Below are 60,948 nucleotides of genomic sequence, written 5' to 3' on the forward strand. Positions count from 1 at the left end.
GGTTCACAAGTGTTCATTTTAATTATAATCATAATAAAACTGGAAAATGTTGTGTTTGCTTCCCTTGAATATACTTTGTGGTTTTTGACAGAAAGTATTGGAGAACTTACAATTTGATATCCAAAATAAAATTGAATAATTTATGATTTTCATTTTTCTTTCCCTCTGAATGCATCAAAGAGATTCGACTGTATAGACACAACAATTATATTTTAGTCTTCAGAAACGTATATTGCAATAAGTAACATTGCATAATATAATATAATAATATAACGTTCTAGAACTTCTCTGGGATTTTAAAATAAATGGACACCAAAAATAGATTTTGAGGTAATAAAAACATTCACTTTGGTATGTAACAGTATAAATGTGGGAATTTTGATTTTCGACAAGGGCCAAAATAATTTACAAAATAGACTGGGCGCATCTGAAAACCTCTATCTGGAAATTTCAGAAATGTGGCAAGATTTTAATGGCTCATTTCAAATTGAGCAAAATTTTCGCTGAACACATGCAGAAGTGAGTCATAGTTTCATAACAAGGAAATGTTATTGTCTGAAGAGATCTATATTGGTAGACATTTGTTTCATTGAATTTAGGATTTTTTCCGTGGTATCATTTTCATTTTCGACGGAGCATGTACATATCCTTTCGCACTGATAACGACTTCCAACCTCCACGTCTCTTCAAAACAGTGTTTTATCCACCTACATCTAGCAGCGTGGCAAATGATCTTCGAAACGTATGTTCAGTATAATTTTCTGGATTTAGAAGATTGAAAATTGTTGCGATCTGTTCCCCTGTAGCTCCGAACTTATTATTTTCAATTATTTTATCGGTTCATCTACTTTTTTGACAATTCAGAAAAAAATAATTGACTCATACATCACATCATCAGTATCTGATGATGCTACCGTGTATCGAAACGCGTTTCCAATTAAATTTATTTTGAAAATTTTATAATTATTATCATGGAAAGTTATATTTTTCAGTTGATTTAAAAAAATACGTTGGAAGTACATTCATGAATTCACTTCCATTCGTCAATCCATGAAAATTAATTTTTCGCTGTGTTAGTTTGGTAACAGATTTATAAACATTGAGTGTGAACTTTTACGGCCGGAGATTTCTGTCAAAACTTGGTTCGTTTGCCTGGTCTGCTGTTTTTATGTCTGACGTTTAGTGTTACGACTGCGGTAAATATTATCAGGTGGGTATAATGAATCTATTAAAGATGAGGGTCTATCTACATTCAAACCAGGTGAAGTAACAGACAAGAGAAATGTTTTCCTGAGACATACCGATAGATAGCGAGAAGGCATCCATGTGATCCTGTTTGTAGAGATACAAATGCTAAAACTCATAGATAGTATCCAATACCAAAATAAAGAGAGAATTAACATAAATACAGTCTGTTTACCTGTACTCAATTGCTCACGTATGAGGTTGCCTCAGTCGTAGACATGAAATATGCATACTCTTCCGTCGCATTACAAATATCCGGTGAGGGATATACTCGTTTTCAGTTTCTTAGTCCTTGTTGATATTCTTCTTTTTTTGTTCGAAACTACATTTCCCAAAACCAATCATTTCGAATCTATTGGAGTCTCTGAAAACACCATACATTTTGTTTTATGAGAGAGGACATTGGCAGATCAAGATCTTCATACGATGTGGTGCGGCAGGTTTTTCCGGGTTTTCCTGCAGCTGAAGAAGCAAATGCGCCACTGGAATCAAGGACGTCGCCCCGGAGCGCCAAATAGTTTTTATTGTTGTTTTTATTTTTATCGTTGTTTTATAATTTCACAAATGAAAAGTATTGTTATTTTAAAAAAATCATTTCGATGATAAATTATGACGTTTGAGAACATTTTGAAGTAGGCAAATTCTCAAGATTTACTTGAAAATGAACTAAAATTGTGAAACAATGAATTTGCTTATATGTGATTGGTTTGAAAGTGTTGAGTAATGGAATATTGTCTACTTGGAAGACAAAACTAGAATTAATTACAAGAAACAGTCGTAATATATTTGATGCTGTTTCTGATAGTCCTGAAGAAAAATATTATTGCTAACGATTGTGATATAAATCACTCAATTAGTTTCAACTGAATGTGGTCGATGTTCTTCCAAAACGAAAATGTCTGGGAATAAATAGTCCTTTCGAGAGGATTTTCTCTTCTGACAGCTCTCGTCGTCAGAAGGTAGTATAAATCCAATTTGGGGGTTCTTTCCTGTAACTTAGTTGAGCCAAATGCAATTTACTGGGTTTATCGTAGGGTCGCTGAGAAGCTTTCAAATACAGCAGAGATATAACGTAAAATCAAATCCGAGTTATTATCCGAGATATATGAATAAATATGAGATCATGACAGAGGGGAAGGGAATGAAAGTAATGAAGAAAATCCTTCAGTTAGAGATGAAGTAACAATTTCCACAGCTTATGTATCATAGGCGGATCAAAATTTTTCCCAAGGGGTTCCGACCTTGCAATAAATTTTGTAGGATAAATGAGTTTTGCGAGAATTGAGTTTTGGATAATGAAAAATTTTCATTATCGATTCTAGCAAACACAAAATGGATGAAAGGTCCGGTTTCATTTGGACTCCATTCATGAAATGTATCCAAACCAAATTCATAAATAGTAAACATGATAATAAATAATGTATAACTAATTATGTTCTTTTCATGAACTATCTAAACTTCCCATTAGTACTGTTTGAGTGAAACATTTTTAGCATCCTTTAGGATCATTTTGCAAATTTTTGAGAGCTTAAATATACCAATTTCAAAATCTTTCACGTCAAACGCAATAAATGATTCAATGAAGCATAAAATTCACCCTAAAAATTCCGAGCGGAAGATTTGAATACGATGTTGACCATTGCATTAAAAGATGAAAAATACTCTATTCAAATCACAACATACTTATAGCGTGTTTCAAATTCTATCCTCACCATTGGGATCTCGGAAACTATGAGAGATACGAAGATGGTTGAATTGGGGCAAAGTTGCGCATTTACCTGACTAACAATATGCCGTTGACAAATTTCTGAAATTTTATACACCTAACATGAATAATCCTTGAATTATTCTTCTGTTACAGATCATGATTTGGAAATCTTATAATCTTCTCAGGTAGATTTTTCTGAAATGACTTCAAACGAGTAATGAGAGAGAGAAAAAATATGAAAAAATTGAAAAAAGTTTCTGCGAAGAACTTTTTTTTGACTACGGGAAATGCTTCAGTGAAATTGGTGAAATATTACTTTTTTATTACAACATGAATACATTTGTCATATAATTCAACACAACCTGTTTTATGTACATCCAACATTTTGGAAATACATGTAAGAATTTTTATTTTCACCTCTATTTTGACAATTATTCATACTAGAATTTCTTTAGAGATATTTCTGTTTCCTCCTTCTCATGCTAACTAATCCATCCGTATCATTCAACTATTAGTTTCTTTTTTTTTTCAAGCCAAGACACTTACCTTCTTCTGAAAGTCGGGAAGTTACTTGGCTTGAAATCTTTTTATTTTTAACTTTTTTTTTATTGTTCAATTTTCAATTCTTGCTTCTATTTTATTTTTGTGTAATTTCATTCCTGGATTTTTTTTTAAAAAATTTGTAATTTTTAGTTATTCATTTTAATTTTATTGATTCTTTCAGGGATTTCAAATCATTTTATACTCGCATCATATTGGACTAAACTATTAAACTAAGACTAAAATTTTTCATCAGACGATAAAGCAGAAATGTCATTGAAGGAATATATTGTTATGAATATATTGTTATGACCTGTCCGTAATAATTATTTCCATTTTCCTACATAATTTTAATATTCTATATATGGCACTAAAATTCAAACCTGATTAAAATTTCATTATGTAATCTTTTCAAATATAAATTTCATATGTTTCAACAAAGGTTTTACTTTGAAACATTTTGATAATTATTTTCGTGGTAAAACTGTCGAGCACATATGTTGGTTATTAAAAAATTGAATAACGTGATGCTATAAAATTATTTTTCCATTCGGTGTTCGTGAAGTGTTAGTCTTTAGCTATTTCATTGAATTTATGTTTGTGTTCGGAACAAATCATTGACGAATTGAATATATTAATTATATGTCTACCATTCGTGTGAGTATAATTGCCTGCATGGTGATGTGTTTGAATTAGAATAAAATATTGTTATTTAATAGTCTTGAAAAACATGCAGTCTTAATCAGTGTTCATCAAATTTATGGTGTACGTCTGCCACTCCCATATTTGCTCTCATTTTTGTAAAAATCGGTTCGTATCTCTAGTGACCGTAATAGTTGAATTTGTGAGAAACAGAATCACCTTTCTTTCACACCGAAAAACATTCAGCAAAAAATTTTGTAGTTGAATTATTCTAAGAGTATACAGTACCTACGTTTCATAGAAAATGAATAGTATACATATTTTTGGATGTGTAGGTAATTACTAGGTTCTTTCAAATGTTTTGTTAGTTTTTAGAGTCTATTTCAAACTGTAATATTTAAATTTATTCAAAAAGAGCTCCATTCGAATTATTGTACTTTTGCCACCGTAACACAAGTTGATTGATTCCGTCAGCATAAAAAGTGTGTTCTCGGAAATCGATGAAGTCGACGAAGGCCGCTTTTGCCTGGTCCTGATTGGCGAAGGTTCTATCGGTGATAAAGCTACCGAGCAGGATCGGACTTCTCCTATAGACAAGAGCCGGCTGCTGCTGATGCAATTTTCGGTACATTTCGTCGATTTCCTCACAAGAGGACTCTGCTGTGACGCTTTAGCCTGGTTGTAGAAAGTTAACGGGAATCACATCAGCCGTTGTTCACCATACAGTAACCGTGATCTTTTGTGATGGGTTTTTGCCTTTGAGAAGTGCCTGCGTGGCTCATCGGTGTCCAACCAATTTCTATATAGTCTAGAACGTCTTCTGTTGTAGAAGATCCACTTTTAATCACACTTGACGATGCGATCCAAATAAAGATCAAATCGTGGGGCATCCACTTTTTGAGCTCTTTGACCTTTCCAATAAGACATCAAAAACCGCATGGGAGCTGGCGCTGAGTTCTTCCGCCATCCCACGCACCATTTTGTGATGGATCAGTCTCCACCAGGGTCCTCAAATCCTCGTCTTGGATTACTGTAGGTCGACCACTTCGGGGCTAATCTTCGAGGCTGATATCTCCGGGACGAAATTTTTCAAACCAACATCGAGCAGTGCGTTCATTACCACTATCATTTCCAAAAAATTGGATGAAAATCGCTCAACGACATCATATATTTTTGGGAAAGTTTTTGGCTTTCTACTACTCCATCTTAATACAAAAATTAATCACTCCTAAAAATATAACCCCATCAATTCAAATAAGATTCCTCTTGGCTGGGATTAAATCAAATAGGTGAATGAATGTCATTACGATGTCATCGATGACATAAGCAGATCAAGCTTATTCTGTGACATTAAAAATCATAATTCATGAATGAATTGTGTGTATTCTCTATAATGTTATCCAATTTGGTACTGAAGAGCCTTGGAGCAAGTGTCTCAAGGCGAAACATCGATGTATACCAGTGAGGATGACAGTGTTCCATGGAAGTGCAATTTGTTATCATTCATTTAAAGTAGAACTCATGTGAATGATATCTGATTTTTATTCCACAACGAATGTTTGAAATACAAACTGAGGAGAGAAAAGTATCTTCTGTATAATTCAGTGTTCATATAGAAGTATTTGTTTCGAAAGAATTTTTTCTTTCGTGTAATTCAATGTTTATATGAAAGTAGCTGTTTCAGAAGGACTTTCTTTCGGTTTCTGAAAGTTACTTCTTTGCATGCTCCATGTATAGAGTTACTTATTTTCAAATTGGTAACTTCCTTCCTTTCTTTGGAAGATTCCCTAATCCTTTTGTTTTGTATCAAGATGGAGTAGTAGAAAGCCAAAAACTTTCTTTCCCAAAACTCAATCACTTTTAAAAATATAACCCCTTCAATTCAGATATCATATAGTTAACAAGCTAAAAAGGGTCAGAAAATTAAAATTTGGAAAAAATGAACAGCAACAATGTATGCAGTCAAAATTCTCTATCGATCAGTATACAGTGCTAGTCAAAAGTCCCCTCCCCCCCTCGTATCTTTGGAACGGGTATACTTATAATAATGAAATTTGGAGGGTGGAAATAAACGGATGTAGGCTTCTTAACTGGTCATAACAGGTGACGCAATAGTCATAAATGACGTCACAAGGCCACTGTGACCAAAAATTTTAAATGGGACCCTATAGCAAGTGACAGCTCGTTTGGAAGGTATTGAAAATACCTATTCAGTCATACCAATTTTGTTTGGGTTTCGGCTGATTTTGAATGATAAATTGAAGAAATACGAAAATTATTGTTTCGCATTTAATTAATAAAGATTAAAGTACGCCTCTGGTTCATTGTCAAAAAGGTTGACGTGTTTGAATTATCTACTTGTCAAAAGTGTTTATACCTTGAAAATTCACCTAAGCTATTGTTTAACGAGACGTTTAAGGGTTTACATAGGCAAAATGGTACGTACTGTAGCCGACAAAGTAGCAGCTATCCTAATAATTGGTGAATGTAGAAACAATTTCCATGCAGCGGAACGACTGTTTAATGAGAGGTACCCCGATCGCCCTATATCGAGGGTTTATTTGAGGGAGCTTCTTCGGAAGTTTGAAGCATCAGGTAGTGTTCAAGATGCCAAACGATCTGGTCGACCAACAATTAGTGATGACAAAAAAATTGACATACTTGGAGAAATGGTAGTGAACCCTACTTCTTCCACAGCCCAAGTTGCGTCTATCTGTGAAGTCAGTCAAAGGACAGTACATAGGGTTTGTTTGAAGGTGATTGACAATGTTTCGTGATGAATTTCACTAGTTCGGACTTCCATTGTCTACTATATAAAATGATTTGAAATCCCTGAAACAAGTAAAAAAGAATAATTAAAAAAAAGAATAGTTGAAAATAACAATTATATTAAGCAACAATAAACCTGAAATTCGTATTTCTTCAATTTATCAATCAAAATCAGCCGAAACCCAAACAAAATTGGTATGATTGAATAGGTATTTTTAATACCTTTCAAACGAGCTATCACTTGCCATAGGGTCCCATTTAAAATTTTTGGTCACAGTGGCCTTGTGACGTCATTTATGACTATTGCGTCACCTGTTATGACCAGTTAAGAAGCCTACATCCGTTTATTTCCACCCTCCAAATTTCATTATTAGAAGTATACCCGTTCAAAAGATACGAGGGGGGGAGGGGACTTTTGACTAGCACTGTATACTACGACACAGTAGAATAAATATTTCTCAAGATATTGAACTACAAAAATGCATAACATTGAAACGGACAAAAAACTTTTGAAAGAAACTGATCGAATTTTTTAGAAAATAACTTAGGACTTTGTGTTTCTCCAAACACTAACGCATAAACATGTTAAATCGCACAACTGTACTCACCACTGAGATTGAAGTAACTAGATTCATTCATAGCGTTGTATAAAAGATTTTCAGAAATGACATTGTGACGGAAAAAATATGTTTTTTTAGATTATCAAATAGTTGATTAATATACACCCGTTTGAGTTCAGCATTTTTTAATCTATTTCAAAAGCAATAAAACCCTTTTCTCTATCGTTTACAGTTTCATGTTCACTTCTTTCAATATTCTCTTTACATTCATTCTAGTCAATTTAAATTTCATATCACATCAAAAACATCTCCAGTGATTTGACTTCACACGTCTGACTTTTACGTTTAGTTATCGTAATACGTATTGTAGATTGGTTTGTGAATAGGGGAAGATCATTGATTAATGTAAGAACACACTTTACCTCATAATATTCAGTAAAAAAGCAGGAAACCATTTACTAAATTATGCTCAGAAGCATGATGATGTCGATTCAGAGCGACGCGACGTTCTGAAAAAGAAAGAATTTTGAATAAGCCAGCAATAATTTCCTAACAAACGCACTACTTGAATTTAATTTACGAAAACCGTGATCTTTGTAAAACCCTTTATAGTGAAAATCATACAATAAACTGTATCAATTAGTTTTAATATGAATTTTCATCAAGTATCGGCCAGTTATATTCAATTATTGAGTTTATTTTAATTGAGTAAGGAATAATAAATTTAGAGATAACATATAAAAATCTGGTCAATTTCTACAACTTCTTTTTTATTGAAAGAAAATAGACCCGTCCTAAAGTGAGGCTCGGATACAAAGCGAGTAGACATCTACCCCCTCTCCAAAGATAAAGTCTGGATCTGCTTCTAGGGGTACCATTATCCTACTGTGTGAACTACGCCTTCGTACATTATCTGCAAGTGCTGAGAAAGTTATGTAAATATTACAATTTTACCCATACTGAAACGGTCATGCTTCCATAACAAACGCTTAAAATAAAACTCTATAGATATGCGGCTACAATAAAATACAGAATTTTTGGAAAAAGGGGGTTTTGACTTTCTACTTCTCGATCATAAAACAAAAAATGTGAGAAACTTCCGAAGAAAGAAAGAAAGCAATCAATTTCTAAATGAAATTTTCACAAAGAAGTAACTTTTAAGCACAAACTGGAAGAAAAACCACTGTCATGTTATAAACATTGACTTACGAGAAAGAAAAAATACTTTCGAAACAATTACTTTTGTATGACATTGAATTATAGGGAACTACTATAGGAAACTTGACAGCGTGGAACACATAGTACAACATGAAATGCTTCTAAACAAATTTTTTGTATATCAATCGAAATTTAATTGAAACTAAGGCGTTGAATTAACTTTTGACTACTTCCAAATTATGACTATTATAAAAGTTGGTTAGGTTAGGGTAGGTTAGGAATGTCTCGTATGGGTTAGACATGTTTCACTGTGCTGTCATAAAAGTATCATAAATTCGTAAATTATTATCTTACAAGCTTTGTTAGTGAGTAGTGATTGTGCACAAAGAATCATTCTATATTATATCGCTGAACTGGTACTTGATTTGCACCATAAAACAAAATTTGAATATGGGTTCTCGAGCCAACAAACGAGGCGAGGAAGATCTGCAGACGTTAGTCAGAAATTTAGTTCTGAAACTTTGTTCTTCTGAAGAATTTATTAACCAGTAACTATCACTATAACAAAGACACTCAATAAAAAATTTGATAAAGAAATTCAATTGTTGAAAGAATAAAATGAGAATATGTTGATGAACTTAAAAAATCAAGAAATACAAATAAACACACTCATGGAAAAACAATAGAAATATGAACAGTACCGAAAAAGTTGAAATATCATAGTTTATAGTGTTTCAGAGAAAAATGATGAAGACTGTTATTCAAAATTAATTGATAATTTTTAAAAACAAAATGAAAACTGCATATTGATCATGTAAACGTTGAGAATTGCTATAGAATGAAATCAGCGAATTTGAATAAACCCAAACCTATTTTTGTGAGATTTACCACGAACAATCTTAAAAATGATGTTTACCATAAGCAGAAATGTCTGAAAAACACTGGCCTTATCATCAGGGAGGATCTAACAAATCATCAGCGTCAAATTCTCACAGCTGCCATTAGAAGATTTGGTAATAATGGAAAAGTATGGACCAATCGGGGAACTATTTTTGGTAAAATCAAAGAAGAAGCAAATGTATCTAAAATAAATTCCTTTGGTGATCTTGATAGACTTTCTATCTGAATATTTAATCATTCTCTGCTCATTTTTTTTAAATATATAAATATGTTTATGTGGATCTGAATAATATACTTCAAAGCTAACTCAACAAATGAAATTGTTTATTCATGTTTACAAGTATAATTTGAAAAATTTGTCGACGTGAAGTTGATCTCTGCCCATTTAGTTTACAGCTACTTTTTTCTTTTTTGATTGGAGTGAGATGAGGAGATGAGATGGCGTAGGATCGTTTTTCGTTCCTCAGTTTTTGTTTTCCTTTCGCTAAAATATTTATATTTTGCTTTGAAGGACGTGAGATAAAATTGTTTGGGTCTCAATATAGGCGGGTTGAATGTTAGATCTCCGATACCGTCATTTTCAGAGGTTAAAAATATTATAATACAGGAAAATTTTGATATTTTTACAGTACATAATACTGCAGTCGCCGAGGGGCGACTGCAGTATTATAAAGACATCAGGAACTATGTAAATAAGGCTATTCAGAGAGAAAAAAAAGCATATTTATGTTATCAGAGAACACTAAAAACACTAAAAATGAAATTCCGGATTATTTGTATAACCCAAATGATGTAAATAACTTTTTCATTAATTCTATACCTAACATGAAGCCACCTCAAAATCCAATAACTTTTTACAAGGAAAACTATCGAGTAGAACCGGATTTTGCGTTTCAGAAAATAAATGAATTATCCGTAAATAAAATTATATGTAACATAAAATCGAATGCTGAAGGTTGTGACGATATAAACATTAAATTAATTAAAATGTGTTGTCCCCATATTGTGCAATATATCACCTACATAGTGAATTTTTGTTTAACTCATAATGTATTTCCAGCGATGTGGGGGAGAGCAGTGGTGAGAGTATTGCCAAAAAAACTATTCCAACTGAATATAAGGATCTGCGTGCCTACCCACTTTATCAAAAATTTTGAACGAGCAGTTGAAGAACAGCAGAGAAATCATCTCTCTCGGTTTTCTCTACTTCCGGAAGTACAATCTGGGTTTCGCAAAGGTCATAGCTGCGCCACTGCTCTGCTGCACATCGTGGACGACATTATTAGGGCTACAGATGAGGGTCTTTGTTCTGTACTTGTGCTTCTTGATTTCAGTCGAGCTTTTGACACTCTGAACTATATTAAATATTACTGGAGTTTTTTCCCAACACCGTTATTTTATCGTTATTTTTAACACCGTCAAAAATAACGATGAAATAACGATTTGGTGTTGGAAAAAAACTCCAGTAATATTCATTACTACACCATAGGTTCCAAACTATGATCTACTTCTCACCATTTTAAACTATATGGGATTATCGGGTAGTACTATCAGACTTCTTGAATGTTACATAAAAACAGGAAACAAAAAGTGTGCCAGGGTGGAATCTATTCAAACTATCTAAAACTTAACTCAGGTGTGCCTGGCCAATATTGGGTCCACTATTGTTTACAATTTATTCATCAAACATATTGCGTAGTCTAGAACACTGTAAATTTCACCTTTATGCTGATGACACTCAACTCTATCACAGCTTTTTCCCTCAAGGTGTAGAAAACGCATGTATGCTTTTTAACAATGATCTCGAGTCATTTGTTGAATTGGCAAGAGATCACTGTCAACTACTAAATGCCATTAAATCGAATATCATCCCTTTTGGATCAAAAAGGAATCGCCAGAAAACAAGTAAATCTCTTACAATCACGATTGATAATGTTCCTTTACAACCCACAATTGAATGCAAAAATCTTGGAGTTATAATCGACTCTGACTTGCGGTTTGAGAAACATATAAACAAACAAATACAACTGGCATATTCTTCGTTGAAACTTATTTATGGACACATACTCACGAAGCAGACGAAAACAACTCTCTGTGATGCACTGGTTTCATCGCGCTTCAACTACTCGGATACTTTATATGGGCCATGTTTAACCAAACAGTATGCTCAGAAAATACAGAAAGTACAAAACTCGTGTCTACGGCTCATTCACGGAATTAGGAAATATCAAAAATATCCCATAAGTTACGGGATACGGGGTGCATCACAATAGAAAATAGAAGGATATTGAATGCTGCTAATTTATATAACAAAATTATACAGACCAAAACACCGCCTTATCTGTACAGAAAAATCACTTTTAGTACTGATGTTCACAATCTGAACATCAGATTTAAGGGTACTCTTACCCCACCTAGTTTCAAAACTGAATTTTTTAAGCGACCTTTTAGCTATATATATGACATGTGATCAACCTGTTACCAAAAGAAATAAGAAATTCAAAACTTTCTAAAGATTCAAACTCCTTCTGTTCGAAAGCCAACTTTAAGTATAAACTGCCCAACCCTATACATTTTTCATCATTATGAGACCAGAATAAGTCTCAGTAATGGACGTCTTCTCCAGCATCCTAATAGATATTTGAACAGTCCCAATTTTTTTTATGTATTACTTTCTTTTTGTTCTAGTGAGGTTGAGTGGAAGAACAACTCAGTAGTACTTGTGCTAACTGAGTTGAACTTCGCCTTTTGTTATGTCTGCAACTAGATCTGTAATTTATTTAAATATTTGTATGTAACTACAGCTGGGAAACAATAAAGACGAATATTATTATTATTATTATTATTATTATTATTATTATTATCCGTAGTGTGCGCTGGTCAGGCCCTATCCCCCGAAGCCCCGACACATTCGGGAGGGCGCGCCAGCATAATCAACCAATGACCACTCCCCACACCGTGGGGTAAGTGATCATTGGGTCCGAGAATCATGTGCCCTGAGCAAACGCAGTGAGCCAAGAATGACAGCCTTCTGCATCTGTGCGGCTAAGATTTCTGCCTTAGTGCGGCAAGCCGGTATGATTTTTAGATTCGAGAGTAGAGAAGACATCATTCCACCAAGGACTCCAACAATCAGAACGACCATCTTGACAGAGTGATCTGGATAGAGTCTGCGGAGTTCGAAGAGAAAATCTCGATATTTTAGCTGTTTTTCCTCCTCTTTTCTGACGATATTCGTCTCGCCAGGAGCTGAAAACTCCACGACAAATATCGTTTTGGTCTGGTGGTCGAGAAGGACTACATCAGGCTTATTAGCTTGTATGAGCCTGAGGGTGGGGAACGAATAGTTCCAATAAATTCGGCACTTCTCGTTCCCCACAACGGATTCAATATCCCCCGGAGCGTAGGGCAACACCGGTGTCTCGTCAATACCGTAAGAGTGCCGTAGATGGTAATATAGCACTCTTAGGGCCGCGTTATGTCGATGGATATAGGCCGAGACCGCATATGCTGGACATGCTGATAGCAAGTGCATTAGGGTCTCAGGCGCCTCGCGGCAGGCCCTGCACCTTGTGTCAGGAACCTCTATACCCATCACGCGACTGCGGTAGACTAAGGTGTTGAAGACACCATCCTGGCAAGCCATGATGAACCCCTCAGTTTCCGACTTCAGCCCACTCGACCTGAGAAAAGCGAACGTCAGGCGCTTTGATAAGCCAAGGTCTTCAATGTTATTGAAGAAGACCCCATGCATTGGCTTATCCCTGTGTCTCCGCAGAAGTAAGGTGATCTCTGCGGCTTTTATCTGAGCTTTTTGCTGAACGGGTTCCAACTCGGTGACAGAGTTGTAGTCACCTCGTTCAGAGTCGAAAACTATACCGAGTTCATCAGCTGCTCGAGCAGCTGCCCTAAGGAGAAATGCTCCAATTCCTGCTCTCTCATGGTCACGGACCATGCATAGAAGGGGATCCGAACTCCTGACGACTTTACAGGCTGTATCCAGTATCATTCTGTCATGTAGACACTCCAAACTCAAAAGTCCACGACCTCCCTGTTGTCGGGGGAAGTATAACCGTGGAACGGACGATTTGGGATGCAAACTCCTATAGAGATGCATCATTTTTCGGGTCCTTACGTCGAGTTGATACAGCTCCTCCCGAGTCCACTTCACTACTCCAAACGAGTAGAGTAAGATTGGAACGGCAAGCATATTTGTTGCAGCTACTTTGTTCTTCCCCGACAGTTCCGATGACCAGATCTGTCGAAGTTTGTGCTGATACTTGCCGCGGAGAGAGTTTTTCACTGCAGTTACCTCTTGTGAGTGGCGTTGTTCCACCCCGAGGTAAGTATACGTCTCTCCGGCATCCAGATGGTGTAGGATGCTTCCATCTACGAGCTGCACATCCTCTCCGTAGTCCCCGCATCGTCCTCTTTTGAGATGAACCATTGCACATTTGTCTATCCCGAATTTCATACCGATAGCATGCGTGTACTCTTCCACCACCCTCAAGGACTGATGGAGATCCTTCTCTCCAGAGGCATAAAGTTTAAGATCATCCATATAAAACAAATGGGTGACCTTGTGCCTCCGGTTTCCGGGAGTGCCACAGTTATACCCTCGAGTCTTTCTGAGCGCAACGGATAATGGCAATAGTGAGATGCAGAATAGAAGGGGGCTGAGGGAATCACCCTGAAATACAGCCCTTCTGAAAGTGACCCACCTTGTTTGAACTCTTGCTTGACCAGATGTTATGGTGAAGCGAGTTCGCCAAAGTGGTATCAGTTGTTCAATGCATCTCACTATGTTGTCGGGTACCGCAAGGCATCTGAGCAAATGCAAGATGAGCTCATGCGAAATTGTATCAAATGCCTTACGGTAATCGATCCAGGCCATAGAGAGGTTACGCTTATATTGTATCGAGTCCTGCGTTACACATCTATCGATGAGCAGGTTCTCTTTACATCCAGCGACTCCTCTATTATTATTATTATTATTATTATTATTATTATTATTATTATTAAATATTCTTAGTTCCCTCGAAGAACTACTATCCATTCTGTAGTTGCGATTTCGTATCGAGTCCCATGAGGAATGATGCTGAATTTTCTCTTTACACCATGCTACTGTGGTTTGAAATGCTGGTGCTATGGTTTCACACAGATAGCTTTCAAACACATTAAAAATTATCTTTCAATTTTATTCCTATACGATCTTTCATATTTCTGCTAATGGTGATGTTGTGCCGACCCGACCCCCTAAAGCAACAAAAGTTTGGCATTCCTACAAACGAAATAAAAAAAATCGTCATACCAAAGAAAGCCACTCTCCGGTATAATGTTTGAAGATTTTTATTTTATTAATAAATATTCAACACATTGTTGTGGGTTGTCTGGGTCTTCATGTACCATGTTATTATCTCTTTCGGGCCACCCATCGGGATACTGTGAAATACTTGTATATTTTGATGTCTCACTCTCATACTGTAATTAAATTATTGTAGAAATAAATTTCATAAGACGTCCGTATTTCAATAAATTAACCGTAAACTTTTTTAAAATAAAATAATTACGCAGCGTACTGCTGGCATGTTTATTTGTACAGCTTTTGTACTACTGTGCTGGCCATATTTAATGAGGTTTGTGTGTTTATTAATTGAAGTTAGTAGAAAACGTTTGTATTATGAGAGGATCAATGAAATGCTCGTTCTGGCGGAATGTTTTAACAAGGCATGAAACGAGAGCGGAGGCTAACAAGTGAAACAGTAATAGTAATGAATTCTCATATGAAGTTGGTTTCTAATTTCAGTTAAGCTGTTTGAAAACAATTGCAGTACAAACAAGTTCTGTACTAGATTTACATTAAAGAACAAATGTAAACATACATGTCATTCTAATATATCAAAAAATGTGAACAAATGAATTATTGAAACCGTCCTTAAAGTCGATTTTCATTTTCATTACTTGAATTGAGCTTCAGTAAAGCTAATCAAATATTTGATTCATAGTTGATATTTGATTTCATTAGGTCATGAGTTGAATGACGTTTTTTCCACTACATATACTACTATATACTTTCGAATATTAGTACACATAAGGTTCCAAGCAGTGCATGACAAGTACATTATACTTTTCACAAAGTGAATATTTTCTTTTTTTTCAGGTGAGTCATTTTGCTCTATCAAGCAAATTAAAGAGAAAGTATAAGCAGAAGATATTATTTTATTTTTATTTCAATTTTTTGGAAGTATCCACATTCTTTGTTCACTGATGAAAGTAATAAAACCTATTTTCATCAATCACTATTTTTATTATTTAAAATCAGAATGAGAAAATTTAATCTAGAAGAAAATATGGAAATGAGATAATTAGCAATAGGTATTGTCTAATTACTTCAGTTAATTAAGCAAACCATTCTCATACTGATACTAGTAGAAACAGTATAGATTTTTCAGAAATATTGTTCAAAGTGAGTTAAGTACTTGTGAATTTTGATTCGATATCAAATTGTTTTTCTGCACTCCGAAAGCAACGACGTGGTACTCAGGTTTATCATTAAATTTATTTATTCACAGGAATATAATTCGAAAACATCAAGAGTTACAATAATTTCAGATCTTCGAATTAGTATTGCAATAATTCGCATTTCACCAATATACAAATAATGTGAAATTTAGATCAAAAGTTGATCTTTGAGCAAATCGTCCGATAGAGCGGCAGGAACTATATTGTACATACATAACCGAACAAGTCAATAGTATCGATACATTCGAAGAGCGAGTGCATATTCTGGACTGTATGTAGTGAGGATTTCCCTATAAATATATTAGCCTGCACCAGCTTCGTGAGATTATTGTTGATGCAGTATACTCGTACATTGCGTTGGTATTATGTAAATATCCAGGGATCTTGTTGTTCTCAAATGCTACTGAAATAAACGGAAGCAATGGGAATTTTTAGAGTCATACTTGTGTTATTGGAGGAACGTGTAGAATGAAATTGAGGAATTAGCGAAGTTTTTTGAATACAATCCACAAACATTCAAAGAGAGTTGGTATAATTTTAGTATCTGTTTTAAAATTCAGATTCTCAAATGTATGTTTAATCTCTCTGAGGATTTGATGGAGAAAAAGTTCTGTGACTCTTAGAGAATTCGTAAGAAGTGGAAAGTTTCATAAATAATTTTTATCGTTTTTATGTATCATATGTCTAAAAATAGAAAAAGACAAAAATACTTCGAAAATCATTATGCATCGAATAGTCACATACTCACTAGTATTCGATGGGTATCCCAATGCAAGTAGACTAATAGAGATAATTCAATGAAAACTATATCAGAGACACTAACTACAATCAGGAGGATTTATCCGAAAACAAGTTACGATGCTTCAATTATGAATACTGCAATGAAAGTTGCAAAATACAATGAAAATACTGTCTTCACCAAATCAATTCAAAAGGTCATAGTAAGTTTTTCACATCAAATCAGCCGCAGGCAACCAAAAGGATTTGTTTTTTTCATATTGTTGTTTTGTTCATGAATCGCACAATTGCTTTCAACTACGATTGTTCTGGCTACCATGTCATTCAAGGTTTAGCTGTCGAGAGGTTTAACTTGAAAAGAAACAAAAATATAATGAGAGCAATTAGTGAGCAATAAAAATGTATTAATTACAGTTAGTATTAAAAAAAATTGCTGATCATTGAAGTATTGCAAAAAATGGATGCCATTCAGTATTCATCAAAGTATAATAGATGACCTGCCATTGAATGAATTAAAATTTGAATCAATACTATACCAAAAGGTAGTCAATAACAAAACTGGGACTGGAATGAAAATGTTGGTAGACTTATACATGAATTTATACACAAACTCATTTGTGTATTATTTGCAATATTTGGAATATTCGAAAATGAAAATATTTCTGGAAGATATATTTATTTCTGATGAGTCAGAAATTTGTAGAAATGTTGAAAATGACCAGCTCGAAGTTGACGATGATCTCAAAAAATGTTGTATTTACGGAGTTGTATTGCTTTCTCTACGAGAAAGCAAAAGAAGAGCATGTTTCTAAAATTTCATATTGTTTTACAAAAATTATATAAATTTTAATTCAATTGAAAACCAAATTTACCTAAAACAAATCAATTATTTTTATATTATTTAGTAATTAACTCGTTAAATAATAATATTTACTATTTCATGGAAGTACTACTAGTACTTCCATAAATTCTCGTGTAATCTTAATTATTTTCGCGCGAGAAAAGAAAATATAATGAAAAAATCTGTATTTTAAGATTTTCTTTCAAAATTTGAGATTATATTGTAACGAATTTGAAGCCGGCCCTGACCGATATATCCGCCAGCGAATAAACAATGACTAACCGCGAAAGGAATGCACTCGACAAGCCACCGCGAATAGTCTAGGCCAGTGCCGAAGCCCCTAGAGAGATCTGGAGCGTTCGTTGATGATATAAAAAGGCCGCTCTCCGTCCCGAGCCGCAGTCAGTCAGTCAGTGAGTCTGTATTCAGAAAGTGAATCGAGCGGTTAACAAACAGTGAATATAAATTAAGCGTTAGTTGCTAAGTTGTATATATAAATTAGTTGTGATAGTGAAGTATTATTAAAAATAAATTTGTTCAAGACAGTTAATTCTTTAATTCTTTACAATATTGAAATGTAACTGTTTGAGAAAGTTTTCCATTTTTTTCATTATATACAACTTTTCCATATATTATTTTGCCCTAAGAGGGAAACACTTGTCCGAAAATCGTTAAAATTAATTTTCAACTCATAAACACCTTTCCCATTTTTTCTATTCATAACACAAACTCTAACTGATTTCTGAAAGTGTGGTGTTTCATACCTACCTCATGATAGTCAGGAACCGCCACAAACCAGGGAAATGGACGAGCTAGTAAGATCCTACCAAGCAGACACATCATAGCACATAGTATTGAAAATGATACTGGTTTGCTTATAGACTGATCGAGTTAGGGGTATATTAATCTTGTCAAGCCTAATAGGTTCCAAGATCTCTTTATAATTGCAGAAAAGAGAACAATTCGAGAAACAAGAGTTTAAATTGCCACGTGTCTGTTGACCAATAAAATTGATCGTGTCTACAGCGGTGCTGCCAAGTGTATTGGTTTTTAATAACCAATCACAGAACTAAAATATAGTGATCCAATTCGACAGACGCAATTTTTGTTGTTTGTTGTTATTGTTGTCAACTTGGTGTGAATACAACTGTTTTCTTTTATGTTCAAATTTACATGAATATTCTTTCTTATGTATAAACTATGAATTGTTGTAATTATGAAACAACAAAAAGTAATTGGCGCTCCGGAGCGACTTCCTTGATTCCAATGGCGCATTTGCTTTTTCAGCTCCATGAAAACCCTGAAAAACCTGCAGCACCACATCATTTGACGATCTTTATCTACCAATGTCCTCTCTTTCATAAAACGAAATGTAGGGTGTCTCCAGAGGCTCCAATGAATTCAAAACATTACCCGAACACTATCGTCAAACTTAAACCAGTCCGTTTCGTCTTTGACCAATGCGTAATAATGACCAGATTCAACGCCAGAACCACAGTGAACAATGACTGCATGACGATTATAATAGTGGTCTGCTAGATTGAAGTCGTCATCTATTTCGAACTTTCGTAAGAGTTTAGTACATCCATCAGAGGTTGAGTCATGTTTGAAGATCATCAGTGTCATTATTAGATTGACTGGTGCCTCAGTTAAACTTGTTTTCTTATAATAGTCAGTTAGTTTGGCGCATGTTTGGCAATACGTTAAAAGTTCCATTTTCAGATGATTTGACAGTAAGCTTTGCATGGATTGGTTATCAGTTATATTAGGAAACGCTAGTTGAAGTTCCAGAAAATCACATACATGTTTGCTACCTCTTGAACATTTACTACAAAGTAAACATTGAAGATGTTTTCAGCAAAAAATCTACAAACACAAGACGAGATAGACTGTACGGAATCATTCAATCCAGAGCGGTCAGGAGTATTGATTCTGCTATTTTTATGCTCACGAAGAGTATTCAACAAGAACCCTAAGAATTCGGAGCAATTCTCTTGTTGTCCTAACGAGTATCTAATGGACTTCAAAAATTCCAGAAAATCGGTTGTTGGAAAAGATGATACATTCTTTCGTAACTGCAACTGCATGAACAATTGTTTGAGTTTGGTGAATAAGTAGGAAACATTCTCGTTAATCGTTAAAACCTCGTTCTTCAAACTCTTCGTCATGAACAGCATGTAGCAAGTGTTTCCTAAATTATCTCATCCAATTTTTTTCTCAAGGTTTTCAGGACAACTGTCTACTGATTCGTAAGGAAGAACATGTTTCTCAGAGCTCTTTCACTGAAAGGTTGTTGTAATAAACAGTTTAATCCTAGAAAATCTGATTCTTATTAATTGATTACAGGAAAACAACGGCATTTACAGAGCTGTAACAATGTGCACTGTTTTTCAATTTGGAGGTACCATCAAATGAACTGTAAACCAAAAATCATGAAACAAGCCCATCGGTTGTGACGGCATGTGTACCACACCTGACCTAGAGGAGCATTGACGCCAAATAAAGAGGTGAGCATATGCTACACTTCATTATGGCAAACAATTTAGACGAACGAAGATAATGAATTTGATCTTAAGTTTGTGAAGATCAAATCGTTAGGAGTAGTTTGTGAAATGACTATAGATCTTCCTCAAGTTACAGCCGAGTCAATCAGAAAAAAAGTAGGTAATGAACCTACCTTCGTTAACACAAGGTGTAGGGAAGTTGTAGAGTCAACATTAGGTATTACATTTATAAGTAACTATGTTGAGAAATGGAATGTGTGTGATGAGGAATGTATTCGATTATTAAGAGCTATTATCTCTACTTACAACGAACATGTTCTCTTCGTCCACCAGAAATCAAACAGATATTTTTCCTAGCGGAATGAAGATTTGGTACGAATGAGACAAACTAAAAAACCTACAAAAGGGCAAGGAAATCCGTGTATCTGGGATAAATACAAAAGGTTCCCAACTAAATACAAAAAAGCTCTGAAGAAATTTAGGAGAGACTCATGGAAAGAATAAGCAATGTGAGAAGGTCGAACAGACCTCGCATTGCCAAAATTGATAACTTTTTTTTTTCTGATTGATTCGGCCGTTACTTGATGAAGAATCGTAGTAATTTCATAAACTATACCTTACGATTTTATCTCCACAAACTTTATTTGAGAAATATATCACATGTTTCGCTAACACAGTAGCTTCTTCAACAGTAATTTGAATACAGTGAATGTTTATTCAAATCGCAGTTGAAGTGATTTGAATACAGTGAATTTTTATTCAAATCACTGTTAAAGAAGCTACCGTGTCAGCGAAACATGTTATATATTTTTCAAATAAAGTTTGTGGAGATCAAATCGTAAGTTATAGTTTATAAATTGATAACAGGGCCTCAGGTCTCAATAAACAATTACAAAAACAATACCGGAGAGTACCCAAACAGGTACTCATTTACATCTAGTAATAATGGAGAGGCTTGAGTAGGCCAATACTTACTGGAAAATTCACCGAGTTACAACGAAGTGACAGACAGGTCGTCATATTTTATGCAAATGTGAGGCATTGGATCACAGTAGGAAAACAATTGTCCATGAATACTTCAGTTATATCCAGAAGAATATGACATGCATCCAGCAAGGGAACTAGAGTAGTGCAAAAGATTATTAGAATGGGTGTAATGAAAAAGATGGGAGAAAAAATAAATAAACCTATGAGGTTGCAGTGTTTAGACATGTCAGACGGTTGTCGAATAGTAAAAAATGAAAGATGTTTTTGCATTTCAAAAAGTCAAACTTCTTTCGTAAAAATCAGAAAAACAATTTTCTCGAACCTCCGTTGTATGATTTGAATGAGAATTTTGAACGTCACGCATTTTTTCAAGAATATTGTTCTTTATTGTTGTGCTTTTTTACCGTTTTGTCATCATAAATACTTGATATCTTCAGAGGTATTATCACTTCTACACATGTTATAGAAACTTTAACAATACTCTCTCTGAGTTTGTTTCGTTTTCTCTGTCCGCAGAGTACCAAAATTATTTCCTGAAATTAGAAGTTATTGGACGCGGGTGTGGAATTGCCTGGTAATAAGCGGGATTCATGTGAAAAATGCAGACAAGTTGGATTTACCCTCGTCATCTATGGATAGAAATCCTTTCAGTGAAGAAATATTGGGATGTTAGAGTAAAATTGAGTTCGTCAGTCGATTTGACTGACGATCAGATTCTGTTTCCATAATTTATTTTCAAAATTGTTCAAAATATATTATGAGTGGATCAACATCTTTTGTTGAGTAAATACGGTACTGGATTGTCGATTAATTTCGTCTTCAAGTAACGCTTTATCGTGAGATTTTCAGTGAACATTTCACAAAACCGCAACACTTGTTTCACTATACAATAGCTTTACTCAGAATTTGAACAATGAAGTATTACTTGAATACGTCATGTATACTTCTAGAAAATTTAGACAAAAGCAACATAAGAAAAATATTGTTATATGTAGGTAAATTGAATTAGAACAAAAATTTACAAAACATTTGTTTAACCTAACTAAACATCAGTTAGTAGTCAGTGTGCTTCCTCTGTTTCTCAATAACATATTGCCAAGACTATGAACAATCAAGCGATTGATACTCCTCTACATTTTGGGGTGGGTTAGTGCGGGTGTGAACTGCTCTTGGAACAAAATCCCACATGTTTTCAATAGTATTCCGATCCGGCCAGTTAGGTAGTCAGCCTTGTCGGGTAATTTGCCCTTCTTGAACCATTCTTGCTCAATGTTTCCGGGTGTTGTCCAAGAAGATGATACTCTCACCTGATACGTATCGTAATGGATAAACAATAGACCTTCTTTAATATAAATTCGACTTGCCGTGTTGACACGTGTGGGAATTTGTAGCGTTCGGCGATTGAATATGATGCCCGCCCAAAACATTACTGTCCCTCCTTGATAGGGAGCAACCTTTCCAGGAAAAATCAGTTTCTGTTGACGGCCTGGCCCTCTCCAAAAAGTCATTCGGTAAGGTACCATTAAAAGCCTTGTTGCTCGATGATTTGCCAATGGAATCTTCTTCTGTACTGTAGAGGTAGATATAACACAGCGAAATTTACCTTGAAAATGAGCCTTCAGGGCTGGAGCTGAAGCATTTAGATGTCTAGAGGTCTATTGAACCAAATACCGATCGTCCTTTCCATGTCATATTCGGGGTCGCCCACTACGTGGTCTTCTTTCCACTATTCCAAATTTCTCATTCCCATGAACTATCATTCGCACAATAGAATATCTTTGAATGTTCAATATATTGTATATATGGTGATTTAAATGGCCAACAAGCATAGCAACAATTATTGTGCTGTCGAAAGCAGAAATGTAACGCCCTAGCATTATTTCGAAAGAAAATTATTAATTTCAGATGCTATATATTCAGTAAAACTGTCCAATATTACAAACAATTTGTGACAAATCAGCAATATGTCATCTGTCAGTAGTTTTTGTAGTGTTTGTTTACCAGATAGTTCAACTTTTTTACCTAGCAATAAAAACACAATAAACATATGCCAGTACATTATATATGGAGAATTCAAGGCTACTGATGTTGTGTATCCATCAAATTATGTAGTTTCAGTAAAAATGCATATTCATCCAAAAAAAATGTTTGTTTATTCGCTTTGCAATTTGATAATATTATCTGTTTCTCCAGGCCGAATTACTATTTCTTTCAAATGACCAAAGTTAAATAAAAAAAAATATGACACCTTATTCTTATGAGGTATAATACTACAAACTCGACCCACTTCTTCATCAGATCCAGTTATGATAATAAGTTCAGTCGCAGTGAATAATAACACTCTTGGATGCTCATTAAAAGTTCGAATTATCATTCTCTAATTCAGTTTACTACTACCAAAATTCGAAGATTACACTCAATCAACAAATCATCTGGAAAACTAACATGCATATGAATATTGACACTGTTCATTCCTTGACGTCAAATTTATTTTTGATTGGCTGGCCCATTATCTTCATGTTTTCCTTCCAATTGAAAAAGTGTAAACATTACGTAAGTGCAAATGAATCTTCTATGATATAACTTTTTTCTCTTGCATGTTGTTTCTCGGTGTCGAAGTACGAGTAGATATTTCATGAACAGCTACGTAGAATGTATCAGAGACTTTGAATAGATTCGAAAGGGACACAAAATGGCACTTCTGAAAACGATGTGAATATTAAACCTATGAACCTATGTAGGGTTTTTCCTACAACTATTTAATTTAGAAATACTTTATTTCTTTATTGATTTTTATTTTGTATTGTAAATTTTTGGTAGGAAATTAATTTTTTATAAGTGCATTATCCACCAGTCGTCCAAAATATCCATCTGCTTGTGTTTTTACGTTAATTCTTTTATTTTTATTATTACTTATTATTTTCGTATTTTCTCCCCTCATATCATTGGAATGCTCTCTCCTTTTGAAACGGAAGTTTATTGCCGAAAAAACACAACGGTATTTAGAACGAAACCATTTGAGTAGGTTAACACTCTTGTGGATTAAGACAAGGGCCCAAGTTTTTGAGTTTTATTGACTAAATTTATGACCACGATCATTGTGACAAATAATTTTTCAAAAGTTACTGGGAACATATTTTCTTAGCCGAGGCATTCAGGAATTTCAGCCGGGAACTAGTCCGAATTCTGATTCTCCTCGCCACGAAGTTACAGTGTTTGTCGTTTTGTTGGTGTTATTAATTCATTTTATTATTTGAAACGCTATGTCGTTATGATTTATTAATTCACCTATCACCAGACCCCACAAACTTTTTTGCTGAATCACATTGTTCTTTCAGATAATCTGTTGAAGTTGGGATTGGTCAAAATAATATTTTTTCTCGTCATCCTCCAAAAAAAAATAAATCATTAATATCATTTGATTTTTCTTCGATTACTACCCTTCACTTTGAGATACATTGTATATCTCCTTGCTCATTTTGTAGTTTGCTTGCTTCCAACTGGATCATCTGAATTAGGACTTTTCAATCTGTAGAGATGACATGAATATTGTGAAGGAAAAAGGAGTTATCGATTTAGCAAATACAAGTTTTCAGTGTTGAGTTTGAGATAACTCCATTAGATTTAGTACCACTGAATCTCCGAATTTTTGGTTATATATATATATATATATATATATATATATATATATATATATATATATATATATAACAATTTTTACAAAAATAGGGGCAAACCGCGGACACGTGTTTCTGGCTATTGGCCTCATCAGCGCGGTGCAGCCAATTGCAAAGATGGACAACAACTGGTTACCAAAAATGAAAAACTTCACATAGGCACGGTGTCACCAACAGGAGCTAACCGCACATTTGTGGTTTCAATTAGAAGACCTAGAATTCCCAGGCATCATCTAACATCACCACGTAGGCAGCTATAGCTACCTGCGAGACTTCCGGGTCCAGGATATAAATACAGAGATATAAATATTAATGAGTGTGTATGATATAAATCAAAAGGGGAAAATTCGTGGACAGAACACTCCAAAAATAGAAGCAAACCGCAAATCTGAGAGATAGAACAAACATACCGATACAAGTAATCATGGAATAACTAGGATGCTGTGTACGAAACTGCTACTTTCAACTGAAGGACAAATTCTTTACGCAAGATGAGGGACTGCCAATGGGATCGCCACTTCCACCTGTTATAGCCAATATATATATATGGAGTGGTTTGAAAATCTGGCCATTGAAGAAGCCTACAAGAAGCCCCGAGTCTGGTTGAGATACGTAGACGACACTTTCATAATATGGAACCATGGGAATGCAGACACTTTTCTGAAGCACATCAACAACGTAATTCCTTCTATCACTTTCACAATGGAGAAGAAAATCCACAATGAATTGCCTTTCTTAGACGTATTGGTGAAGAGGACCTACACTAAATAGGAAACATCTGTATATCGAAAATCCACTCAACAGGACAGTATCTGATCCAGAAATCCAACCACCATCAATCGACTAAGAGAGGAATCATCAAGATTCTACTAGACCGTGCTTTTGGGCTCTGTAATACAAAGGAAGTTCTCAAAAAGGAATTAGGCATCATCAAAAATGACCTTCAACGAAATAGTTACTCCAGAGTGATGGTAGAACAGGCCTCAGCCAGAAGACAGCAAGAGCTCCACAAGGACGAGAAGCCGCCATAACCAGTACTTGTACTTCCCTACATCAGAGGATTATCGGAAAGAATAAGAACACTATCCGTAGTAGCCTCACGAAAACCAGGCCACCAAACGCGGACTGCGATTCCAAGAATTGCATTTACCGGATACCCTGCGAGTGCGGAAAATCATACATCAGTGAAAGAGGCCAGTAGAAGTTCGCATTACTGAGCACAAGAAACACACACAGCGAGGAGAAACCAGCAGATCCGGAATAGCAGAGCATGTTTGGACTCATCAACATAACATCAAGTGGGCTCAAGCTGAAATCATCCACAAAGAGGAGCATTGGTTCAGGAGAAAATTCAAAGAAGCCGCATAAATGTTGTCTAACAACGCATTAAGTCAAGCTAGCTTATACTGTAGCTCTTACTACACGACATTAGATGAATCCAGAGCCAAAAGTGAAATATCCGTGATCCTACACCTGATAGCACTTTTTCAATCATCTGCCGTGAAGATTGGCTTTTCAATGGACCGCCTTGGATAGTCTTGTTTGTCTTTGATATACGTGACTGGAGTCTTCTGTCGATAACATTGATAGCGTCTTCGTAGTGGGAGATGTCATCAACTGTCTGCTCGAATTTCCACAAACTGTGATATTTATTAATTTCACGAGTAATATAGTTATATCAGGTATCTCGAAGAAGAAGAAAGGGAATGTGGTGGAACTGGACATTATTGCTATTGTATAATGAAACACGTGTTGCGATTTTATGACTGCGAGTCAAACGATGTTAATCACTATTTTTGTACGGGCATCGCCCCCGGAGCACTCAAAGAATTATTCTGTGTATATCATTAAAAATACATATTTCGACAGTCCAAGTCCAAGAATATCAAATTATTGATATTATAAAATACAATTATTTCCAAGGCATATAAGGATATGAGTAAAATATACTCAGTGAAATAAGTGTGTATAAATATTCACACTGACAATATATTGGAAATGGGAGGACGTTATTTACGAGGTATATTCCAATCCATTCTCTTCACCGAACAATAACCGTAATTACCCTTGTTGAAAATCGAACATAAATCTTATAAATAACGCCACGCCACCAACACACGTCAAATAACTTCAAATTTCCGAGAACGTAACATTTTTAGCATTTGCCGTGTTGTACCATAGAACACGTCCCCTCATCATAAAATGTAAAATAGAAGTATCACATTTCATTTGGCAACGCCAGCTTTCGTATGTTTTGGACGAAGAATAATTGAAAATAAATCAGAGCGGTCCGTGGAACGGGCTTGGAGCTAATTTACAAAGGTCATTCCGGTAATGACCGCCGAGCCGGCTTTAGCTCCAAGTTAATTAACCCGCAATAGTGAGTTTTCCACAGGGTCGGTATTCGTTGAAGATTCCCCAACTATTTCGATGATTTTTTTCAGTGGCCTGTCACTCACATATTTTGTCAATAAAACTAGTCAAAAACAGATAGGTACACGTTTATTTATTAAACTCATTTGTCAACTTTGCCCAAAGTTCAATCATTTACGATACAATCCCCTTACAAATTGTAATTCTCGTTAATTACTTTAGCTGACCCAAAAAAAATACATGTCTCAATTTGAACTCCAGGGTACTTTATTCTTGAGTTTGGGACTTGCTAAAACTTGAACGTTTATTTACCCAACGTAGAAGTCATTTTGAAAACAATCCGTTTGCTGTGAACATGCAAAAAAGGAGGTCTAAATATTCATAGAGATTTGAAAAGTTTCCAAAAACAATCTCTGAACAGATAATGTTCAGATACTATCAAATGTAATTCACTTTAATTATATCCATGATTTTTCTAGATTATTTCTAGAAGCGTTTTGGTAAGACCGTGCTTCCTCGGCAGGAATAACAGGTTATTAACAGGTAATTGTGACCAATTAAAAGATTGTAATTGGTATTGTAATTTTAATCCTACATGGTATCTAATTCACTATTAACCAAGTACCTAATACTGTTGTATATAAGAATTGTAGCTCATTCATAGGTTAATTATGTTATAGACATATTTTCGTTTAGTGAACCTACTGAAAAATACCAGTAAGGAAAGGGTAACCATGAAACAGTTGTAGTCATAAATGAAAAGTAAAACAATCCAAAAGTCTTCCCGACATAGAAGGAAGAATCAAGAATTCATTCAACACCAACCAGTAAATCATTGATATCCTGATTAATGGATAGAATTATCCAAATGTTTCAATACCTTGGAATTGAAGTATATCCTATCATTTGTTCATCAACGTTAACTAGGGGCTCAATACTTTCATCGAGTCAGGTTCTGTTTGAGATCTCTCGTTGAGAGATAAGAGTTTCTCTTCCAAGGATTTTTGAGGGTTGCTCCAAGGGTTGCTTGTTGAACAATTTTCATATATGAACTACCTCTTCAATATAACGTCCTACCCAATGCATAGCTCTGCGGGCGACAGTACGTGCGTCATCCGTGTCCATGCTAGAAATTCCATCAGTAGTACTCTCGCATGGAGAGAGTATGCAAAATAAACTCAATATAAAAACTGGGCAGTATTTTATATTTAATTCCGTTCCTAGCATTTTATATCGAGCTATATTTCGCTAATGTGATACGTTAAGGAATGGAGGTCTTCTTTTTCTTACATATACTTTCGAAAATAGTCTTCTCCAAAAATTGTTTCTATTGTTCTAGGTCTAGCTAGGATGACAAGCAGAACTGCGAGTGCTCATATTACATAGACCTACCACTTTTGTTCGCTAATTGGATTTACGTAGCGAAGGTTTTTCCAAGGAAGTAGAGTCTCTCGAAGTTAAAGAAAATCTCCTATCTCTCCGTTCACTTCCCCTCCTCAACAGTTGCAACATTTCAAAGTAGTTGTTTACACTTGATTACACTAATTCGTCCTTAGTTCATATAGCCTAGAGTGTTATTTGGACAGTGCAAAAAAAATAAAAGTCAAATTGTGAGAGATTGTATAAGGTGGATCCGATAAGAAGGTCTATAAATCGACTTAGGTGGAAGATAGATAGAGAAAATGTCCGAATGTCTCATGATAGTTTTGATTAATTTTCAAAGAAGGGTCAACAATGAGAGGTATTGCTCTATTTCCTATGGAGTTGACAAATTTCAAAGTGTTCTTGGTTCCAACTGTATGTGAGTGGTGTTATAGAAGGGTTGGAATATATAGATCGTTAAAAGTTACTAAAAGGTAAAATCATTTAGGAAAAATACAAGATAGTTGTGGAGATATTTTAAACGTTAAGTAGGAGGTTCTGCCGATGGTTTTTTCCAATATGGATAACGATCAACCAGGCCAGATTTCAGTTGAACAGATTAATTCAATGGTTTCACAACTTTTTGTAACCGACAACTGGAGTGAAGTTTCTCCCAGGTTTCAATGATGTTGGAAAAAATTAAATTTTCCTTTTTCCCTTCAGCTTGATCACCGTTCATGATTTCCGATTCTGCTTAAATGAATTCACTATATTGCGATATCATTGATGTTTTGAGGTGAAAATACAGACGATGCTATTTCCAAATTGTCTTCTTGATTATTAGTGGATGCAATTTTTTGAAATTCTTACCTAATAGTTATAATCTTGAACATTCAAACCGGAAACTTGTTGGAATGTTGGATTAGAAACGACCGCGTTCATTTTTTTTTTCACCAGTTTCTTGACAATTTACCATACTGCTATCGACATTTCACGATTTGGCTGACGGCCTCACATTCTCAGAAGAATATGTGAAACTATTAAATGTCGACTTTCTATAACCTTTCAGAAAATTCAATTCACCCGGAAAATACGCAACGTTTTCCAGTTCATCGATTACGTCCCAGTCTATATCTTATCTAGAAAGGAACATCATCATTTCTAACGCCAACCCTGAAGTCTTCCTCGATTCGCCTCCACGATATGTTTCTCTCAGCTCATTTCATCGCGATAAAGAGCTCCATATGAGGCATAAACTTTCGGCAAAGCTTTTTTCTATATATAATTATCTTGCGAACATTTGATGAGGTGTGGGATATCCCGCATGTAAAAGAAAATGGATTATTTAGTTCGCCTTTTCTTTTTATGCTCTGTATCCGCCCTTAATGACGGAGGATTAAATGTAATTTATTTATGTAAAATTCCGTTTAACTTGTTTATTTTTCGGCGATGATGGTCCATTTCGCTATATATATATCAGACTCAGAGTTGGAGTATAAGTTGAATTTGTTTTTGGTCCTAAAAACGTTTTCGTTTGGTGAATTAGAGTTTCTGTTCGTTTTCCACAGAGTACTATAATAACTTTATATTTTGCTAGCCAATGAACGTTATACTGGATGAGTATTTCATTTGAGTCACAGTCTGCGTACTATTCTAAGATAGATATTATCAGGCATGGACCCAAGAAGGCCAAGAACACAGAGCTAAGGGCACCGGTCATCGAAAGGGAACAACAGCGCGTGAGGATCGCCGATTAAGACTTTTGGCTCTTAGGGACCGATTGCACTGGTGCAGAGGCAAAATAAATTGGGATCAGCAGTGGGACTGCGTAGTCTTCAGCGATGAATCTCGCTTTTGTTTGGGATTGCACGATGGACGAGCAAGAGTAAGAAGGCGTCGTGGTGAAAGACGAGATCCCCAGTTTGATGTGAAGAGGCATGTTCACCATAATGTTGGTTTAATGGTATGGGGTGCCATTGCATATGTAGCAGGATACCTTTAGTCTATATTAGAGGCAACATGACAGCTCTTTGTTATATTCACGAAGTATTGGAGCCTCGTGCCCCTCCATATCAATTGAAAATTAAAAATGGCTGATATTTTAAATGTTTTTCATTCTGCCGAAATCGCACCTATGAATTTGAAATTTGGTGTCTTTCAGTGCCTTTCACTTAGAAACAATTTTTTTTTAAAAAGTTTTTTGGGATGATGCGAAATTGACTGCCTACCCTCATTCCAGGAGAAGTTAGTGAATTTTTACCATCGAACATCGTCCACAAAGTATGTTGTTCAGTTGCGGGTAGCTGCACGCAAAGTTAACAAGAGGAATTGTGAAAATTGAATTAGTCGTGAAGTTTTATAGTGTCTGAACAATGCTTCACTTCGCGGTTGAACCTCGATTTCACTGATGATTTAACTGCTCTCTTGATTTGTAATCAAGAATACTATCTACGCAATATTTTATTTTGAGTATGAAGAGAACTCTATGTAGTTCCAAAAAGAAAATTTGAAAATTGAGTTGGTAGTAAAGCTTTTTTCTACCAGTTTTTGAAGTTATTATATAACCAATATGCTAAATATTATTTTATTTTCAGAAATTACCATAAAATCATCAAACCCGGTTCAGAATTGACGAAGATATGGACATATTATATTTTTTCGAGTGCCGCGACATTGGATTTCTGCTTGATTTATAAAATGTAACACTGGTATTCACTGTTCAAATTTACGTTTTTGGGAAAAGTTATTATGGTATATTGGTCATTATAACATTCGTCATATCTTTTGAAAAATTGTTTTTTCAACAAACATTTTTTGTGAGCCCTGTACACTAAAACAGACATTCATGCTGAATTTCAACCCTATAGGTGATATATTTGCGAAATGAAAAATGTTTGAAAGTTCCGCCTTTTTTAATTCCTAATTGCTGACATCTAGCCAAGTTTTGGACGGATTGAGAATCAAAACCTCGCAAAATGACCGTCCCACAATATTCTATAATAAAAGTACCAAAACAGCAATTGAAATTTGTTTTATTCATTATATCTATAACTGTATGTTATACTAGATACTTTGAAAACAATCTGACAACGTCACGAAGTGCTCGTTGTAAATGCCTGCTAGGAAACGTACATTAAAGAAGTAAAAGGTAAGACCTCATTAATCCTTGCACAAAATTCAACTTCCGAGGGTGGTCGTTCGTAAAGGGGCGACATCTGATTAGTATGAAAACAAATTTCAACAGTTTTTCAATAGATTATTTTAATCTGTAACAATGAATAACGTAAGAACTGAAAATCAACGCAAAGAACACTACCATATCTTAAGATGTTTTCTACGCAGTTCTACCAAACTGCATAGGTTGAATCCTGCTAATAATTATGGTGAAAATCGGTCCTTTTTTTGATAAGTCGCCTAGGTTAATAGTACCTTGAAATTATTTAACATGTAGTAATTATCAAATCACATTGTAGAACCAATATTTTTAGAAAAACATGACCATTAATACTGGTCTTTTATTTCTTGAAGCAAACATGATAGAATGCCTAACATAACATGCTAGACTGTCAATCATTTAATGACGCAGAGTCAAAAAGTCGAATTGAATTAGGGTTTCTCTTATTTTCATGAGAACAGTGCTCCACCAGATCATTTTTTCCACTCCAGCTGAACAATTAGCATTGTCAGAAAATTTGGAAATGTCCAAATTATGATTTTAATTGAAATAATGATAGATACCCATAAGTAAGTATAAGTTTTCTCACAATAACCATTGATGTCAATTAAACAATTTTTCTTACCAATCATGACTTGCTTTTATATTGAGTTGCATATTAGAAATTATAAATTAAGATCACACGTCAGTTGGACATTATTCTGATGAAATCATAAGAACAAGGGAACAAATAATGTTCAGTTCCTCTCTTGAAATGATAAACAAACGAACATTGGCACTCAGTTCTAAATATTCAATCACTAAACTCAAATAATTGCCAATGAAAGTTGTTCCAACATTTCTTTTCTTTGATAGCTATTTTTTAAATATGTTCTCATCCTTTCAATTTAGTAACTTGTTGAAAACCATGTTTACTATTTTATACTCATTCAAGCCTAATAAATCAAGATCTTTCGCTGTATCTAATTACTTTCAGGGAGAAAGTAATTAAATTTTTGTCATTTCACATTTCTTTTGTCTTGAAAAATAAACCAAAATGTTGAATCTGCTCCTTTATTGTCTCTCATTGTCATTCAATGTAACTACTAAAAATATTTTGCTGAAATAGATATCCAATCTTTTCAAAGAATTTTTGATCACTTGAGCAAAATGGTGATCTTATATGATCTCCATGTATGAAAATGTATTCATCACATTGTGACAATTTTTTATACTGTATCCTAAAATAATATTGGCGACATGGAAATCGAAACTGACCTTCTGTTCTGTTTTAGGTCAACACTATTACTAGAAAACTGATAAAATAAAGCTTTCTATGAAAAATGATATTGAAATCTAATTGTACGGTGTCTGCTTTCGTTTGCCAAGACATTATAGCTAACAGACAACATATTGTGTAATCGCCATAAAGAAATTGGTAAAAGATTCTACGAAGGAGGTCAAGCTTGATTGTCTATATAAAGTAAATAAGAGTGCGATCGATCAAGGAAACTTACGGCGGAAAGAATGCAGGTGGATTGTGTTATCTATTAATTGTCCGATTTCTACGTATACTCATATCGAATATAGACATTGTGAATTGGTGCTTCTTGTGTGTCCTGTTCCAGTATCTCACTTCACTGTAAAAATAATTAATATAAGATTTTTAGGTCACACTTTCGAGACGTTTGATATTAACATAAATATTTGGATTGAAATATTTATAGAGTATTGTTGTTAAATCGTGAATACTGTTAGAAAACGTTTATCTTCCATAAATATTTATAACAAAAATAGTATTATACTATTGTATCAATAAAAATGGTATGAATATAGGAATCTGAATGATTTCTCTCCATAACTGATTTCTATATTCATTATTAAAGTATATAGAAATACGTAGACTTCATTTCGAAAGCAATTCAATTTATCAATTTCTTCATGGCTCGAATGATTAGTTGGTACTTACAGCGATGTTCTAGCCCACATTAATATTGACAAGCGAATATATTATCAAAAACTAAAGTGAAATAAGTGAAAAAAAGTTTTATATTTCGCTCAAGGACTGATGAAAGACCGAAATGAAACCAAAACGTCTATTTAGCTTTGAGTTGTGTAATAGATAATTTCACTAGGATGTAATAGAATAGAAGTATTTTTCATTTGGTTGATTGCGAGATGAAACTGAGGAAAAACAAATACAAAATAAGATTTCAAAATCAGTGACAAATAGAAAAAGTGATTGAGAGCTTCAAAATGAAATGCTCATCTTTGAGAAACTTTTTGACTAACGCGTTCATCAAAAAATAATAGAATGAAAAATATTACTTTTATTATTAGCTTTGTTAACTCGTAACAAAAATCCTTCATTGGGAAACAGTATTCCAATTCATAATTAACATTTTGTCATGAATAATCACTATGAATATTACTGGAGTTTTTTCCCAACACCAAATCGTTATTTTTAACACCTCGACACGTGTTTCGATCACCAATTGATCATCTTCAAAGAGGAAGATTAAAACAGTTCCCAGAATTTCCGATGAAATTTGGTACATTCTAATAAAATTGTATTAGAAACAACTTTTTCCAGAGACTTTTATGAAGAAGAAAAGAGAATTGAAATTTTCTATGTTTTTTTATCACTTTCATTTGTAACAAACGTTACTGCAGTTTCGCCCTATAAGGACATTTTCAAACTTATACACTAATACATTATATTAATGTGAAAATGTCCTTATAGGACGAAACTGCAGTAACGTTAGTTACAAATAAAAGTGGTAAAAAACATAGAAAGTTTCAATCATCTTTTCTATACCACGTAGTAAGCTACATCAATCAATTTATTGACTTTTATGAAATTTCCTTTTTTGACTTTTTAATGGTATTTCAGATGAACGAAATCATTACCGATTTTTCTAAAAACAATGTCTTTTTGGCGACTCTGAAATAATGGATAGAGAGTAGGTATATGTTCAGGAACTCATAATAGCTGTTCACTGTCAATCTCATAAAAAAGTTAGATATCAAGAAAACGTCTCATTTCATATTTCTATATGCAACTCTTCAGGATTGATGAGTTTTTCTCATATCATTGTTACCATATGATATCCAGCATTTGTTTTCTTTACTTCGAAAAAAAAAGTTTCAGTGCTTGAATTCATAACATTAGGCAGTTTTAAGGGGTTATCTGAAAATCTCTAGATTCTTCAATTTGATGGATACAAATTTTGAAATATGGAAACAGCTCTACAATTATTTGAAACAATTGCTGTATGAATTTCTAGTGAGTAGAAAACAGCTATAGTAATCTTAGGTAGCGTAAAAACCAACAAAACACAGATAAGGTGTTGAAGTTGTTAAAATCATATACCACGATTCATTCTGCCAGTGGGCGAGTGTGAAATTCATGTTTCTGCGAAGATTTTTCCACACTTCACGATTCATAACTCCAACGTTAATATCGGATTTTGTGAAATAAACGTTGAAATTGCTAGGTTGAGAAAATTGTTATGAACAACTTAGGGTGTTATGCTCGTTTGCGTAGGTTTTTGATATGATAATGGGCATTGTAGGCTGAAGCTTCACTGTTCGTTTTTGTTCTATTATTATTATATGTTATGATAACATCAGTGATTGATTCCTTCTGGCTTACCTTTGAAAATGTTGTTTTACCGAATTCAGAATTATGATGACATACACATTTTCTCATTATCGAAAATGTAAAAAATAATCTCTTTATCAGTTGTTTTCGAATGACAAATCATCTGAAGTTTCGAAAAGAGTGAAGCTAAAAAATGCGAATTTATTCACGTTGAAATAATAATGCATTATTCCAGAAATTTATAGACTAAATGACGAAAATCAAGAAATGATCTTTAGAGGAATGAAAAATCCTCGAAATCTTATCACAAATTATATTTATCCGTGGTTAGAAAATGGTTTCAAAGTGTTTGAAATGGAACCTATTTCAACACCTCATTTGTAATAACTTCATCTATCGAACTCTGTGGGTTAAATCCTAACCTGAATTGTGGTGTCAATAGATTTTCGCTCAGAGATGATTGGAGACTCAAGTAAATAGGCATAGAAAGGAATTTGGCATATTTGGTAGATCAGTTTGTGAAACCCTATTAAATGACTATTTCTATTGATGAGAAACTTGAAGTGACTGAAGTTGATAAACTTGGAATGATTTAGTTTATTTCATTGATAACCTGACCACCGAGATCTAATCAAATTCCATCATTTTCGAAACATGTGAATCATGATTGTACTCTTTATGAACTACATTACTTTTCTATCTGGAAGTTACCAATTACTAGTTACTAGTTCACTAGGAGCTTCTTATACAACGCCTCAAAACACTACAATATGTTGCGTAATGAATTAATATCTCACAACCTTATTTATTAAAAAAAAATTGAAGAAGCACCTGAGTGAATGATTATCTAAACCATATGAGCTGACATTTGCCTGATTAGGACATCCTACTTCGCTCTTGATAGTTTGTAAGGATGTGTTGAAAAACAGCTCCTGCTGACACTCCGCCCATTCATCATCCTCTTTCAGGTATGTGCGTATATCATTATATTAATCACTTTATTATTATATTTCATTAATGAATAAATCATGTTAATTGTATCATTGTTTTTGATGATGAATAAAAATGATTCATTATTATTATTATCATTATTCGATGTTACATTGGTTTTCTACTAGTGATAATAATAATGAAATTCCAGAAATATTGCGTTGCCACATTTTGAAATTTTTTCTTGTCGTTTTTCTTTCACTCTCTATTCCACCATGAAATATAAATTTGCATTATCATAGAGACCTGCAGAATTCAATTCTACAGATGGATATTTTTTGAATTCATTATTTATTTTTTTAGAACATATTTTTATTAACAACTTGCGATGATTTTTTTTACGGTTCAACACAAACAAATCTAAGTGTTTCAGTAAGGCAAATTGATTCAATTCAATCAAATTTATTAAAAACAATATGTATAAAAACCTCCAGTATCGGCTGGATCGTGACTATATAAGTCATTCTTGTCCAAAAATTTTGTATTGGGCAAACTGGGATTACCTGTTCCTACAGAATAAAAGAACATAGAAGTAGTTTCTTGGATATGAATACCAATTCCATATTTGATGACATATTATATTTGGAAGTGAGAGAGTTACAACTTAATCTTTTGGAATGCTTGGAAATTAAAAGATTCATGAATACAGAAAATTTGCTGAATATGAATGATCAAATTGAATTGCATTCTTTTCCCCTGTTATATATGTTTTCTAATGAGTAATTAGTATATTACATGTCCATTTTTGTAATGTTTCATTAGTTCGTATCTGAACTGTGGGTAGAAGGTCAGACAATTCAAATCTTTATATTATTGAAGCACTGTTTGAGTAGAAACTAGTCAGTATGAATACGTCTGAGGAAGCTATTGCATAGTGAAACACGTTGCGGTTTTGTAAACTACAACCGCAACAATAAAGTTTTACTTATACGTTATGGAGTATCTTCAAGAGTTGGTGAAATAATTTGACATATAAAATATGTGAGCAACACAATTCATGATACGTGATCTAGAATTCAATGTAGATTTCAAATGTGTAATGAAATATATAATGAAACTTCGAATTAACGAAGTTTGAACCTACTTCCAGTGTAAATAGTCTGGTTCACATGCACTCGATTTAGCTCTTTTTGGTGACATTTTTCAGCCCTGTCCAAAAATTACGACCAAGGTGTCGTTCGATTCGTATTTTTGACTAGAAAGTTTAAGGGAAGGTCCGAAAACGCGCCGATAAAAATTACGAAAGTTATAAACAATTAAGTGACAAAAAATGGGGCTTTAGTTTTTTCTTAATATCTCGGAAAATTTTCAAAATTTTGGAAATTTGAAAAAAGATTTGAGAAGATCAATGAAATAGCGTAAAAAAGTCCCGACTTCCGAAACTTCCTTCCTTAAGAATTTTAATTATCACTCTAGGACAACAAGACAATGTTCTTTGTTTTATATTCCCTTTGCCAAATATGAGGTTGGAAAAAATTCCCCAAATATACTTGCTTTAAAAATTTTCAACAACTTACCAGATGACATAAAAAATTGCGAAAGAATAAAAATATTCAAGTCGAATTTGAAACGTTTTTTGATAAATAATTGCTTTTACAGCCTTTCAGAAATTTTCGAATAGTTTTCACCGCTTTAACTGGTACTATGTTCTTCATGGTTTCTATTTTTATTAATATTTTTATTATGTTGATGTTCTGTTGTTGTTACTTGTTTGTTGTTGTTTGACTTCGATAATAGAACTACCTCAGAAGACAGCACGCATTTCCGTTGCCTTTCTGCATTTTATTTATCTTATTTTAGTATCTGAATGTTGGCATTTAACACAGTACCATATGCTAAATGTAGTTATATAAGCTTGAAGATTACCATACAATGTAATTTTTGTCTAAAAGGTAATAAAGTATTATTATTATTATTATTATTATTATTATTAAACTGTATCTCGATTATTTATAATTTTACAGAGCCCTGAAAATAGAGCCTAAAGCGGGTAGTCTGGCTTCCGCGCGCCTTTCGTCACTCTGACATAAAAACAAAAAAAATTATTTAAACATATTAAATGTAAATATTGAGGAATGAAAAAATTCATGTAATGTTGGAATACATCAATAAACAATAATCCGCAGTCATAAAATTTTTATCCCAATTTTAACGTTAATTATAAATTTGTTAATTAATAACTTTTTCTGAATTGAAAGTTAATATAAAAATCCCTGGCATTTTTTCCTTTGGTGAAGTTATCCTTAATAGGCAAAAAAATAGATTATCCTTGCCAAAATTAAAAAATTGTTATGTTCTATTTTTGTATTAACAATTGAAAATTATAATTTTATAAAAAATACATTACAAATTTTTTTTTCTAATTTTTTATTGTTTCAATGTCTCATGGCTACAAACTAATTAATAATTTTTTTTTACAGCTATTGTTAATAAATTTATTATAAACAAAAACATTGTTTGTAAGCAATACGAAATTTTTTTTTGCATTATGTTAATTGAAAAAAATCATGATTTTTAGAAAAAAAATGGTTTTTTAAAAAAATTCCTTTGTTGCTAAAAAATGCGTTTGTTAATTAACAATCGTTTTTTGCAACTAAATATTAAAATTAAGAAACCGTTTTTTTTTAATCATAAATTTTATTGTTCTTTAAGGTTTTTTTTATTCTTTTTTTAATTGTTTATTAAAAAAAAATTTGTTATGAACAAATTTTTTCTTATTTAATTTTTTTTTCAATACTTTGTTCTATAACTATGTGTTTTTTTAAATTTATTCTATTTTTTATAAAACTTGTCTTTTTCATTCGCTCCTTCGCTTTTATAATCATAATAACTTTTAAACTATTGCAGTTATGACACAATATTAAAAGTTTCATAAAAAATAGAATGAATGAAAAAAAACACATAGTTGGTTTTATTTTAGAACAAAGTATTGAAAAAAAAATAAATAAAAAAAATTGTTCATAACAAATTTTTTTTAAATAAACAATTAAAAACAGAATAAAAAAAAGTTTTTTCAAAACCTTAAAGAACAATAGAATTTATGATTTGAAAAAAAAACGGTTCCTTAATTTTAATATTTAGTTGCAAAAAACGATTGTTAATTAACAAACGCATTTTTTAGCAACAAAGAAATTTTTTAAAAAACCATTTTTTTCTAAAAATCATTTTTTTTTCAATTAACATAAGGCAAAAAAAAATTTCGAATTGCTTATAAACAATGTATTTGTTTATAATAATTTTATCAACAATAGCTGTGAAAAATAACAAAATAATAATAAGTTTTTAGCCATGAGACATTGAAACAATAAAAAATTAGAAAAAAAAAATTTATGTATTTTTTATAAAATTATAATTTTCAATTGTCAATAAAAAAATATAAGATAACAATTTTTTTAATTTTGGCAACAGTAATCTATTTTTTTGCCTACTAAGGATAACTTCATCAAAGGAAAAAAATGCCAGGGTTTTAGTTTAATAATTATAGGGATTTTTATATTAACTTTCAATTCAGAAAAAGTTATTAATTAACAAATTTATAATTTACGTTAAAATTGGGATAAAATTTTTTTGACTGCGGATTATTGTTTATTGATGTATCCCAACATTACAAGAATTTTTTCATTTCTTAATATTAACATTTAATATGTTTAAATATTTTTTTTGTTTTTATGTCAGAGTGACGAAAGGCGCGCAGAAGCCAGACTAGAAATGCTGGAAACTATTTCATTCGAATTGCCTCTAATGTTATTCTCATTTCTATTATTTTCCCATGCATACTTGTGTCGCTACCTATCGATGCAGTTCCTGGAAAGTCACCCTGTTCTGAAAAATGCTATTCTTCACAGTCCATGAATATTCATTTGCAGTTTCACTTTTGTTTATTTTACTCATACTTACGTAACATGAAATACCGCAAAGGATTACCTACCACTTAATTATCCACTTTCATTGTTCTAAGTGCACGTCCATGAAAAAAAGTTTCAGCTTCTGAAGAATGTTATTGCTTTGGAGAGTATTTGCAAGAACATAATAAGTGACCATAACACACCGCATCAATTGTTTTCAAGAAATGCAGGCGTTAATATTGACGTTGTTCTGCGTAAAACAAGTATTTTTACCTTGACTACTCCTCCGAGTTTCTCGACAGGTGGCATGAGAATTCTCTTATCGTTTTTTTTTTTCAACAAATTTGTCTGTAATTACAAAATTCAGTAATGAATAGTTAAGAACTTTTCTTTCAGGTTCGATTCAACAACATTTGTTAAAAGCCATTCATTATAATTTTTTGAATTTTTTTCAATTGATGTAAAAAATAGTAGGTTGTCAAAATGAAATATGAATTCATAAATTTTAACTCTTTTCAGTCTTTTCTGTAGTTCGTTATTTCAGAAATTACTATTTATGGATTTGTTAATTTTTCATCAATATTCATAGCAATAAAGAATCCAAGAACACTTTTATCTGTATGTAGTAAATATGTATATTATCTATACATCTACAGAAAATGAATTTCACTATCCCCATAGGACATAACAGTAATTTCCCATAGGTAACATACTTTTTTCAGAATTGTTTTATTTTTCTTGGCATTGAATTGAACATTAACACAACCATTATCACACATATCACTTGAGGTGAGATATTTTCCACAATAACGTCAAGTCATTTTTCTCTTTTTTACTCAAACTGTTGCGTAGAGCCTAGATGATGATAGTACGACCAGCTATCGAAAGCGCTCGCATATAATTGAATAGAAGTTATAAAGCTTCAAATCCTCTTTGTGACTGACATTAATATATATATATATATATATATATATATATATATATAATATATATATATATATATATATATATATATATATATGTATATATATATATATACAGAAGCCAACCGCACATTTGTTGTTGTTGACTCCGTGCGTATGTGTTGTTTCCTGCTTTCGGCAAACAAGTGTTGCCTATCTTTACACTTAGCTGCACCGCGCTGATGAGGCCAATAGCCAGAAACGCGTGTCCGCGGTTTGCCTTTTTTGGAGTGTTGTGTCCACGAATTGTTTCATTTTTGATTGGTATCATACACACTCGATAAAATCTCTATTTATATATATATATATATATATATATATATATATATATATATATATATATATATATATATATATATATATATATATATTTATAGCAATTTTATATTTCATAATGGTTGTGAAAACTTTTCGGAGAAACCAATTATAAAACTGTATTTTTCCCAGAAATGTTTTCAATGTGTTTATAAAACAGCTATAAATAGGAAATTGGCACCGCTTTATAAAACATTACAGTCTTTGTTAACATTTTGTAAGGCCTTTTACAATTTTTTAGTAATTCCAAATAAGCGTTATAAAATAAAATGTAGTCTTAAACGATAACGATAAAATGAAAACTTCTTCAAAATGTTTTCATAAAGGCGCAAGAAGTAATTTTGTATTGGACACTAGAAAACATTTAATAGACATGTCACCAATTAAAAACTAACAAATAGAATGGTAAGTAACTCAGTTTGTTCTGAATAATATAATTTTAAAATATCTATGTACTTTTTATATCACTATATGTGCAGTATTTCATATTTTCAACTCATCTAATGTCAGTATTCCGAATTGCTATCATTTTAAAATGGCGTCGTTCTATAAAATAATTTGGTATCAATAGCAAGAGTATTAACGTATTTTAGCTTCTATGTTACCCCCATAAAATTGTTGAGAAAAACTTAGTTCTAGGTATTGCGGCAGAGTCGGACTACTTTTAAAGCTAAATATTTTTATAAAAATGAAGATAGGAAGGCTCACATATTGTTTGGATGAATATTATATGTGGGGATGATTTGACTAAAAAGCTTCTTCCACCGATTCTTCCACCGATATCGACTGGATATGATATAAAAATCAAAAGTGAAACAATTAGTGGACACAACACTCCAAAAGTGAGGCAAACCGCGGACACGTGTTTCTGGCTATTGGCCTCATCAGCGCGGTGCAGCCAAGTGTAAAGATGGGCAACACTTGTTTGCCGACAGCATGAAACAACACAAACGAACGGAGTCAACAACAGGAGCCAACCGCACATTTGTGGTTCCAGTTAGATGTAGCCTGGGAATTCTAGGTCTTCTAACTGGAACCACAAATGTGCGGTTGGCTCCTGTTGTTGACTCCGTTCGTTTGTGTTGTTTCCTGCTGTCGGCAAACAAGTGTTAATAATTCAGTTGTGTTAGTGAAAAATTTGAAGAAATTAACTGAAGTAACTCATATTTTGAAAATAGCAGACACTAAAAATAAGATTATATTATCAAGAGAAAACTCAACCCGTGTTTGAAAGTAGGTTAGTTTTTTTTAGGTACAAATGTCCTTTTTTGCTACTGGAAAGCCGTCTGACTTGTCCACTTCACCCACTTCCTCCCATATTTTCATGGCATCTGATTCATATTCTTTTGGATATTATTTGGGCAAGCAACTTATTCCATATAAGTTGCTTTCCTTCGTTGATCTAGTGCCTTACATTCGCATGCTGACCGACTCCTCTGTTGCACTTCCTGCAGATGAGGTCTCCGTTATTATAGCCCTTTTTGTTCGGTTGTCCTCTCGATGGATAGTGTTCAGTGAGAAGCCCTGTAATTATTTTGAGTTGATTCTCGCTGTGTTGACGCAGTTCTCCTGTTCTTTTTTCAGAAGGTTCTCTCATAAAGATTTTACCGTCACCGTTCTTAGGTCTATTTTCCCAGTTCTCTTGAATTTCTTAGTGACACATTAACTGGTATGGAGATTTGCCACCCCCGGGTTGGGGTAACAAAATCTCCAAGCTCGACACTCATCAGCTTTTTCGTTGTTCGTGATACTAGGTTTTCCTGACGCCCAGTATAGAGTCAGTTTCAATGTCAGTTTGTTTTTTCAGTTATCTACGGCATTCCCAAACCAGTCTTGAATTCATTTTTCGAAATTTGTGTACCATTGCAAAGATTTCAATACGATAAAAACCTCAGAGCGTAGTAAAACTCTCTAAATGCCTCTGAGAGAGGCGTTTAGAGATAGATAGATACTTGTGATGCACTGTTTGGAACGTTTGGTGTGGCAATGCATATTACTCAAGATCTCAACACCAAACCGTTATTTTCAACACCTCGACACGTGTTTCAATCACCAAGTGATCATTTTCGAAAGGAAATTTAAACTGTTTAATCTTCTCTTGAAAATGATCACTTAGTGATTGGAACACTTGTCGAGATGTTTGAAATAACGTTTTTTTCAATGGCAAAACACGAACACAATCCTCAACACAATCCTTAAGACGCTCTAAAAGCGGTGCCTGTAGAAAAGTAGCGATTCACATTGGATTTGAATCGCTGGAGATTAAATTCATTTGGAAAAACGTTCTAGGAAAGTTTATTCCACAAAAACGCAATTCTTCAGATGAAAGAGTTCTTAATCAGTAGAGGTCTACTGAGTTGAACCTCAAAACGATAAGCAGCCACAGTTCGGTGCGTATTTCTGATATATACCGCTCTTGGTGGAATAAAATGTGCCAAGTCACTTAAACACCACCCGGGAAAGTACCTATAGAAAAGAAACAAATCTCCAACCTTTCTTCGATGTTCCAGACTATCAGGTTGCGAGTGATGTTTGCGTCTCCAACCAGGCGGATGGCTCTTTTCTGGATGGAATCCAGCTGCCTCAGGATACTCCAAAGAAGGTCTGACCTGGGCTTTATAAAGCCTCAACAGTTGCTGAGGTGTGTACAGTTTTTCTGGTTTGGAACAATCTTCCAAGCTTTTTTAATTCCAGCGGCCTTTGCAATTCCAGCGACATGATTGTGTCAAGACATACTGGTGTCCATTTCAACCCTCAACAAACTTATCAAAGCAGAAGGCGGAATTGTCTGTCCTGATATTGGGATACAACTCCAGTAATATTCTTTAATCTATAGAAAGCCGATTCGCTTCCTATCATTCGTCAAGAGCCTATATAGGGTGGCCAAACGAAACGAAACAGAGCCGTTATCAGGAACGCCTCGACATTCTGAAGGAGACATGATTATCCGCTTCTCCTGATTCTTTCACTTTCATTCTCGAATTAGAGTAAGACTCACCCCAAAATATTTTACTGTGGCAACATGAGTGAAATTTTAATACAAAAATATTCATTGTTTTCGACAAAATTAGTTTTTTATATGTGATGGAATTAAAAATAGCATGAAAACGCTTGAGAAAGCTATTGTATGGCGAAACACATGTTGCGGTTGTGTAAACTGTTCAGTGAAAATCTCACAATGAAGTGTTACTTGAATTAGGTAGAACGGTAGCCGGTCGGGTTGACGTCGGTGCTTGCCCCACTCACTCAATCGACAGCTGTGTGAAGCATTGGTTCAAGCCGCAGGCCGGACGATCGATTTTCACTTGCTATCGACTAACCCGTGTTGGGAATCACACGTTGAAAGGTAAGACCTCGTTAGTCCATAGCTGGCACAAGTTTCGATTTTTGAGAGTTGTCGTTCGTAGGGGCATGATATCTGGTTTACGAAAAAACAGAATTATTGACAAATTAGACAATAAATTAGAAAATGAAAAGTTTATTAGGGAAATAATGGATACTGTGGTTGTTATACTCACTTTGAATTTTAGTCGACATAAACATTTGTTTGGTTCACTAATCGACAAGAAGAAGGAGTATTAACACCCACACTGCATTTTATTTTCTACACTTTAAAACTCTGTTCTGAAACCTGCATTTGTTTCATACATACATACATAAAAGATTTGCAACGATCTAAATACGTCCCAAATGGCTATAGTCGCGGGGCAATAATTCATAATTTTATCTATATTATATGACCGGTTACCATTCATACTTTACGACGCAATTTAGTAACAATAGGCTTTTTTATGGATTTCCTCATACTTCTCCATTGATCGCCCGCGTTGGGAAACCATAACACCGATGATGTTTTCCAGCACGACACAACTAACGAGTTGTTTCATTTATGTTCGCAGCTCTCGATAGCTCTTTTCCTCTGTGGGTTTCTATATTTGCACAGAGACGTGCCGTGCATTTGTTCGGCTGGATATTTCACCATGTTCAGTCTCGCAGTATACTGGCAACTGTTTTTCTTTTGTATTTTCATCAGCAATTATTTTCATATCATATAGCTTTTCGTAGACATGAACAAACCAGAGCTGCATTATGTACGAATGAGAAATCTGGAAAATAATAAGAATTTGTTCAAATTTAAGTAAGAATACGGTACTTACGCTCCAAAGCGCTAAGTACTCAAGTAACCAATACCGGTACTCCATACATTACAAAGGTATTTACGTATCAGTACCAAGTACTCTTCCTTTTTCCGAAGTTCCTAAGTACATTACACACGTATCAGGTACAAAGTACTTCATATTAAATGAAGTATTTAAGTACTATTCACTCACTAATGAAATTCTTAATTTTGAACTATTGGGTTGTTTTAAAAGTTTTGTCCGTTTTAATGCCATGTGTGTTTGTAACTCTCCATATCTCAATAAATATGTATTTTTTTTTAATGAAATGAATAAAAACACTTCTCTCTAATTTCCACTGATTGTTTCATTTTTATAACCGGTTTCGGGTTTTACCCCATTATCAAGTATAAAACTAACATATGAAATGTTAGTTTTATACTTAATTATATCATGAGTTTTTTGTAAGCTAGAAGAAGAGGTAGTAGAATGAACAAGGATGCCAACTATAAAATTCAACACTGAAGATTATAGAGTTTGTCAAAACTTATAAATTCAAGAGTGGAAACCTACATAAATCGAATTGCTCGATTAGGGGTATATATTTCGGGTTTTCAATTGATTTGTTAATTTCCATGGCTTCCAACTTTAGGTAAACTTGCCTGTATTTGGATTACATCAGGTACTATTCTTTGTGTTGGATCTTCTCTAGGTTTATTGTTTCTAGGAGTGTGAATTATATCGCCCGTTCCCATGTGAACCGCTGACCATGCTGAAGCAGAATCTCGCGATTCTGGGAAACTGATGTGCAAGCATTCTTATCTTCATGGGAAGAATACTTTTGTAATTCAGTTATAATTTTGCTCTCATACTGTTAACATCAATTTTTGTTAATAAAATTAATTTTTAAAAAAGGACTTTGACATCCGAAAGTTATATTTGGCGCAGTCGGTAGGATACTCGAAATTGAACGTATCGAACGTGCAGTTTTCGTTTCAACGATTTATCGGGTATCGAACTTGTTGTTTTGTCTTGTGGAGGTGTTTGTGAAGGAGTGGCTCTTCAAACCTCAAGAAACCCAATCCATCGTGGACCTTTAGCTACCCTCAACAGGCAGATCATCGGGGAGTGGAACAGAATCGTCCAGTCTCGCAAGGAAGTCTTTCTGGAAATCAAAAATCGAGGAACCAGTCGTCTACCTTATAAAGGATGCTCAAAGTTCTTACAATTTTAATGTAAGTCGTAATTTTTAAATGTCTATTGATAACTTATCTCAAATTCTTGGAAAGTTAAATTTGAATAACGAAAACCCTTCAGCTGACTCTTCAGTTTCTTTGCCTAATTCTTCTAGTAGTTCAAATATAATAATGGCTAATCAATTCAACTCAGAATACCTTAGGTGTGTGCCTGAATTCGACGGCAACCCTAATGATTTAAATAGATATCTAGCAGTTTGTGATTCAATAATTAATACTTTTTATAATGTGGCTGAGCCGACAAGTTTTCAAAATGTTTATTTGCTGAACTGTCTCATTTCAAAATTATCAGGCAATGCTAAAGTAGTAGCCAATATACAGAATGTTTCAAATTGGAGAGAACTCAAAGATACATTAACCAGAAACTTTGCCGATCAAAGGGATGAAACTTGCCTAAACAGAGACATGGTTATGCTTAGGCAATCCCCTAATGAAAAGCCTCAACAGTTCTATGATAGATGTTTAAATATATTGAACCTATTGTGCAATTATATCGACGTTCACGAAATCACACAAGAATCTAAAAGGTGTAAAAGAGATTTATATAGCAATTTGGCATTGAAAACCTTTCTTTCTGGGCTCAAGGAACCCTTGGGTACTACAATACGTTGTATGCAACCCAAATCTCTCAGTGAAGCATTGCAGTTTGTTTTACAGGAAGACAATGTACATTACTTTCAAAATTTCTCAAATAAGAATACATTTAGACCAAACTTTCAACCTTCTAGAACACCAATTCAGATCAGACAGCCAAATTCTTCTCCTGCCAATAATTATAGTACACCAAATAACTTTTTCAGACAGCAAAATCAATTTCCTTCACAACCAATACCAATTCAGCCACGAGCACCAAGCCAACCCCAAAAATTCTTTACCAACGCGCAAGTTTTTAGACAACCATTTCAAAACAGAAATGTTTTCAGGCCCAATCAGAATCAGAACCTCACAAAACCTACACCCATGAGTGTATCCACCAGAAATACATATCAAACAAATAAACCAGTACCAATGAGTGTTTCGACAAGAAACGCCCCTAATTATCGATCAGGTCCCTCAAACTCATTTCAAAACCAACCCCAAAGAAATTTTATATCAGAGGAATTATTTAATACGGTAGTTAGTGACACTCAAAATGAACCAAATTATAGCGAACACGAATATTACGCTGAAGAAGATTATAACGAACATTATGACGAATTTCTATACTGCGAAAATGAAAATCAGGAAAGTAACTTTGACAATTCCGAGGTAAATTTTCAGGAAATGCCAACCACGAACAATCAAACCTAGTTCCGCAAATCATTTCTTTCAATAATTCTAGTTCTAGCGAATTATCATATATAACATTTCCGGAATATGACGCAAAATTTCTCATTGATTCAGGCTCCACGAAATCTTTTATAGATCCAGAAATTGCTCAAAAACTGTTTCCAAATCGAATTAAATACGACCCGTTTATTGTTTCCACAGTTTTCCAAAAATCAGCTCATAAGTATAGCGCATCTATGCCCGCTTCAAAATTATTCAATTTGCCACAACAAAAACATTTAAAATTTTTCCTTTTCAAATTTCATGACATTTTCAAAGGATTAATTGGTCTTGACAATTTAAAACTTTTACAAGCTAACCTAGATTTTGGTAATGGCTATCTTATCACTCCTTATGCGAAAATAAAACTGAAGTTTCAAAAAACAAAAAGCGATCTCAATTTAATTACGATTGCTCCAAGATCTGAGCAAGTGATACAGGTCAAAACATCAATTCAGAATGGTGAAATAATAATACCTCACCAACGCTTCCATAATTGTGAATTGCCAGAGTGTCTTACTGTTGCAAATAAAGGTAGAGCTCTCACTACAATTTTGAACAACACCACCAAACCAGTAACACTGAATTTTTCAGAACCAATCGCTGTTGAAAAATTTGATAAGAACGAAATTCAAAAAATCGATTTTCATAATTTTGATTATTCCCCTAAGCAAAATTTAGATTTTTCAAAAATTCGATGTGACCATTTGAATGACGAGGAAAGATCTAAGATACTTTCGCTGTGCAAAGAATTCTCTGACATATTTTATTATGAAAATACCCCGCTGACTTTTACGAGCCGTGTAAAGCACCAAATTAGAACATCTGATGAAATACCGGTGTATACAAAATCATACCGGTACCCATTCATACACAAGCAAGAAGTCGAAAATCAGATCAAAAAAATGCTCGACCAGAAAATTATTCGGCCAAGCAATTCTCCTTGGTCATCGCCTATTTGGGTGGTACCCAAAAAGGTCGATGCTTCTGGGAAGCAAAAATGGAGGGTTGTTGTTGACTATCGCAAGCTCAATGAGAAAACGATAGATGACAAATACCCTTTACCTAACATCACAGATCTTCTGGACAAACTGGGAAAATGCCAGTATTTCACAACACTCGACCTGGCCAGTGGCTTCCATCAAATTGAAATGGAAGAGGACGATATTGAAAAAATAGCTTTCAATACGGAACATGGCCATTATGAGTACCTGAGAATGCCATTTGGTTTGAAAAACGCGCCAGCTACCTTTCAGCGCGTAATGGATAATATCCTTCGTGGTATCCAGAACGAAAAGTGCTTGGTATACCTCGACGATATTATTATCTTCTCGACTTCCCTCCAAGAACACCTTGAGAGCCTTAAATCTGTCTTCAACAGGCTGAGAAGCTCAAACTTCAAAATTCAGCTGGATAAATCGGAATTCCTACGAAAGGAAGTAGCCTATCTGGGACACGTCGTGACTCCCGAAGGTGTCAAGCCGAATCCAGATAAAATCACAGCCATCAAAAATTTCCCCGTCCCAAAAACCACCAAACAGATCAAAGGATTCTTGGGTTTGTTAGGTTACTATCGACGCTTTATCAATAATTTCGCTAGACTAACGAAACCATTAACCAAATGCCTGAAGAAAGGCGCAAAAATTGAACATAATGCAGATTTTTTGGAATGTTTCAATACCTGCAAAAACCTGTTAATCAATGATCCGATTTTGCAGTACCCCGACTTTTCTAAACCTTTTAATCTCACCACGGACGCAAGTAAATTCGCCCTAGGAGCTGTCCTTTCTCAAGGCCCTATAGGCCAAGACCTTCCAGTTGCATACGCATCTCGGACCCTGAATGACTCTGAGCAAAATTACTCAGTCATTGAGAAAGAGCTTCTCGCGATCGTATGGGCTACCAAATACTTCCGCCCATACCTCTTTGGACGAAAGTTCAATATAGTCACTGACCATAAACCCCTTCAGTGGTTATTCTCTCTGAAGGACCCCAACTCAAAATTGCTGAGATGGCGGATCAAACTAGAGGAATACGATTATACCATAATCTACAAAAAAGGCAAGTTGAACACCAACGCCGATGCTTTATCCCGTGTCGAAATCCACACTAAGGACACCAAAACCTTTTGGGAGGAATTGGATGACATACTAGACGAATCACAACGTCTAACAAATCAAGGTGTCACTTTCAGTGGTCAAGGAAACCCAGTAAGTCGTTGCCTTGAAACCCCGGATTATCAACCCTCTTCCGATATTTTGATGATTGGAGAACCTAATCTGGACACTGAATATTCCCCCATCATGATTCCTCCTAACGAAATGCATGTAAATAATACGGACAACGAGTTACCTCCGAAAAGTCACACAGAAAATGACAATCTTTCTTTACAAGTTCAACCTGATACCGAACGTACAGGAGATGAACCCCTACCAGAACCCAGAATACACGAAGACAATGAATTACCTTCCACAGGTAATGGAAGAAATGACATTTCTTCACCATTGCAACCTAATATCGAACAAATAGAAGATGAACCCCTACCAGAACGCGAAAACCTTGAAGATGACACCATTCACTCAAATGCTGAACAGAACCCTGTTGTAACAATTCCAATAGCGCAGTGTGCCGTGAACCTAGGGCTCAATCAGTTGATTATAAGCTCAGTTCTCCATTCTCCGGCCAAACCTAAAACTACCATTCTGTTCGAGAAAAAGATGAGAATTCATGTACAAATATCGCAAAATAATACAGAAAACGATATTTTGAATTTTATCAAAGAATATGTCGCCCCAGGAGTGCAGTACCATGTCTATTTTGAAAACCCCGAACTTTATGAACCATTTTCGGCAACAATTCAAAAATATTTCAAGTGGCCCTCTATAAAGTTCAAAAGGTGTACCAAAAAGCTTCTGGACGTTACAAAAAAAGAAGACGTTCAAGAAATTATCAAAAACCACCATGAAGGTAAGTCAAACCACCGCGGTGTTGACGAAACTTTCGCAAGAATTAAGGAAAAACATTACTGGCCGAACATAAAAGAAACCATTCAAACATATATTAATCAATGCCTTATTTGCCAACAAAGCAAATATGAGCGAAACCCCATCAAAATGAAGCTCAACATCACCCCTACAGCAACCAAACCTTTCGAAATCGTACATATGGATACATTCACTATCGAAAGTAGAAAATTCCTCACAATCATAGACAGTTTTTCAAAGTACGCACAGGCATACCTAGTCAACTCCTTGACAGGTACGGAAATAGCCGACAACCTCATTCAATTTTTTTCTCATCATGGTATCCCCAAACGAATTATCGTTGACAACGGTACCGAATTCAATAACTTTCTCATTTCGGAACTCCTGGCTTTACACAAAGTCGAAGTTCATTTCACATCACCACACCATCCTCAATCCAATGGAATGATAGAACGGTTCCATTCTACCATTCTAGAACACATTCGTCTACTCAACACTAGAGGATTTTTGAAAACCCCTCCAAAAATGAAAATGTTGTACGCAATTTTGGCATACAACCACTCTATACATTCGGTCACAAAACTCAAGCCAATTGACATCATAAGTGGTCACATTTCAACCAATGATCCTTTCAATATTGATATTGATCGGAAATTACTAAATGATTACACCAATGATCACAAGGAACGATCGAAACTCCTCTATTCCAAAATAAACCCGGACCTAATAAAGCAAAAGGAAAAGATAGTAGAACGAGAAAATAAAAAACGCGATGATCCCATTGTATTCAAAACCAAACAAAAAGTTTACGTGAAAAAACATATTAGGCAGAAGGATGCAAATAAATTTCAAAAACCAACTCAAATCAAAACGGTCGATCATACAATGAAAACAGTTTCTACAGAAAACCAACAAAAAATTCACATGGACAATTTAAAACGTCCCCTCAAAAAATACCCATCTCCCATTAAAAATTGATTAATTTTTCAGATTATCTGGAACTCTCGGACTCCAGGAAAATATATCTAAACAAAACCTAAAGAACAATCCAGGACTTATTCCTCTCAAACTTGGAACAGCCAAAGTCGAAACGCACGCATATTCACTTATTCATTATTATGATTTAAATCCAATAATCGTGGAGGTAGATAAACTGAAATTCCATTCAAAAAATGTAAGGACACTTGTAGGCAGTCACAAAGACTACTCATGGGACACATCTAACTATTTAAAAATATTAGAATTTTCGGAAAAGGAGGTGACTGATAGACTCAACAATATTTTACCACATCCACTCAGAACAAAGCGCGGTCTTATAAACGGAATTGGATCCATTTTCAAGTCGATCACAGGAAATTTAGATTCCAACGATGGTGAAAAATATGACCGCCTGATCAAAGAATTACAAGATAATCAAAATAATCTAGTAACGAATATCAAGAAGCAAAACTCACTCTCAATCTCATTAATTGATCAGTTCAATAGTACAGTTCAGCAAGTGAAACATAACGAAAGGCTTTTGGAATCAAAAATTAATCAAATAGCAAAAATTGTTGAAAATCAAACGTATAAAGAAAACTCTATGTTTATTAAAGACATTTTGAATCAGATAATCAATACATTTGAAATCATAAATTCAATTTTGCAAGATGTTGAAAACTCAATACAATTTTCTAGACTGAACATTCTTCATCCTAGTATTATAAAAACAAAAGATTTGTTCAAAGAACTGCAAAAATTGAATAAAATCGTTGAGAAAGACCAACTACCAATTGAAATAAGTTTCGAGAATACTTTGCTTTATGAAAAAATTATTAGCCTCAAAAGCTATATATCAAATTTCAGAATAACCTATATCTTGCATATTCCAATTACCCATCCATCAAATTTCGATTACTATCACCTATTTTCTATTCCGATATTAACTAAGGGTCAGTTTAAGGCTGTTATACCTCAAAACAAATATTTGTCAAAAAACGAAAAATTGTATGCATTCTTGAGCGATCCTTGTTTGGAGATCTCCCATCGAACCTATATCTGCCCATCCACCAACATCAGAGAGCTGACAGAAGACAATCCATGCGAAATCCAGCTACTCAATGTCCAGAACACCTCCACTTGTAAGCAGACTGTCATACATTTATCGAGACCAGCCATTAGACAACTAGATAACTCAAACAAATGGGTTGTCCTCCTACCGGCTCAACAAACTACCAAACTCAAGTGCCAGAACCAGAACGAAATCGAGAACCTACTACCTGGAAGTTATCTATTCGACATTCCAATTGGATGCCAGTTATCCTGTGGCAACCAAATCATAACCAACGATCACCAAGTTACCAATAGTGAACCAATCATCTTACCAGACTTGGAAGAAGGGAAGCCAGAGCCACCCAAATCAATAGGGATCCAACTTGATGACCTGAACCTGGACGAACTTCATTCAATAAAAACCGCAATAATGGAAAACGAACCGATTATATCTTTCAAAGACGTAGCACATATCCCAAGTTTTTGGACGATGTTTATCTACTTGGTCCTAGTATCAATCTGTTTGTACCTACTGCACAAGAAGATTGGCTTCAGAGGGTGCAAAACCAATGGACCATCCGAACCAAGTCAAGATATCGAGATGTCTAGGGTTCAACTTCCTCGCTGACCCTCCTACGTTGAATCTTCGGGGGGAGGAATTATATCGCCCGTTCCCATGTGAACCGCTGACCATGCTGAAGCAGAATCTCGCGATTCTGGGAAACTGATGTGCAAGCATTCTTATCTTCATGGGAAGAATACTTTTGTAATTCAGTTATAATTTTGCTCTCATACTGTTAACATCAATTTTTGTTAATAAAATTAATTTTTAAAAAAGGACTTTGACATCCGAAAGTTATATTTTGTGTCTTGATTTGTTTAATATATTGAATGCCAGGTCTTGTTGTGTTTTGAATTGTACTTGTTCCTCGTTAAGTGATTTATGACTGTTAAATTTATGGATGTTTAAGTTTTCCCAAATGTCCATGCGGTTTCCCTTATTGACATGTTTTATGAGTTTTATGTTGTCTGGTGGGGGGAAATTATGTTTGTTTTGTATGGCATGTGTTGCGAAGTTTGATTTATACAGCGTGATTCACGGTCGATGGTAGGTTAGACGTTTCTGGAAAACGCAAAGCATGATTTTTGTGAAAATTTCACCTCTCACATTTCCTTACCTGTTCTATCGATCTAAAATATTTTCAGCATTGCGGCGTTGCCACTTTTATCAAAAAGTCCTAGCAGTTATATTTTTTTAAATAGAACACCCCGTATATTAATACATTTTTGGAATCGCTCTAGTATTTTAATACTAGAACGATTCCAAATATGTTAATAATGTCCTATACCTATCTCTATCTGTTTTCGAGATAAAAAATAAATTCTGCTAAATATGGTCCAAAACATAGCCTTAATTGAAATTAAGTACATCAGTACTCTCAATAGTAGAAGCGGCCCCGATTGAGCCAGACAGACAGCCGGAGCGAGACAGACAGCCAGGCATCCAACTGGTACTCCACATCACCGCTCAGGCCTTCTTGGTACCCCACCTAACCCCTCGGCCCCCTAGTCACGTTGCAGTCACGTGATTTTAAATAAAAAAAGTTTATAGTTATGGGATTCGAACCTGGGTCGTCCGCGCCGTAGACATTGTCCTTAGCCTCTACACCATCGTAAGATATTGAAGATAACTGCGAATGTTGGGTATTTATAGCGTTAGTTTTGTCGGGACCGAAATTGACTCATTCATTATACTTGACAGCATTTTTATTTTTGATTTCCGTAGAATGTAATCGTCATTATCATATTGAAGATAGGAAAATATACTTAGATTTAGGAAATAATTAATATTTCATGTAAAGATGTGTATGTGTGTGTAAGAGCGAGAGGCGCGTGTGACGTAATCGATGCAAAGAGAGATGGAGATTGAGGTTTTACCGGTTGCTAGTGCAAGCAGGTGTTGCCAGTTGTACAATAAATCAATGTTTATGGAGTAATGTAGCGTTGCCGGTTTGAAAATTAAGTTATAGAATTCACAGAGTCATCTATGAGTCACTAGCTGAACTATCTATTGGTTGAAGAAGGACACTGTAAACACTAGACTCATAAGACTGCATCTGTCAAATGTTAATACATGCCAGCATGGCAGGTTTGGCGTTGCCTGTACAATAAATCATTGTTTATGGGGCAATGTAGCGTTGCCGGTTTTGGAATTAATCGTGAACTACTCGACGAAAATTGGAAGCGCGAAAGTTATATATTAATAATTATGAATCAGATTTAAGAAAAAATATGACAACCTGCGATCCGTCATTGTATACGGGGTGTCTCAAAATACATCATTGAAAACAAACATGACGTCGAAGTGTACAGGGTGCGTCAAAATATACCACTTAAGAAAAAACATGTCAGTTCAACAGAAGTCTAGCATTCCAACATGCCAAAAGGGCACTATGTCTCGTATCTTTGTTAACCAAGTTAGCATCATCAGGAGAAAGAGGAGATTCAAAAGTGTCGAGAGGTTAAGCGTTGTGGACTTAACGTGAGGGCAATGGGAGAGCGAAGTATTCGACAATGACATTTCAAAATACGTGGTTTTCCGTGCGTTTTCGATCGTTTTTCGTGCGTTGACGATCGTTTTTCGTGCGTTTTCGACCGTTTTACGTGCGTTTACGGTCGTTTTTCGTGCGCTTTCGATCGTTTTTCGTGCGCTTTCGATCGTTTTTCGTGCGCTTTCGAACGTTTTGCATACGTTTTCTATTTTTTGTTGAGGGTATCATAAGGCGGTGAGGTTAGATTAAAAAGAAGAAATGATTTGGTAATATATCACAAAGCCATTTGTATAAAATATCTACGTTTCGGAGACTGCAATTGTAGTTGGTTCGCTTGCGAATGTGATGCATACAGGGTGAGACACCCTCGTTGTTGTCGAATGTGGGAACCATCCATGTTGTATTGTCATAGCCCTCCAAATTCACAACGCGTGTCGGTATATTCAACTCGTGAAATTTTTCAGTTAGAAAGTCATGTTTTGGATGTCCTCGCAAATAAATGACATCGACACCTTGTAGATTTTTCATGAGGATGGCATCCAATTGATTATATTCCACAAAGCCAGAGGAATACCTCAATCCGTGAATGTTTCGCTCCAAGTAACAGGCGGTACGACGATCTTCTTTACTCAAACTGGAAAATGGTGTGTTTGGCAGCAGTAAAAAGTTACTACACTGAATTCCAATCCTAATGGCTATTTCTTTAGGATGGAATTTTTGCTCGACGGTGAAGCCTTGAATATCTACAACAGCTATTCTCATGTTGACTCTTCGATTGATACTGAAGCAAAATCACATGTTCAGTTCCATTTTTTAATAATTTCGCTGAGTGGGATTTGTTCTATGACAGTGTCGTGCACAATTATGCAATAGGCTCTAGTATTTTGAGGAAATCCCTCGGATGCTTCGATTTCAAGTTTTACATCAACACAGGAACCTTTGATGCTCTCATCCCTTCTGGAACAATCGATGACAAAGAGAGCTTTGTCCGTGAAGACGGTGGAAGTGAGAAGAGGATTATGTTGATTGGTTATTTTGTAGCTGAGACCAAATTGTGAGTAGTTGAAATAAGCTTGCGAAAAATTCCCCTTTGCAAAATTCAAATGCATATTTTCCTTGGGGTAATTCTCACCGTTAAGAGTGAGCGTTATATTGGTAATATTCAAATGATTGAATATTGTTGGATCATTGTTGACTTTAGTGTAGTCACGATTTTTTTGGAAACATACAATTACATAGCGAGGGCTTTCGAGGAACGAAAAAGTCTTGACGGCCCATATTTCATTTTTTGCACCTTGTGTGAGAGCTGGCAGCATATGAAGTTCCCATTTTCTGAACGGTATGAGAATAGGAGTGTCTGCTTGGATAGCTTTCAAAAGTTGCAATTTAATTTGATCATGCGGAAAGAGTCGTTTAACTTTCAGTTCGATATTTTCAATTTCCAATTTAACTTTCGTTTTCGGTGTTAGTGCAGCAGGAGTCTCTTCTATTTTGAAACAGTTGCTATCATCTTCAGCTCGTACTAATCGAATGGTATGTTTACCGTAGGAAACACACTGATAATCGTTGAAGATATTCAAAAAATGCTTGATGGGTATGAGCATGTTGAATGTTAGATGAGTTGTGTTGATGACGCCTGTATTGTTGGGAAAAGTCCAACCGGAGGTGGCCAAGTGTTTGATATCTTCGTCGGTGTAGTTGAGAAAGCCTCTAACAGTACTAACAATTCCAAGTTCACGAACTGCTTCCAATTCCTTACCACTCTGCTCATAACTAGCAGATTGAAACATGAAAGCACCAGCATTGTTTACGAATGACACCTTACCGTCCCCTTTAGTCTTCTCAACTTTTCCACTAATGAACAGCAGACTATCGTACAAAGCATCGTAGGCATCAGATTGATTGATGTTAATTTCAATAACATCGTTGTTGCGAAAAGATTTGACATATGGATAGTAGGTCCGCCATTCTATCTTTTGTATGGACTCATCGATTTGCGGTTTTCGGAAAATGTTGAACACTTGATTGGACAACATGATAACCAAGAGATTCCAGAAACAATTTATTTTCCGTTGTCAATAGTTGTCGACTAGTGAAGGTCTTGGTGAAGACTGACTTGGGGTATGGAGGTGTATTATTTTTATAGATAGTCAGCACCATACTTCCGCTTCAATTCCAAACGAATTATTATTTCTTCGTTTCGGAAATCAATGAGCCTAGAATGTTGGTCGAGCACTCGCAGCGTGATATTGTTTATTTCGTCTCTATGTGCAATAGGTAGGTAAATGGGATGATTAGGTATTTCGTCAATTGCATACCCCGGATCAACACCAACAGCAAATTCGTATATCGTATGAGTCGGTGTGTCGTTGTAGAAGGCTCCAAACGTAATGTTGCTATCTATGTGTATGGTGCGTACTTTAATGATATCCACAGGTAGATCGGATTCGTGATGTAAGTTTGGTTTGAGAACAGTAGATGAAAACCCCAGTATGTGAGCCAAGCTATTTGCAGGTCGGAAATCAATCGAGTGCTTCAGACAGAATATTTCACTTTTCAGCGTATTATTATTCGGTTTCAGATAGAAAAAATACTCAGGGTTTTCCTTGAACGTTTTAGGCGTGATGTATTTGTTTATTAATTCTTCAATGTCACCAATTTCGTAAGATCCAACAGGTATATCGATGGTTTTCTGTTTAGTTTTGTCAGCGTTTTCATAGTAGTAGAATTTCGTACCTTCTTCAATGTAGGGTATACTGTTGTACGAATGGAAACTGAGCAAAGCCAAAGTATATTCAGAATCAGAATCTAATCGAACGGGTGGATTGAAATCGATGGAGAGCGTCGAAGAACGACTCGTTAGCGTTAATATCATAGACATGACTGATATAATGTCAGTATGACATCTCCTTAAATAATGATTGAAACAATAACAACAACATTTTGCATAAAAATCATTTATTTCTACAATAATAACATTCTATTTGCGAACTCACAGGACCATAATACATTGCTTTTTGTAGCGATGACGCAGCTGATATAGGTGGTGGTACCTCATGTCGGTAATGGATGAAACATGGTAAACGAATCTGCAAAGCGAATCGATGTTGGTAGTCCTTTGGTAATCTATGCCAAACATCCAATAATTCCCAAGGTTTAGCATTCTCAATCAAATAGTCGATCGATAAAGTTTTCAATTCAGCATCGGTTAAATCTCGCAAAGATTTATCTCCAACCATTTTTGCAGACATTATGGAGCAGAAACTGTAGGCACAGATGTCCGCAATTACTCTGGTCAAAATTTTGATACTGATCATTGTTATATGTAATCGTTATACTCCCTCCAAAATATCTGACCAATTCCATTGGAGGTTTGAGATTACCGAAACTATCAAAATATTGTACAGCATTGCCGTTTTTGATGTAAGCTACCCAATGAGTGCCTTTATTCAATCGAGAATCCAAGTTCAATACAGCACATTCTCGCAGTCGAGGACCACGAGTTGGCAACGTGTCGCGCATAAAGACTCCACGAAAATGTGGAATTCTCATTTGACGGGCACATTTTTGAATTTCCGAATCGTATAATGCTCTATGGGGTAGCTTCAGTAGGAGTTTTTTTTGCTTTTTCAAGTAAAGACCTCGCCCTTTGCGTTGCTGTTGTTTCTTTAGGAACAGACCAAATCCTCGAGGTGTTTTGCGTAGGTACAAACCGGAACCTAAATGTTCCATAGCTTTATTGTGACGTTGATCTTCTTCAAGTTTCTTTTTGGCATTTTTAGCATCTATTACGGTTTTTGCGATAGCGCCTGCTCCACCTGCCAACGAACCCAAAGCTGAAAGGGCAGCGAATATAGGGATGAGGGGAAGAATTCCTCCAGATTTTGCTTCGAATGGTATTATCCTAGGTATCCGTATGTTTTTACGTCCTCCAGCTTGACTCAATGCCATTTTAGCAGCTCGCAAAGCCGAAGCACTGGATTTCTTAATATTGGTAGGATGTGGCTTCCAATTTTTAGTAATTTTTTTAAGCATATTACGTCGAAAGGACAACCCCATGCCGAGCTTACGTTTCGCTTTCATTGTTGTAGTTACGAGCCAAGCTGCAGCTTTTTCACCAAATCTAGCGTCTTTCGATTTAACGCGTTCCCAAGCTCTATTTTCCAACACTTGATCTGCTTTATGACGGTCTTCTAATGAGTCGCTTTGAGAGTACGCGATATCGTGATCTTTACAATATTCGTCCAAAGGATTTACACCGGTGTCACCGCGTTCCAATCTCTTTTTCAATTTGGTGCCTGGTCCGCAAAACTGATAACCAGGTAGATGTAATTCGAACGGGAGCTTATTGATAATCGAATTGACGACACCTGCACCGGAGTAAGTCAACATTGAGAATGATTGGGTGATGACTGTGATGTTTTTATTTATAAGCGTAGCGCACTCATTATCCAGCATCACATCATGAAAGTCGTTCAACAAGACAAGACATTACCTATTGAAAATTTAGACTTTTTGAATGAAGCCAACAAATGTAGTGTAGTTGGGAAGCATGGTATATTATTACCCTATTCGTTTCGTGCAATAATTTGTGGGCCGAGTGGTTGTGGAAAGACAAACGCTATCTTAACATTGCTATTCCACCCGAATGGCGCCAAATTTGAAAATATCTACGTATATTCAAAATCATTGTATCAACCTAAATATCAAGTGGTTCAAGAAATTTTCAGTAAAGTCAAGGGGTTGGGATATTATCCGTTCAGGGAAAATGAGGATATCATAAGCCCTCACGAAGCCAAATCAAATTCCATATTCATTTTCGATGATGTAGCATGTGATGGCCAACAGAAAATTCGCGAATATTATTCTGTATGTAGGCATAAGAACATTGACGCCGCCTATCTTTGTCAGACATATTCAAAAATCCCCAAACAATTGATACGAGACAATTGCAATATGATTGTACTTTTCAAACAGGATGAAATAAATTTGAAACATGTATTCGATGAACACGTCTCTCCCGACATGTCTTTCGATGAATTCAAGAGAATGTGTGCCGAATGTTGGCAACATCGATATGGAACCGTTGTAATAATGAAAGATTTCGATAAGAATGGTGGACGTTATCGTCAAGGATTCGACAAATATATAAGTATACACAGTGCGTGATGTAGTATCATTCACCATCATGAAACCGTTGAGCAAAGAAGTTGATGTTATTCGAAAGAATAAAATCAACGAAATTGCACGCATCATTCGAAAAAAATATTTGGCTCTGAAATTGGGCAAATCCGAAGAAGATG

The 60,948-nt window shown here is 34.8% G+C and overlaps 1 protein-coding gene across 1 annotated transcript; it reads left to right on the forward strand.

Moving 5' to 3' along the window:
• The first annotated feature begins 46,246 nt into the window (after nt 1-46,246).
• LOC141485354 (uncharacterized) lies at nt 46,247-53,955 on the forward strand. Its single transcript, XM_074181854.1, has 2 exons — nt 46,247-46,749; nt 52,053-53,955. The coding sequence occupies exons 1-2, from the start codon at nt 46,724-46,726 to the stop codon at nt 53,719-53,721; spliced, it is 1,695 nt and encodes a 564-aa protein (XP_074037955.1). The 5' UTR covers nt 46,247-46,723; the 3' UTR covers nt 53,722-53,955.
• Nucleotides 53,956-60,948: the final 6,993 nt, after the last annotated feature.

This window comes from Leptinotarsa decemlineata, unplaced genomic scaffold (assembly GCF_025532065.1).
Source record: "Leptinotarsa decemlineata unplaced genomic scaffold, Ldec_3_MD MMD2_tig00026317_RagTag_RagTag, whole genome shotgun sequence".
Taxonomy (NCBI): domain Eukaryota; kingdom Metazoa; phylum Arthropoda; class Insecta; order Coleoptera; family Chrysomelidae; genus Leptinotarsa; species Leptinotarsa decemlineata.

Excerpts from the sequence above, each read along its gene's own strand:
- LOC141485354 (XM_074181854.1), top strand. The coding sequence starts at position 46,724 with ATGCTCAAAGTTCTTACAATTTTAAT. Across the intron at positions 46,750-52,052 it reads AAAGTTCTTACAATTTTAAT|ATTATCTGGAACTCTCGGAC; the intron begins GTAAGTCGTAAT and ends TTAATTTTTCAG.